This window comes from Magnolia sinica, chromosome 5 (genome assembly GCF_029962835.1).
Source record: "Magnolia sinica isolate HGM2019 chromosome 5, MsV1, whole genome shotgun sequence".
In the NCBI taxonomy this organism is placed as follows: domain Eukaryota; kingdom Viridiplantae; phylum Streptophyta; class Magnoliopsida; order Magnoliales; family Magnoliaceae; genus Magnolia; species Magnolia sinica.
Window position 1 is genome coordinate 113434036 of NC_080577.1, and position 72089 is coordinate 113506124.

Here is a 72089-nt window from a genome sequence, read left to right on the forward strand (position 1 = left end):
GGGACTTGCCAGATGCGCCCCACAAATGCCAAAATTGGAATCTGGCACGTGTAAATAAAATTGAAATGTAAGACATTTCAGCCGTCGAATTTCTTCATAATTTACGATGAGGGTCTAATGTATTTTTCTACGCCCGTCCACAAACTCTAGGACCCGATCGTGGCACGGTGACCGTTGATCGCGAATCAGACCCGTGCGACCAAACCTCATATCTGATCATCCCCAAATTTTGCATGGCCCTTCATCGGGCCATGGAGCACTTATCCTATAAGTTTCATAGTCAGAGGACCACCAGAACTGCCCCGGTTATCCAAACAAGATCTAGACCGCTCGTTGGTGGACCACTAGTTCCAAAACTATAGAATAATGTCCATCCCATTGGGCTTGACGTCCATCGCGGGAATCGGACCTGGGTATGGTCCAGAACCGTTCAACTTGAGCTGAAGGATGAGTGCATGAGAAGTGCAAATACCCTAAAGGAATGAGTTGGAACTTAAGTGAATTGAGTCGTCCATTCTTATGCAAAGTTGAGGATTTCGGACCGTCGGTTTGCGACCAAACTTTACCCATGGAGTAAGAATATTTCCCTGCTCATATCCGTATAGCCGCGGCCCTGATCGACTAACGGTGACCGTTGAATAGACTTCTTATCATATCTGTCGATCGGCGCATCCAAATGGCGGGCCGATCGTATCCATACGTAGATCATCAATAAGGCTAACTATTTTGCGGTGTATATTGACTTGTACACCCCATAGTGGGCCCTAGAGCTTAGAAAGACCCTCTCATAGGTCTAGTATAGTAAAAACCCATCCCTTAGGGCCATTTACACCAAACCTGGCACTATATAAAGACCTTATTTGGGGCATCCCCTCTCCTCATACGAATTTGCCATAAGGAACAAAGGGAGAGAGGAGAGAAAAAGGAGAAGGAAGAGAGGAAGAAGAGAGTGAAGGTGAGAATAAAGGTGGACCGTATGCAAGGTGGGATCTAAGGGAGGTCAATCTTGCACCACCCTACCTCTTCTTCAAGGAAGACCCCTCCACTACAACCACAAGAATCGTCCGTTGATCATGTAGGTACCCCTCACCCATTTTTCTTGAAATTCATGTATTGAGAAGAGATTGACATGGATTTTAACATACAAATGCTTGCTTTAGGGATTCCGGCCGTTCAACCCCAAAAATCCATCTTCCTAGGTCGTCTTTCAAGCCTCCAACGATCCATAGGTGCTGACTATTACTCCTAGGTGGTCTAGCACCAATTTCATTATGAGATTAATGATTTTGATTGCTTGGTTGAAGCGTTTAGAGAATATAGAGAAGAACCTAGGATTTTGTGCTTATTGGAGTGGTGTGGAATTATATGATTTATTTGATTTCCTCACATGATTTTTGTTCTCGTTTCTTACATGACTTGTTGTAAAATTTATTGATTACTTGTTGATGTCTTGTCGGATTGCTTTTATGATGTTGCCCTATAGCATGCATGCCTTAATTATTCCGGTGCAAATTGTTCTCCATGAGTTGTGGGAAGTGAGCAACTTCCTCACTAACACACACAACATACATGCACCATTACTCATAAATCGTGATACCTTGCTTAGTAGATAAATTTGAATTATATGTTTGTGTGTGAGAATGCTATGATGATTTTGCTAGTTGATAACCCTGTCCGTTGACATGTTGTGGACCGCCATTCGAACCCTAGGGTTGGTCAAGAAAACAAGGAAAGCTGAGGCGGTCCCGTTGGTAGGACCGCTTTGAGTCTAAACCCGCGGATTTGGGCGAGTGCGTGTGGGCGACAGTAGTTGGACTACGTGGGTCCATTGTGCCCGACGTCACTCGTCTCATGCTTGCTCGACTCATGCGGTCTAGCCTATTGTCTGACCAACTATGTTTGTTAACCCTATTTGCTCACATATGTATGGAACCTGATCCACCCTACAACCGTTGTAGCTCATCAACAACCCACTTTAAACTGGTCCACACCTCGTGAGCCGGGCATGGTGGAATGGGACACTGTGTCCGAGCTGTCGGCCTACGCTGGGGTGACGCGCCTCCCCGTAGTGACTGCAAACAACCCCACATTCAGCACCCCCATGTGCTTGAAGTCGGGGATGGGGAAAATCCGACGGGGTCAAGGATCGCGGGGTCTCGGCCTCACGCATTGGGGGGCCTTGGCCTCGCAACTAGTTCAGGGCATATGATATGTGGGGTGTGACAGATTCCCAAACCTGCTGGATGAATGGACTTAACTAATAACTCGGCTAACACGATCGCATCGCATCGCACTAGTTAGGGTAGCGACTCGGCAGTCGAGGTTGCACAGAAGGAGTATTGGCATTGGCGATCGTTAGATGTTGTCGCACGAGGGAGCGTTGTAGTGAGGGCATGCATCATGTCATGCTGCATACATGCGCATTAATAAGATTACTTAGATGTATGTGATTGTATGCTTTTCATTAAGACCATATTAAAATTGATGCATATGATAACTTGAGATTAATAGCACCCACTGAGTTGATCACTCACTCCCACTCTGGGACGGTGTTTTAAAACACCAACCAGACTCGTTCATAGATGCAGGTGATACAGATTTTGTGGAGCCTGGCGATGCAAGCCTCGAGGAGGACGGGCCCTCATCGGACCTGTGGATGGCACGTTGGATCGCTGCACAGATGGCTCAGCTCTATTCTTTTTGGTCATATTATTCTTTATGATTTTGTTGGGTGACACCATGTGCGACCCTTTATTATTTTTTTCTTAGTCATGTATATGTGTGTGTGTGTGTGTGTATATATATATATATATATGCTAGTTCTCTTTCATTTCAGTCGACAGGTGCATTTGTGCTTCATGTTCCAGGAACTCCAGGCTACGCATTTAAACCCGATTAAATGCATATTAAGGAAAATAGGTTATAAGTGACACCCGAAAAATTAGGTGTCGAGTGTATGTGCGACCCCCGATTTTCAGGGTGTTACAAGATGGTATCAGAGCAATAGTTTGGAATCGATTTTGGATTGTTGAGATTGCTTAGATGTACATTTGGAGCTAATAAGGGTTGTATGTTAAATGAGACTAATATAGACAGTTGAGATGGAGAGTCGAACTATCAGATGTAGCACTCTGGTGTCAAGGGGCTATGGGACTTGGGAGCGAGAGCATTCTCCAACTTGCCTCTCTCTCTCTCTCTCTCTTCCCAAATATCCTAGTTAATGGAGTCTTAGCCAAGTGTCTCTCGTAAGTCTTTAGTGCATGCATAGAAATGGGAAAGGTGGATCTATATTTATAAAGGCTAGCTAGCATAACATTTTGATAACTTTTAACAAATTGAAAGGAAACACATTGCCACATTGCATGATCCGGATAGTTGAAGGACACATGACACTCAGGGATCCACTTTAATAAGTGACAAAATAGGTAATTTTACCCCTTTAGAATTTAAAATGATGGTTTGGGCGATAATGCCATCCCCACCCGTCTATGATTATTGTTTTTTTTTTCCTCACGACGTGTCTTAGACCCCTTATTTATCATATGGGCTTTGTTGGAATGAGCCTGGCTGGCAGCCCTGTGGCCACCGGTGCCTGCCATGACTACATGGTAGACCACTGTCTATGGTGAATGGCTTAGGGGTGTTGGGGTCCACCCCTGCCACGGCTTGTACACCCATTTGCACCAGTTGGGCCCATTAAGCCTTATTATGGTTTAAGGGAATTCATAGGTTAGCTAAGCTGCATTGGTAGGGTCTTTTCAAGCTCACAAGATCCAGAAAAAGATGCACCGCTTGGGTGGGAGTTTCTACAGCTAAAAAGATTTTTCATGCAAAAATTCAATCCATGCTTGATATAAGAACCTTTTATCAGGTAATTGGAGCTCTTTAGATTTCATGTCTCGTAAAACTCTGGCAGATTTAATAGTCAGGTGACCCACCTCATGATCAAATTTGGACAGTTGGTTTCCATGGACTGTTGATCAATTTTCACAACCGTTCAATGTTTTTTATTTTTTACAAGAACGGCCCACCTTACGATCATTTCGTCCTGGACTGTTTTCACATTCATCTACAGAGTGTGGACCTGATGAGCGATTCAGATAACACACTCGTGTGCCTCATTTCCTTGTGTGAGGCCATGCAATTGCCATCTATCGATTTGAATATTTTGAAACTAGAAGCCTGAATAGACGCTTGAATATTTGAATTTTGGCGGGAGGGTTTATACGCGCCATGAATGGTGAGAGCCCCGTGATATGTCACGTGCGTGTGGTCTCTCACTTTAATACCAGGCTGGTCCATCTCATTAATACGGGCGCGGATTAGCTACTGCTGACAGGTTGAGTACTACTGAAGTGACGTCACAAAGTTTCGTGGGCCCCACCATGATGTATGTTTTGTATCAACGCCATTCATCCACTTGGAGACATCATTTTAGGGCAATATCCAAAGAATGAGTTAAATCCAACGCTCCTGTGGACCCAGCATTGAAACAGTGGGACGGTGACGCCCACCATAAAATCTTCTAAAAGCCACTAGAAAGTTTTAGATCAAGCTGATATTTGTGTTTTCCCTTTTATTATGTCTTTTTTAACTTTTGAACAGGTTGGATTTCAAACAAACATCACGGTAGGCCCTGGGATAGTTTAAACCGTGGGAATCAATCTCCCCGCTGTTTTCTACGGTGGGATCCACTAAAGCTTTTTGTCTTTCTAATTCTTTAGTTCATGCCATAAAATGATATCTCAAAATGGATGGACGGTGTGAATACAACACATATTATAGTAGAGCCCACAGAACTTGGTGACGTCACTTTAGTGGCAGCGACTCTAGCTACTCAACATGGTCAGTGGCTAATCCGCACCCCATTAATACAAACCGGAGGATGCGGATACTGAACTCGACACTAGAGTGACGTCACCACGTTATGTGGGCCCACCATGATGTATGTGTTGTATCCACCCCATCCATACTAAGCCCGTAAAATGATCTCTCCAAGTGGATGGATGGTGTGGATACAACACATATGGTGGGGCAAAGAAGGTTGTGACGTCACTTCAGTGGCCGGATTCGCTACTGTCCGTTTCAGTAGCTAATCCGCGTCCGCGGATCAGATGGGCCCGAGAACGTAGTTTTATTGGATACTCCGGCAGAGTGACGTCGATGATACGCATGGTACACATTAATTCAAATCCAACCAATCAAATCGCGTGACCCACTTTAGACAAGCGATCTTCCAACGTAGGAAATGGACGGTTAAATAAAGTTACGCCGACGGCCTATATTGAATGCAGTTGCGTAGTCCACCAGATGAGCGGACTCGGATTGCGTAGTGTACCACACATCACCGACGAAAAGCACTTTTGGCCAACCAAGCAACTTATTTCAGTGCAGGAGCCTAAAAATGACACGGATCCAAATCTCAGGTGGACCACGCCACAGGAAACAGTGTTTATCGAGGCCATTAAAAACTTCCTAGGGCCCACATTACACTTTTGCCAGCCCTCAGTAAATTTTTAGTGCTGGGCGTTCAGTCATCACTGTTTCGTATTGTGTGGTCCACCTGACATTTGGATTTGTCTCATTTTTGGTTTCATGCCCTAAATTTAACTGGAAAAATGGATGGACGGCGTGGATAAAACGCATACATAATGGGGAACCTATTTCATGGACAGCTTGGATCGGGAAGGATGTCACGTGCACTTGCCATGCATGCGTAAGTCGCGTGTTAATCACTGTACGACGTGTGTCAAGCTCGTGGGAGCCAAACGATGCTCGCGCCAGAATGTGGCTGGCCTTGTCCAAAATTCACGCGGGCCGTCAAACCCTAAAGGTTTTAGGAGCAATTTTACTTCTTTCCAGCTGGTGTGGCCCATCATACTTTTTTTATTGGTCTGATCTTTTCTATTACGGTTTAAATAAGGCTTCTCATCTGATGGACGGGTTGGATTTATATATACAACGTGGTGGCCGCATATATGTTAGGTGTTTTACCAGCTGCCTAAAACAAGTGTTGTGGACGATTTCAGTTGCTACATGGCAGTAGGAGTGTGAATGGGCCGGGCTCCCGCCTGCCAAAATCAATATTTTGAATAGGCCCGGCCGAAAACTGCTATATATTTATCCGGGACCAGACCAGCCCGGGCCCCGGCCCGTTTACAGTTACATTGGAGTCTTGGTCAGCACCAGCTGTAGGTTTTGTTCCCGCACCGCATGGGACAATGGTTAGGCTATCCAAACCGTTGAAATGGTGGTACCGACCGTAGATGAGGGACTACTAAAAATCCGTCCAGATTGTAATATCCCAAAATTTTGATCATTGACCTACAAATCAATGGTTGAGGAGAAAAGGCCACAGCCGTCTAAAATCTTCCAATCTGGTAGATTTTTGGGCCATCTCCAACCTCCATTTAGGCCTGAAATGCCACATTCCAAAGGCATGAGAACACCGCTTGCATACACCTCCTTACACGTTAGCATTTGAGTGCGACCCTACTGGATTTTAGTGCGACGCGTCCTCTCAACCGTCCAAATCTCGGCCCGGGGCATTCTCACAACTTCGTGTTCCCGTCCAACTTAGGGCCCACCAATGAGTTGTCATTTCGCCAGCACAGAACGAGGTTTGCTAATCTCACACGCATCTAAAGCCCAGAGTCCCAGACCTTAGTCCTTAACGCACGCCGACACACGTGAGAGTATGGCATGTGTGGTAAACCGTAGGTAAAAATGGCTCAAAGATCTGACGGTCTGTTCATGCACACGCCACACATGTGGCCGGATGGCAGAGTGGGTCCAAGATCCAATCCATTCATCAGATCAGTATCACTATATTGATTTCCTAATCAAGAAACAAGGTGACTATTTATCAGGTGGACCACGATTTGCAAAATAAATGTATGGCTCTAAAAAACTTGGTTAATGTTTTCTAATCCATCCCCTTGTTTCCACTACTGGGGCCCACATGCTTATTGGACTATGTTTTATTTTTGGAAAAACATGTAAAAGGATGGAACTCATGAATAACCAAATTCTAATTGGAATAAAATCTCTTGGAGGAATCAATGAATCACCATCAATCAAAATCCAAAATAATCAAATTGAAAGAGATAAAAACATTTTAACACTATTTCTTAGATTCATAGACCAGATTCATTGAATCTTTAACTCACATTTTATTTTTGTTTTTCCTACTAAAAACGTTTTATGAAACTCTCTTACCCTCCAATTTGCAACATTCTACTTTCACGTTAAGTCAAATGATATAGCAAGTTCAAGATTGATATCCGATAATAAATAGAATTGTACCAATATTAATGCATCTTATTTTAAGATATGGATTCAATCACTTAATCAACATTAAAGAATTATTTATATGTTTCTGAATACAAAAAAGAAATTCCAATCTTTTCTAATTTTATCATCATTTGATTGTTTTTAAATTGATCATTCAATGATTGGAAATCCAGCAGGTGACAAAAGAATCAATCAAAGAGGATCCCTTGATTCTCATTAGGATTTCGTTAGATCCCTTAGGGGTCGTATATAAAATTGTGAATTTTTGTTCATCTTATCATTTAATAACTTATAATCAAATTTTGTCAAATAAATATTTGCTACTTAACAATTTAAAATAGACTTTCTTAGCACTTTCATTTATATTTTAAATCCTTAAGGTTGTAACATTTTTACTTCTTCTTTTAAGTAGCCATTTAGAAATGTGTTTTTTTTTTACTCCACATCTAATTGTTTAAGAGGTCACTTCTTAACAAAGTAGCTATTGCAAAGATGGTTCTAATGCTGGTCATTTTGGCGAATAGCCTTAAGGCACGAGTTGACAACACTCATGCACCACTTACGTCCGTGTTTGCAAAGGCACCCATCCATTTCAAGAAGATTTACCGCATGTTTAGTCCTAGTAAGGTTCTTCACTTTACATTGAATTAAACCACATGCTTCAATGGTTGTGTGGGCTACATTACAACACCTTCTTCATTATGTCGGAGTGGCTTTAATTGAATATTTTATGTACCATGAGTGTTTAATAATTTATGATGATTCCTCCAAACAAGCACAAGCTTATCACCAAATGTCTCTTTTATCAAGAAGATCACTTAGTTGTATAAGGTTATTTTATTTCAAGAAAAGACTCACACTCAAGTTTTATAGCCTTGTGTCTGCTATCTCAATCATGATTTTTCTACTCTTACAGGTAAAAGAAAAGTCCTTACCTTTTGGGTCAGTTGTAGGTTAGGAAGGGTTCGAGCCGCTAACACCATGGTTGATAGCCACGTGTTCTAATCCTATGAGCTACATGAGTCATAACCCATTCTACTAGATTTATTCCAGGGAATACCTACAAAAGAACATTTCTTATCTTCAGCCATTTCGAATTAACAATATGTTCAAAGTATTTTTCACTCCATAACAATAGTGCATTTCAAGGCGTGCAGCGCAAATTAAAGAGAGATGCTTTTTTGCAAGTGCATGTGTGCTTTGCATAGCGGATGAAAGGGATTAAGCCCTGTATTTAGAGAAAAAACTGTGGCACTCTGACAAATGTGATGATTAATACTCGGGCGCTAATAGATTGCATAAGTGGTATAATACATAGCTCAAGTCATGGATCACAATTTAGATGGCTCTAAAATCAAAAAAAAATTACAGAATTGATTACTAAAATATCTGATTGGTGGACACTTAATGGTCAGTTAAAAGAAAAATCTCAGTGGTGCAAGTTGGACATAAAAGAACTCTCCCATATTACTCAAGGCTTCGGTGGATCTCTGACTGTGGAGCCCACTTTGATGTATTTTGCTTACATCTACACCGTCTACCCGTTTTGGAAGCTCATTTTAGGGAGTTATCTCACAGATGAAGCAAATCAAAATCTCATGTGGGCCACACTGCATGAAACAGTGGAGATTGAATACCTACAATTAAAAACTTCTTGGGGGCCACAAGGATGTTTACTTTCCATCCAACTCGTTGATGAGGTTAAAAAAAATAAATCTAGATGAAGGGACCACACAAATATCAGCTTGATCCAAAACTATTTTGGCCTAAAAGAAGTTTTTGATGATCAGTCACCGTTATTTCCTTTGGTATGGTCTGTCACACCCTGAAATTCGGTACTCGAGTTGGCTAGACCCGAACCCCAATTCCAAGACTATGAGTTATACTTAAACAATATATACATCGTAACCCACATTATTCTTATGCATTTTCAAGACAATCAGAGTAACTAAAAAGGGTCAAAATAATTATCATTAAATAACATTCACAAATCAATCATTGAATATTTAGTTACATTGATATTCAAAAATAATTAATAACAACATACATTGATCTTTAATTAACTTCTAAATAAATAAGGAAAAAAGTCTTCAATCTTGCCCAATTGATTCTTCATATATAAACCCTGCGAAATAATCTATACGGGTGTGAGCGCGACAGCTCGTAAGGTCACATCCTTCTTAAAATTGAAAATTCTATGTTAAAACAAATAAAACTCAATAATACAAATATGATTAATTACGAATATTGAATCGTCATTTTACATGATAACAATAACAATTTACTTTTTTCATAACAACAAAATAAGACAATGCAGTCATCTAAAATCCTTTTTTGTTCAATCCAGGATAGAGCACCCGTGTGTGTTGATCCTTTTCGGGAATGACCCTCGGCAGAGCACCGGTGTTGATCCTTTCAGGGAATGACCCTCGGCAGAGCACCTGATGAATAAACTTTTAGGATAAATATACAGGGCAGAGCACCCGTGTGTGTTGATCGTTTTAGAAAATTACCCAGGATAGATCACCCGTGCCGATCCTTTCGAGAATAACCCTGGGCAGAGCACCCGTATCGTGCTAATCCTTTCAGTGCTAATCCTTTCAAAAATGACCCTGGGCAGAGCACCCAATAAAAATAAAATAATCCTTTTAGGGTAGAGCACCTATAATATAATTAAAAGCATTTAACAATAATCAAATGAATTTATTCTGCATATTAGATGTAAGACCCGTGTCCTAGTCCGTACTGTTCCGTTGGCTTCCACGGTCCTTCCGGTCAAATTTCGGCAACCTTCGCACCGTATCCGGCGTTTGCGCATGATCCTAAGCCAGGTTCCGTGTACCGACGTCGGCTTGATTCGAAAGTTGTATCATAGCGATCGCGTCGTCGCCGCGGTTCCAATGCCGTGACTTGCACACCAAACTGATACCCAGGCAAGAAGATGCCGATCTGCGTTTATTCCGAAGAAACACCGCATGTTGCGGATTTCGAGGAAATCTCTACAATTAGTCCCATCAATCAACCATTAATGTAAGCTTTACCTCAAGTACAACAACTCATTCCCTCTTTTTCCAAAAGTCTACTCTCTTTCCACCTCACCACTCGTCTTTTTCCCATTTTCAACAACAACCATACCACTTTTATAAAATTTCAACCCAACCCATCACCCATTACACCTCACCCATCCTTATCACCTCTCTCTCTCTCTCTCTCATTTCTAAAATCTCCAAGCAACTCAAACCTCTCAACGTCCAACCCTTCTCTCCCTCCCAAGTGTGGTCCACCTTCCCATCTTCCATCTCAACCATCAAAAGTCCATCAACCTCCATCAAAGTTGAAGCTAAGGAGCATTGGAGTCTAAGGGACCAAGAAGAAGGAAGACAAGGTGGGTGATTTGCCACTATTTTAGATTTTAGGGCCCACTTGTTGGTGGGACCCATTTGGATGTATGTGATTTAATCAAGAGGGCCCATAGTGGCGGGGTTTCTCTATCTCACCGTATATCTCTCTCTCTATCTCTCTCTCTCTTCCTTTGTAATGGTGTGGATCCCACCAATATGTGTTATATCTACCCGTCCATCTACATCAAACGGTGTAGCCCATCCTATTGTAGGTGATGATCCACACCATCCACTGTTTAGGTGGGCCAAATGCTTTATATATATATATATATATGTTATATTTTGTATATATATATAATATAATATGTATTATATATATAATATAATATATGTATTATATGTATATATTTGGTGGGCCACGTCCATGTGGGACCCACCATAATGCATGTGTTTATCCACACCGTCCAGCGTCAGTGGATGCTGGACGGGCGTGGCCAACATGGAGTGTGTATACTGACAGTGGTGTGTACTCACAAGCTAGCAAAACGTTAAAAAGGGAGCCTTTTTGGAGTAGGCTGCCCATGCAGGCCCCACCTTGATGTATGGGACTGATCCACACCGTCTATTCCGTTACCCAGTTCATTTCAGCCGTTGAACCAAAAATATAGACTAATCTGATAATCAAGCGGGCCATACCAAAGGAAATAGTGGTATTGCCATTAAAATACATCCCTGATGCTCCTGTATATCAAAAACCACCCAATATTGGACTCGATGGGATTATATCGAGTCACAGGGACCAATGGATGGGATGGATTCGTTTGTAGTGGGCCCCATCTATCAAAAACCATCAAAACATTGGTTTTTTTTTTTAAAAATTTTTTGGAATCAGAGGCAGCAGCATCTACTGCTGCCGCTGTCAGGGGACGGGCGGACGGACCGAGCAGGCCCTCACGGCCCTACTGTGGGCCCCACCTTGATGCCTTTCGACCATCCAAACCGTGCATTTGATGGGTCCCCATGGACTGACTGTCCATCCCAAAAATCTGCCTTATACGAAACTCATGTGGGCCATACCATTTAAAATCATGTGAAGACATGCCAAAACATATAAAACTACTTGGTGGGGCCTACCTGAGTTTTGGATGTTGCTGAAACTTGATATGGACTGTCAGTCAGGTGGCACTCACACAATGAATGGGCTGGATTTGTGAACCACATTTCGGTGGGTCTCACATCCACCCCAGGTCCTGGTGACCTTATAAACAGGTTGGACGTCAACGAACATCACCGTGGGCTCCCTGCCCACGTAGGTTAGATGGCAAATAAGCATTACGGTGGGCCCCTCCCTGGCTGTATGGCCCTGTGAACTGGTTGTATGAAAAATAAACATTTCAGTGGGCCCTTGGTCCACATGGCCCCATCAACAGGTTGTATGGAAAATAAATATTACAGTGGGCCCTATCCAGGCCCACGTGACCTTATGAAGAGATTGGATGATAAATAAATATTATAGTGGGCCCTACCCTGGTCCACATGACCATATGAACAGTTGGTTGGAAAATAAACATTATGTTGGGCCCTAGGTTGCTTGGAAAATAAACACTACTGTGGGCCCCGGTCTGAATGACCTTAAAAATGGGTTGGATGGGAAATAAACATTATGGTAGGCCCCTCATGGGACCCACTTATGTATGTGTTGTAAACCATACCCTCCATTAGAGTGGGCTCCATCATGATGCATGTGTTTCATCCAAATGTCCAACCATTTTGGAGATAATTTAAGGCCCATTTTATGAGGCCCATTGTGATGTATGCAAGGCCCATGTGACTAGGCCCATGTGGATGCATTTGTGGCCCGTCATTGAGGCCTACCTTGATATATGTGAGACCCATGTATGAGGCCATTTGATGTATTAGAGGCCCATGGGTCGAGGCCCAATAAGATGTACAAAAGGCCCATTGAAATGTGTGATTTGTGGAAGGCCATCCTTTGGGAGCAATGTTGGTTTGATGTCCACATTGTGAGGATAATGTTGGTTAAATGTCCGCATTACGATTCTCCCTAAGGCCCACTAATAGGCCCACACCTGTAGTATATAGGCCGTCCAGGCCCATCTTCATTTTGATCAGAGCCCATCACCACATAACATGATTAATATAGATCCATGATTCATGATCATTCGCATCATATGTATGCCTGATGTGAGGAGTGACCGATCATAACATATGCCTTTGGGCAGACTGTTTATGGGCTCCCTAATAGGCGGAGTTGCCCCATATAAATGCATGGTACATACAGGACTGTTGCATGACTGATAATGTGATTCATGCACTTGCATTTGTGTGATTGTAGTTACTGTATGCCCTAGCGACATCAGGGCAATAGCCTCCATAAACATATCATGGATGGCTGGGTTGGATACCGGAAATGTTTGGTTCTAGCATACGGGCGCCATAGACGTCCCTGGGTGAAAATCCCTAAACCCGATGGTATCAGAGGATGACTCCAATGTCGAGACCGAGTGGATATATGAGAGCACGATGGCCGAATATCAGGAGGCCGCGTCTCCCATTGTGTCGTGGTCGGTTGGAAAGGGGTGTGGCCTTACTCGCCCGAGGGTAGGGGGCAATACTAGGCTGAGTTTGACCATCTCGCGAATGAGTCCGCTATCGACGTGCCGGATAGGTATTGGCAGACTATTGGCCAGGCGGATAGTGAGGTTTCTTACGCTCACTTGGACTGTGCGGCTAGGAGAGCGACAATGCCATTTGGAGTGTATTGAACCCCGGTGATTATCCAGAATGAGAACTGTACTGATACATGTTGAGGATTGGCATGCTTGAGTTGCATCTCGCATCGCATGGCCGTGTTATGGCCGATAACATTCATATCTTGCACCGCATAGCCTTGATACAGCTGATTGCATTCATGTGCTCATCACCATGATTCTGCATTACTCTGACCTTGCATTTTAAGCACACTTATATTGCGCACATACTTACACCACCCTCTAAGCTTTCTATAAGCTTATGCACGATTGATGCGTGCAGGTGACGCCAGGACGCAGTCGCAGCCATAGTCTCGCCGTAGTTGGACCGTGCAGACGAGCTTTGGAGTTTCTATCTTTTGCACTACTTTGTATTTTCCCTTTCTGTTGCATTGTACTAAAAAGTTTTTGATCATAGTGGATTTTGTGGTGGTGTTCTTGTGCTTATTGTTTGTGGGTTATGTTTTTGTTATGCTCATTATGAATCAGACTGATGATTTGAAACCCTCCTTGTAGTATCCCAGGATCGGAACTTGGTGAATGGGTGCCGGGATCCGAGAATGGGGTTCTACGGAGGCTGTCGGCGCCGAATTCGGCGATCGAAAATTTTGTGAGCCCGGTTCCCGAGTTCGGGATGTGACATTAGAAATCAAATAAATACATTTTATATCACGTAAAACCAAAATCAAATGACTTAAATCAGCAGTACGAAATAAATAAATAATGAAATGAAATATATAATAATATAATCTTTTCAATCGGGAAAATCACCTACCTGTGTGTGTTTAGTGGAGGTTGAATGTCATAGTTTAGATGTTGCAGATTGGAGATGGATCCAATGGACAGTCGAGATTTTTCGATTTATACGTTGACTCAAAAACGGAAAGAGAAAGGAGGAAAAATCGGAGAGGTTTCAATCTGCGTGGATTGCATTGTGGAAGCCTTCCAAATCCCTTACTGCAACAGAAGCTAGGTGGGTCCAATGAGTTGTTTGTGAGAAATTCATTCCGTCCAGCTACTTTGCGGGGTCATAATAATACATTATTCTAAAGGTAAAGCAGATTTGGAATTTAGGTGGGCCATAAGACTGGAAACAGTGAGGTTGAACGTTTGCTGTTAAAATCTTCTTGGGTTGATGGTGAACGGTCTGAATTATTTAGTGGGTTCCACCGATGAAGAATGGTGAAAGAAGAAAGAGAAGAGTTTGAATGGGAGAGGAAATTGGGGAGAGAGGTTAGGTCGTGGACATTACTGCATTTTTTTTTTTTAATCTTTATTTTTTTTAAACAATGGTGGGCTCCGCAGAGAAGGCAATATAAATCCACTCCGTCCATTATTCTTGCTCGATCATACTAGGGCATGGGCCCAAAATGAGGTCGATCCGAAGTTCCAGTAGGCCACAGCATAAGAAACAGTGGGGAGTGAGATGACCACCATTAAAAGAAATGAGTTGTTACAATGGTCCACCTAAAATTTGGATCTTCTTTGTTTATGGAATAATGCCTTAAAATAATCTTTCAAAACGGATGGACGGCACAGGTTTAAGGAACATATGTCACGGTGGGACCCACATTCAAGAATCCATGGTAGCTGCCTTCTGTTCAAGATGGCATGACTCTCTCATTGGAAAAGTTAAAGAGTCAAAGTTGCTTGAATTGATTAAAGCAATAGATGTTGACTAGAAGATTGACTCTTTTGTAATCAGGTTGCAAGTGGGGAGGAGCTGGCCACCGTTTTGGACTCGGCATGGCTCAAGACTTATGGTCCGTTGGTTATTAATGGCAGTGGGCCAGCTGAGGTTGTCCCTAGCACGGCCTTAGACCCAAAGCCCTGGCCTGAACTATAGTCCAAAAAACGGGAATCCTGATTCGATTCGATGTTTAGGATTTTGACGAGTCGATTGAATATTTAATAATTAAATTAATAATATTTATAATTTTTAAATTAAAATTGCTAACATCCAACTGGTTGAATGATATATGCTAACATACACCGAGTTAAATAACTTCCAATCCAACATAAGCATGCAACATCCATCCTGTCCATTAGGTTGGTCCCACCATTAGAGTTTCCTGGTGCAAAATCCTTCCCATCCACCTATTAGGTGGACCACACCATAAAAAAATAATATATAGCCTATAATAAATAACAAAATACAAGCAGGGTTATCTTGATGAGTGGAAGGGGTTTATTTTTATGCAAGGTAACCCTCATGGCGGGTCCAACCTATTGAACGGTTTAGATGTCTCACACACATGAGATGCTGAATTACAAAGTAAGTAGGACACAATTTATATAATAAGCTAATGGACCGAGAAAAGAGTGACCTAATTTTTGTTCGTCGTCCATTCATTTCTAGCTACAACCACTTGTGTATGAAAAAGCTTGACTTTTGGGCTGAGAACCTTCTAGAAGCACATGCCTAATTTAATGTTTGTGTACAAATTATAGTGTGGATCTTACAATTAGACTCAACATGTCGTATGACTCGGTCAAGCTAGGACATTTTTAACAGGCTTATCAAGCCAAGCACTGGCTCAACCCAATACATACACCCAGCCCCTCAAAATAATTTGAAGTGCCATGCCTTAGTTGGGGAAGATCAACACTTTGTGATGAATTTGGATCTTTTGCTTGCCATGGACATGTTATTTCTATTTTCTTATAATTGTGATTTGATGCAAGGATGAATGTGATGAGGACTTCTCGAATCCACGAGGAAAAAGCAAGGAAAAATAGAAAATAAATTTTATTGTGCAAATAAGTTCTATAGACGGTCAAAATGTCTATCGCACAGAGAGTTAAATTAAAACTTATTATAAATAGTAAAAATGAAAATAAAATAGAAATTTGTTTGTAGATCTAATGGTATTTTGCAAATTTGGCATGCGTAAGTTGATGATGTAGTGGGGTTGGTTGGCTAAAGTGGCTTGTCCTACTTCAAAATCACATATGATACGCTGAATAGCTCATTCCGGTATGCGAGATACGCTTGATTTAAGGTCCTAATGGTCCGGATCACTTTGGCTTGCAATTGGGCCTCTTCTGATCCATCTTTGCCATAAAACTATCAGCGACCCACTATACATCATGATCGGTCCATGCTATCACTGAAGTTTCCAACTACATTAAATGCAATTTATGATAATGTAGCCCAATTATATTGTAACAAACAAGTTTTTATTGTTTGTAGCAAGTAAAGGATCCAGATTACCAGGAGATAAGTTGAGAAGCCAGGCCTTAGCCTCGTTGGGTTGGGTCACACAGACCATGCTAACCAATGTGGCCACTAATTGATTGGATCTAATCTAAAGTTTTGGGGGATGGCTAACACGGAGTGTGTGTATTGACATGGGTGTGTACTAACAAGCTAACCCAACAAAAAAAAAAAAAAACCCCCTGATGGGGGCTATACTAAGGTGCGCCGGCTCGCTTGGTTTGAGTTGAGTCCCCAGGCCCAGAAAGGGCACTTGTGGTACCAATGTGACTAGTTCGAGTCAACAAACCATGGTACGGACCGAGTCTCGGCCCACCCAAGTTGAATTCCTTAATACTGAGGTTGGATTTGCTTAAAGGGTGTCAAATACATTGCACTTATTATTATTATTATTATTATTATTATTATTATTATGATTCATGAATAGGTTATTATTATTATTATTATTATTATTATTATTATGATTCATGAATAGGTCTATTGTCGAGCAACTACTTGGACTCTCAGCTAACCACCGATGTCTTAACATTGACCAACATCCAACCGTCCAAAAGGTTGGCCCTACCATAAACACCACCTGCTGAAAAATGCAGGCCAATCCAGTCGTCGCAATTAAAAGTGGCAGGGTGGGCAACTGTATATTCACATCACAATATCTCAAGAAAGATGCCCAAGTGCTGTCAGATTACTAATACTTATTACAATCCATTGATGTTTTCATGGGCTACCATGGAAACATCAAACTGATCTGAAAAATATTAGCCATTTCATCACTACCCTTTAATATGGACGGTCGAGACTGCTTGCACGAAATAGGCCCAGTTAACAATTTTATCCATCTATTTGTTAGTTCCCATCATGTATTGCATATGATTCTAAAGAATCATTTTTGTTAGGCAATCGTATCCATTCTATCCATGACTAGGAAAATCAACGGCTGTAGAAAATAAAGCCAAATGAAAAATGAATTGGATCATCTAATCAATGAGATTTTTAAGTGGTTGGCCATGAAATGTATTCTGGACTTAATTAACGGTTCAGATTGATCGATTGGACTATCCTAATGAAATGAAGCAGTAGGAGGTGAATATATTATTAGGCATTTGCTAATTCTATACGTTTGTGGGAGCTATTCACATCCACGTGGTGGTGTATGTGTCACAGTGTGATCCGTCCATGACATCGGGTGTGAGACCCTCCTTAGATCTTCGGGCATAAAAATCAGGGCCACAGAATAACAAATGAATGGCTAGCGAAGAATTTTGACCGTCAATTTACTTTGTGCATTGTGGCCCACCTGTAGATTGGAACTGTCTCGTGTTTCAGAACACCATTTAAGCATCATTTCCAACACTATGGGAGTATAAGATCTAACGCACGTGTTTCATATTTGCACGTGCAACCGCGTGTAGATGTCTACGGCGGTACACACGTGCGGAATCAGCAAACTTCATTCCATGAATCGCGTTCTTAAGCATGTGAACCAATGGCTCCGGAGTAAGAGACGCGGTCGGGAAGCTTGCAGCCGGGCACGCACAGGCGGTCATGCGCTAAAAGCAAGTACCTCACAGATGCGTGGGTATTGCACATGTAAGATATCCTGAACGTTCATCGCGTGTGTCCCTCATAGAAAATTAGATAGGCTAAAAATCGAGCAGTAAACTTATTATATTGGCAATATATTTATCAACATGTACGAATGGTTCTATGAACCCTCTAAGTTTGTGAAATGTCTGCCTAGTTAATTTGAAAATATAGATCTATTACTAATATATTTTTGAGTCCAACTGATTAATGGAACAGATATCTAATCCATATAAAATTTCTACGTTTTGCATTTGGCGCGTGCAAATGCGCATTAGCCAATTGGATGTTGAAAAGGCCAACTAGGGAACAGACGCGGATTGTGTCCTACCCCCCCCGCCCGTCTCTAGCCCCAAACGGGTAGTTCTGTGGGAGGGTCCACCGTGATGTATCTGTTTATCCATGCCGTCTATCCATGTTATCAGATCATTTTAAGTCACCAAAAAAAAATGAGGCAGATCCAACGCTCAAATGGACCACACCACAGATTACTCTTGCATTTAATGCAACCAAGCTTATTATTTGCTGTGGTCCACTTGAGCGTTGGATCAGTCTCATTTTTGTGTTTGTATCTTAAAATGATCTTAAAAATGTACGGACGGTTTGGATAAACAGATACATCACGGTGGGCCTGCCCACAGAACTGCCCGTTCAGGGCTAGAGACGGGCGGCCGGGCGGCCGGGCGGCGGTACGACGCAATCCGCGTCACGAACTAGGATAGGAAGCCGCTCTACTCCCCACAAAAATCCAAAACCCGCCTTACACAAAAGAGTTGGTCTCGCCTCTGTCGCGAAATTATAATCACAGAATGCGTCGCTCGATTGTGGCCTAAAGGATCAGATAAAAAGTGATCTGAACTGTCCATATTATTTATTTAATATTTTTTTACATAAAATTATATTTTTAGGAAATTAAAATGATAAAATGGTTCGAAAATCACTACTATTAGATTAATTTGGAACATCAAAATTAAGATTTTCAATGGCTACATTCAACTTAATAAATCGAAGGTCATAATCATTAATAAATATTAATTTTTTACATTTATATTCTCTATGATATTATTAAGAATATGGACAGTTTAAAAAATCAGTCCATCTAAGCATCTGGACCCCAATGGGGGGCGGAACATGCAGGGTCTTCGATTCGCGACAGAGGCAAGACAATCGCTACAAACGTAGCCCACCACGAAATTTCACACGTACCTAAAAAATCAAAGTGGATTTATAGGCTAGAGTTTGCAAAGTATACTCGGGCTCCTAATTCTGATAGCTTGGGCCTATGATTGGTAATCCAACCACTGGTCTGTTGTGTCCCACCGTAGATGGACCATCTCTTATAATTTTACGTATCGAACAACCTTATCCTTTGATTTTTTGTCTAAATATATATTGTTCGTTAAAGAAATAAATAGTGGTCCAAATTCAACTTAAAAAATCCTGTTACTGGGTCCTTTAGTCTGAGAGATTTTAACGTAATCTCTATCCACGATGGAGCTCAACAAATCAACTGTCCAGATTCATATTAATATGGGACCCACTTGCGGAAACGACATGCACGTCCACGTGTGAACTGTGTTGAAAAATACGGGCCACGTATATATAATTACTCGAGTAGAAGCCTCCACGTTACAAGCGTCGCAGCGAGCGTGGCGCCGTGGCCAACTCAATCACCGCAACTCAAGACGCTGATTTCCGCGTGCGTTTGACGCTTTTATTAAATTCTAGCAACTCATCATCAGATGTTGTATGCATGAGAATCATCCAAGACCTCACAGATAGTGGGGCCCATCTTTGATGACGACCACAACCGTCTTGCAATGGCCGACGGCCGCTAAGTCGACAAGCATGCAGATCCGTACACATCTAGTAGGACACACGTGCAAATAATGTTTAAATCTTTTTAATTTCATTTTTGAGGTGGGCCATGGCGTACCGACTTACTTGGAAGGTTGATTTTTTTTTTTTTTTTTCCGGCAATAGGCTTATCAATCTGACCATGTGGGGCCAGCCCCAAAATTGAGCCGAGGGTCGACCCGGGCTTTAGATCTAGGCCTTGTGCCTTGGCGGAGCAAGGGTTGGTCCTACGATGAATGGCCCACCTTATCGATTGGCCAGGTCTAATCCTCTGTGGGACACACACCATTGTATAAAAAGAAATAACGATTCAAAGACGCTTGTGAGTGGTTACCATTCACCGTTGGTTCGTAATTTAAAGGCGACCTCTTGGAATCATCCAAACCGTTTATTGGACGGGAGTCATTGTAAATGAATTCCTGGACCATTGTCACCCCTACAACTGTTCAAGAAATAAGTCCCACCCCAAATAGGATTTCGTGCTTTGCCTTAAAAGACCGTCGCCATCCGATCGTCGACAAATGAAAATATAAAATTATTAACGGTTTACATTCAAGCTCATTTTCCACATTTTCCAATGATCAAAATCATCTACACAATAAAAAGACCGTCCATTGCCAATCCCCGGTTGTCCCTTTCTTTAAAATCATGCCGTACACTGATGAACCACGTGGCCCATCTGTAGTGGACACGAATTACATACTGACCCTGTCAGTACCCACGTAGCTGCTGGTGGGTGCTCTATACGCTCCCCATGATGTAATGTATGTGTTTTATCCCGCCGTGCATCCATTTTTCCGGCTTATTTAGGGGCATGAGCCAAAAAAAAAAAATGAAACGGATTCAAATATCAGGTGGACCACACCACAAGAAAACAGTGGTGATTGAATGCCCACCGTTAAAAACTTCCCAGGCCCGCTGGAATATTTATTTGCCATCCAACCTGTTGATCAGGTCACACAGAGCTAGATGAAGGGAAAAATATCAGCTTAATCCAAAACTTTAGTGGACCCCAAGAAGTATTTAATGGTTGGCGTTCAATCACAACTGTTTCCTGTGGTGTGGTCCCATTAAGATTAGAATCTACCTCTTTTTTGTGCTTATATCCTAAATTGAGCTGAAAAAAATGGATGGACGGCGTGGATAAAACAAATACATTATGGTGGGTCCCACTGAGCACAGACCAGTATCGAAATCGGTACTGGCTGGTTCCGTACGCCAGCCGCGTCCATTTGTCGTCCAAGCACTCCTCCTGGCCTTCTATCTTTATTAATAAATGGTTCAAAACGCACATCCAACGCCAACCACAAATAATTCCCTGACAATATAAACTCCCCTAAAATATCATTCCTTGCTTCGTCCATCAGTTGCCTTCTCTCTAGAAAAGAAAGGAAGAGTCAGGTGCGCAGGATAAAGAGCGCAAGGGGTGCGTAGGATAAGGAAATCAGAACCAACAACATGGGTCCGATCGTGGTGGCGTCCCAGCTAGCGACTGGTTTGGGCGTGCTGGCCGGTGCGATGCTGGTGAAATCGGTGATGGAGCAGAAGCCCATGTCAGGTGGGTGCCCGAGTTGCAACGGGACGGGTCGAGTCAGCTGCCTCTGCACTCGTTGGTCGGATGGAGACGTTGGGTGCCGCACGTGCGCTGGGTCAGGCCGGATGGCTTGCAGCAGCTGCGGTGGGACAGGGACCGGCCGGCCGCTCCCGGTCCAGGTGTCCGTACGTGGCAATCGACCCTCTTCGTGAAACATCTTTTATTTATTTATTTTAAAATTTGATATAAGATGGGAAAAGAAATTTTGGGTTTTTATTTTGTAGACTGTAACATATTATTTCACGTGTATGATTTGTGACTGTTTTAAATGGAATTCGTACATGGAACTTATTTGGGTCTGATTGAAAATTCTTCACCTGCAACTGTTGGTATGGTACGAGCCTTTTTTTTTTTTTTTCCCCCCTTCCAATTTAGAACTGCGTAATATTTGTGGTCGATCAATTCTCTTTCTAACTAGCTTAATAGTTTTGAAGTTATATATTTTATTTATTTATTTACGAGAAATGCTCTAAGAGCTCTCGTATCATTATTAGTTGTAGTGGTCCTACTTGCATTTAGTTGTGCCTGGATACGAGAAGCGGATGTGTGGATAGAAAAGTAGATAGATTAACTAGTAACCGTTGAATTAATAAGAAAAATTTCTCAAAGAAGTGATAAAAATTAATATTATTGATGGAAAATATGTTTGATAGCTGAAAAATCTTAACATTTCTAAAATAGTAAACAATTTCTAAAACTAATTCTTATTCTTTTAAATTAGATATTTTAGACGAGACAGTAACATCCAAAAGGCCGATTAAAGCCTAAAGTTTAGAAGCCACCTGACCGACCATAAAACCGACCCAGTAAGGTCGGTTATAAGGTCGGCTATCAGAGTAAGAGAGGATGTCGATTACGTTTCAACTCCATCTCGCCCGACAGATGGCGAGCAACTTGATCTATAAAGCCGGCTCAGACTAACTCGTTATTAGAGCCGGTCAGAACTGGGCTGAGCAAGGAAAAGACGGCGTAAACAAAAACGCTATCTCGAAAATTCTGTAAAAGGATCCCCGATCCTGAAGATCTCGGGATCGGATAGAAACCAAAAATGGATGAAATCAAAAACTCCGAGATATCAGGAGAGGAATCCCTGCACGATGGGACTCTCCCATTCCTATAAATACAGGGGACCTCCAAGATGAAAGGTATGCAAAAAATCTCCTAAACCTCTTCGAATACGTCCATCATACTGACTTAAGCATCGGAGGTTCCCCGGCTCTAGCCAGGGTCTTTGCCGCTTCTCAAAGAAGTGATAAAAATTAATATTATTGATGGAAAATATGTTTGATAGCTGAAAAATCTTAACATTTCTAAAATAGTAAACAATTTCTAAAACTAATTCTTATTCTTTTAAATAGATATTTTAGGACTTTCCAGACCCCAAACTAACAAAAATCAAAATTTATTAAAAATTTAAAATTATAACTGAGAATTTAAAATGAACTCCTGAAATGATTTTATCTTTTGGAATGAGCAATATGCATGAAACATATAATAAGTGGAAGCTATAATTCATGTTTGATTGAACTAGCCCAATGGATGAAGAGTTACAATCAAACAAAAACTTATTATAAATAGTAAAAATGAAAATAAAATGAGATTTTCGACATGGAATCTCGCAAATTTGGCTTAGCGGGGTTGGGCGGCTAAAGTAGCTTCTACTACCCAAAATCATATATTCATATATGGCATGCCAGATAACTCATTCATTCCAGTTTGCGAGTTTCTGACGGTCGGGATCACTTCCACCTCCGATCGGGCCTTCTCTAGTCCATCTTGGCCATGAAATTGTCCGCGACCCGCTCTACATCAGTGACCTTGCTCAGATGTTGTTCTACATCAGTGACCTTGCTCAGATGTATGTCCAAATGAAACTGAAACGGTAATGCCTTGCAGAGTGCCTTTATCAATTTGGGCTGTCCAAATCTGATACTACAAACAATGTACAATCCACAGCGGGGTTCAACAAATACACGGACCTAATTACTGATGGGCCCTACCCTTTCATGCAAACACACCTTCACCATTCATTTTATTGGCTGTTGATTGGATGATTAGAATTGTCCTAACTAACGGTCGAGATTGATCAAAAAATTGTCTTAAATGTTCCGTAGCAACCAGGACTACACCAATATGGACTGGTCCGTATCTGTCTGGTTATTAAGCAAGATGACAAAATTCATGTGAACCTTTTGTAGCGTTTGCTTAGAAGCCAATCCATCTATCACCTTTACGTGCACGCAATGCTGTGGTTCGTGGCACGTGAGAGAATCTGGCCATTCACCAGGGGCCCACCGTTAACATAGCTTGGTTGGTGACGCAGGGAAGGACTTGTTGAGGTTGAGCACCGTCTTTTTTCTCAAGGGACTCCTCACAAAGATACCTTGAAAATAAAAAAAATAGAATAATTTTTAGAAATTCGTAATAAATTGATTGATGATTAAAACGAGCTTACAACTTTCTTAAATAATGACATGAAACCTACGAGAGAATTTTTGAAATTAAACTAAACTAAAACTACTGTAAATCGTGATTTACTATAAATAGTAAACTTACATTACTACTGCACATAATGGTTTTCTGCCAAAAATAGTGTGTGTCCTCTTTGCTATTCTCTTAATCATTCTGAGCAATTTTTTTACATGTTGGACGCAACTCCTAAAGCTCAACCGATGAGGAGTTATAATCAAATTAAAACATAATATAAATAGTAAAATTGAAAATTAAAACAGAAGTTAGACAGTCAATCTAATGGAATCTCGCAAATTTAGCGTACCCAACCCGGCATAACGGGGTTGGATGGCTAAAGTCGCTCGTCCTATCCAAAATCATATATGGTATGTTGGATAACTCATTCTGATTTGCGAGATATGCCTGTTTTAAGGTTCTAATGGTCCGGACAGTCCGGATCACTTTTGCCTCCGATCAGGCCTTCTCTGGACCGCTCTCCATCAGTTGGGGACCAAAACTAGGCCACTATGCTCATCAGGTCAGTCATGTGAATGTTGAAAATAGACCATGTTGTTAGGGATGGCAAAAGAGGTCGAGTCATCCAAGGTCTGCCTACATACAGATGGGATTCGCTGAGGAGTGGAGTGGCCTGATCTTGGGCCAGGGCACTTTGACGGTTAGTACCATCAGGTCAATGGCCTCAGTGTTTGGGAGACCTTGAACGGTTGTAGAAGTGCGTGCTTGGTGATCCGTCCGTTCATCTCTCGATTACCAAGCACCAAGTGTTGGAGATGAGGGGATAAATCAACAATCAAGACTGCCAATAGCTAGATCTACGGCTCCCATCGTCTTAGAGTTTTGAAATGTGTAGAGTCAAGTTACTTCCATGACCCGAGGATATGCATGGTATTTTTGACAAAAGATCCTGGCCATCAAAATTTTTAACTGCCTATTTTCAGGGAGACGGATTGGCTACTCCCCCTGACACCAGCCCCGTGGCTGATGTTCGGTGCTCTATGGGCCCCACCATGATGTATGAGTTTCATCCATTCTGTTCATCCATTTTTAGAGATCATTTTATGGTTTGATACAAAAATTTATAGGGATATAAATCTTAGATGGACCACACCACTGGAAAACAATAATTATAGGGATATAAATCTTGGATGAAACACATACATTATGGTGGGGTCCACAGAGCACCGACCACCAGCCATTGGCTGGTGGCAGGGGGAGTAGCCAATCCGCTTCCTATTTTCAGGCCACCAACACAAACCGAAGGACGCAGATTGCCTGGGACAGCCTGCAGGAACTTCCTGAGACAGGAAGCTATGTGGGGCCCCGTGATTTTTGTGAGATAATCCACCCCGTCCATCCATTTTGTCATATCATATTCTGGGCCGAAAAATAGACACGTACATCACAGTGGGCCTCACAGAGTTTACTCAGTAAAGCTATTAGAATGAGTGGCTGTTACACTGATATCATGGTGGGTCCCCTGTAGCCTTTTATTGTACGGGCTCCCAGCCTCCCACAACAAGTGCTGTGGGAAATTCCTTCCCTGATATACAATCTGGTTCTCAACTTGTCACCAGCTGGTTTGATCTTGGTTGTCTTACTTTTGGGTTACAATGCTTGCATCCATCAAACAAATATTAACCATTGATCAACTGTCCTTACCATGAGTGGCCCAGATTTTTTACAAGATCCATCTATTTGTTATAGCGTATCAAGAATCGCCATTGTTTGGCGATCATAGTTGTTCCATCCATAGCTTGGTGAAAGGATGGCTACACAAAATTGGGCCACATGGATCAGATCATTTGATAGTAAGTTTTTGCACGGCAGTATATGAAACGGTTCAAGTTGTGACACCTTGAAGAACATGAAAAAGTTAAGAGGAAGATCATTGTCTTCTTTAAAACCTTAAATTCATCTTCTTTAAAGCCTTAAATTCATGAGAAGAGTTCTTGAATCTACCAGACAATAAGATAAAAAATTTAAATATTTTTATTGAATAATGTCTATTAGGTATAATTTTTCAATTACACCCTTAGGGAAGAAAAATAAAATCTTAATTTGTAATTACAAAAATTAGCAAAATTCTAACCATAATAAAAGTCTTATTTCAATTAGAATAGAATTTACCCGAAATACGATAAAAATTGAAATTATTAAAAATAGTAATTTCTTTTCTAAAATTTTATTTTTAATTTGGTAGTGTACATTTAATTTAAATTTTTTTTCACAAAACGGATGGATGCAACCCACTATGTGGATTAGTTGATTCCGGGATGGCTAGTTATAGTTAAGATTGATAGGTCATGTATCCTGTGACGATATCCTGATTAAAAGTTATGTTTGAAATTTATAATTCACACTTCAACAAAAATTTATCTCTATCCAGATTGAATTTCTTTGAACTTAATGCGCCTAAGGCGTAATTACGTCGTACCCTATGTAATACTGGGCCTGGATCTAATAGATTACTTCTATTTCCGTTTTGTCTTTAAAATAAAATTAAAAAAAAAGTTCAGACATGTTTTGAGTGTATCTGTGCCATGTCCTACATTAAGTTAGTAGATTAATTTTTCCAAATGGACATATCTTACTAAGAGCTCTGAAATATTACTCTAACTTGTACTAGCAGGTTTCATATGGGCTTGTCTGGCCCTGCTGTTGATTGGCGACAGCCCAAAAATGTCATTCATGTGACAGTCCTAACCTTTCAATTTTGATGCCCCCAAATGGAGGGTTCAGAAGAGAAAATCAGCTCCAAGGTCCTCATTCAACTGATTTTGGAGCATTGCCCTTCTTGGTGGGACCCAATAGACCAAGGCTCTTGATCACAAGAGCATAAGCCCCATTTATATTAACTGAAATCCCAAGTATCCCGTGGATATATTTGGGTTGTGGATAGTGATATTCTTCCTATGGAAAAAATATTATCTAGATATATTCAACAAAATCTCATATCTAATTTATTATTATTATTTTAATTTTAAAATCTAGTATTTCTTGTTGGATTTAACATTTTAGGATTTAATTACGGCAGTTTGGATGGTAAGTTGCTTAAGATAAGTTACTTATGCCACAAGTAACTTATGTTAGTTTCTACTTATTAAGAAGAGTATATTTGGTAAACAACCTACTTATTAGCTTCTTCTCCCTTTCGTCTTTCCTATGCCTCTTTTCAGCAACTTGTGAAGATTAGAAAAGCTAAAAACAATTAACTGAAGTGATTAAGTACTTTTAAGTAAAAAAGTTACTTATAACTAATCTTAAACCAAACTTGCTTATAAGTTACTTATCCACCGCTGTAAGTAAAAAAAGTAACTTGTTTGGTGGTATCCAAATGGGCCCTTAGGAATTGTTTGATTGGCATCTAAAATGATTTCATCTCATCTAGATAACAGTAATTATGAATTACAGATCATAGCTTTAATAAATTATGGTCATCAAGAATTTTTAAGGGCACGTTTGTTTGCACCAAATACCATGAAATTTCCATGACTAAGCAGTTGGTTTCAAGATATTTTATGAAATTTGTTGCAGAACCAAACACAACCCTAATCATGACCAAAATTTCTAATATAAAATTATTTTAACTAAAATGAAAGATGAACTAGTTTTTAAGTGTTAAACAAACAAGACCTTAGCTTTTTTTTTTTTCCTATAATTTTTTATTTGGGGTATTTTAGGATTTACATACTTGGGAGAGAAAGGGCTTGAAATATCTTAAACATAAGAATGGGTCAGTGGTTACTAAAAGACAGAATTACAACTAGGAGTCAGTGGAGATTGCTTTTAGCATCTTTATTTGAGAATTAATGTGAGTAGCTTTTAGATGTTTTTATCCTCACAACTAGTCTTAGAAACTTTGATTATTAGATGATAAAATTATTATAAAATGTAATTGCTTGGCAAGGATGGTTAAGATTTTACTTTATAAAGTGCCATGAATTAATATCAAACCCACTTTCTTTCATTTCTTTTATATATATATATATATATATATATATATATAGATATATATATATCCACCCAGCTATCTATAGTATGTACAGTTGTACATATACTACACATACATATCCTATACTCAAACAAATTGAAAATAGTGTGTTCGTGACTCGGGTGCTAATTGACGGTCGAGGGAGCAGGGAAGATGACGGTTATTCGCTATTGGCTGACCCCTATATAGGCTATCGATATGGCCTATACAAGATTGGGCCATGACGGTTTTGGCGACCGTTAAGAAAGAACGGTACATATAACCAGACCCAACCATTGCAGTACTTGAGAAGAAAGAGAAAGTGATTCTATTTTGATCTCGACACGAGGAAGAAGGAAGTCGCGTGGCTTAGGTTTCACCAACTTCACCTCGGGTTAACTTTAGTAAAATCTTGTTAAAGCAAACTAAAGGTTGGTTGAACCTTAGGACGGTAGCGAAATGAACATTCTAGTTATGAGAACTGGGTCAATTCAAACTCACTGCATACCCCATTCCATGAAGAAGCCAACCTAATTGGTTTTCTCCAGCAGCTGTTTTTCCAATTTTCTTTCAGATGGCCTTACTACGGCTCTTCAAGTTTTGTGCTTTTAGAAAATCAGAGTTGTCTCTTGCTGTGGATAGAGCAGGCCTTCCTCCAGATTGGTCATTTCATTACTGCATTGAGTCATTGCAATTCATTTCATCTGATTTGGTTACTTCTTATAGTCTCTTATTGTCTAGTAGAAGCTCATACCTTGCCTCTTGTTGTTAACTTGTGTTTAATGTACTTGCAACAACTCAGTGAAGCTTTTTAACAATTGGTGATTTTTACTTTTTGCGATGATTGTGACAGAAAGCAAACTGTTTTTGTACACATTATCTAATTGAATTGTGATAATTACTTTATGAAAGTGGAAATAATCAAATTGCAATTACTTACCTTGGTATTCGTATTTCTGAAATAAGCTTTTAATTGCAATTACAGTACTTCTAAGTTCGACTCAAAAGGAATGCAACTCCAGTTTGAGGTTGCCTCCTTGTCATGAATGCTAAGTCTGCATTTGGATGCGCAATTGAATTGATTGGCAAAAACTGGTGATCTCCAAATTAGCACTCATATTGTAGTTACATTCCTTCCAAGTTCAAACTGAAAGTTCCCCAATTCCAATTTGGAGCTTAGACCCACAATACAAATGGCAACTGCTACTTTAGTCAACTATTAATGCAATTTGATTTGATATCGCATCCAAACTCACCCTCCATCCCCTCTCAATCGAGCTGAATATTTACAATTCAATTCAGCTATACACCACGCAAACCAAGCCTAAATAATTTAGAACTATGAGCAATACAAAAAAGAAAGAGTTCGTCGACTCTTACCGTTATTGACTGCTTGAATTATAACTTTCTTCAACAAAATCCAAAGCAAGAAAAATCAGAATCATTAAGAAAGAGCTATCTAACTACATAAAATGAAAATAGAGCTAAACACTTTTTTTTTTTGGTTTATGTTACAACTCTTACCTAGTTAAGAACTCAACACTTCTACTTTAAGAAGGAAACATGCAAGTGTTCATTTGTACACTGCTTTGGGCATCACCATTTAGACTACATAATACATGAACAAAGAGAAATACTAAGTTCAATTGATACAAACATCTCATGCAACCACAGCCCTCTTTCTAACTCTCTAATCCCCACAAAAGATTTTACATCATGATACCCCAACAACGTCTTGCACTCGATTTCCTCTTATGCTTTCTTCACTTCGGTGTGAAGGCCTGGCATACACCACAAACACAATGTATGTGAATTAAGCATGAAAAGCATGGGTCTTAAAAGTCATGCATGTGATGTAGGGCAATTCAAGATCAATATCATGGATGGTTAGGATCGAAGAAAAATCAGGCTATAAAGTTCAATCCAAGGGTCTAGCACATTATAGCTTCTAGCGACCATAACTTTGTGCCTGTTATCAATTGTGCACATAAAATGTCTTTTGAAAGCTATTGACAAGCTCTACGTCCTGGCCAATGTTAAAGGCCATTAGTCCCTCAACGGTTTTCCCAATAAATTTGTTTTAACGGTTAAATATGAGTTTTTAGTAAAAATCTATTTTTTTTAGTAAGTTGCAAATTTTATTATTTTTAAGGGTGTTTTGGGGTTTCAAGAGTCCTATAATAACTTAAAGTACTTATTTGAATCATGTTAAAGAGCTTGGGTTTCAAGAAGTCATGTACTATTTTTACTATTTTAGAAAAGTTTATTATTTTGGAGAAGTTATAAATTTAGAATTTAAGGCTTATAAAAGTAATTTCAATTGATTTGTAAATTAACTTTATTTAGACTTTATTCATATTTCCCAATAATAATTTTTCTTTTAGATTTTTTTACCTTGTGAATTCAAGATTCTTGTGGATTCGAGAATTATCTTAGAGGAAGGAGACGGTGATCCCTTCCTCCCTTTCCACTATGCATCTATTATGCTAGTTGGTATTAGAATGAGATTTTGCCTTAGGCCGATGGCTTCTAGTAATGGGTTGGGTGATAGCAATCCTAAGAACAATATTCCGGTGAATCAAGTATTGATGAGTGTAATGTTTATGTCCTATCATTAAGAATTCCTATCTTGAATTTGACAGAGATGCAAGTGGCAACTAATTGGGTGATCGAGGCCATGGATCACGTGTATTTGTGGCAGCAAACAACCTATGACTGTTGAAGGAGCTCATGGTCAGCTAGTTCGGGTCCAACAGGTACAACACCTATGCCAAATTGTAAGCCACAATCCTACGAAAGTGAAGCTAACTTAGAGAGCCATATTCTTTTCGACCAATAAGAAGAAGAACAAAAAGAGTGGAAAGATGAAGGAATGTCTCTTTAGGACGAATAAGAAGAGTGAGCCTATGTAGATAGAGTGCATCTTGAGAAATTCACCCTGGATTGCTTGATGGATCCATGGATGGATCATCTGCTTCAAACTTACAACAACAGGTGCTATTACACCAAGAAGAATCCACCATTCGTCACTTGATGGATTCACAAAAGGATTGATGACTGGTCTAGAAAAAGTTTCAATTGAGTCAAAACTTCAGGTGATAAATGGCTGGAAAGAAGATATGGATGGATTGATGAAAGACAACTTGATGGCCAAGAAGATGGAAACTTTCATGAGCATCATGATGAAGATCAACACCCATTTACCTTTCCAACAACCAAATTATAAAGAGATGCAGATAATTGCAAAGAAACGTAAGGTGAGAATTCATTTTATAAAGTTTTACTTTGTTAATAAAATTTTGATCCAACGTATAGGGCTTCATCGTCGATAAGAAGACATGCTACAAAAGTGGGTCATTGCAATGAGTTATTGTCATTCTTAACTCGAGGATTTTTCAAGTAAAGGAGTTTGATGTGGCACAAAGTCAAGGCCAATCTAATGAATGGTCAGGATTGAAAAAAAATTGGGATAGAAAGTTCGATCCAAAGGTCTAGGCGCTATGTCTGAATAGATTGTTTCGGAATGGCCTGACTCTTGGATGCCCATTCATATGTTGCAACACATGTTCTGAATGGATTGGAAAGCATATAAAAAACACATTGGCCCTTACGCATTCTGGAAAGTTTTTAATTGTGGATGTTCCCATCTCAATTGTTTCATGTGGTGTGGCCCACCTGAGTTTTGGATTAGCCTTATTTTTTGGGTGCCAAGGCATGTAGGCCCCACACATCGCCTTGTATGTTAAGCTTAATCTACAAAACTTTGTAGGGGAACCGGCCTCTATGAATTGATGTATCTATGCATGTACATGCATGAATTCAAGTGTTAGAAACGGTCCCATTACCGTTTTTGGCTGAATTCAACCTCTATGCATGTATTTATTTTTGTACATTGTTTGTAAATGTATGTGTGCATGTATGTATGTATGATCATCCATTGACATGTATGCATGTATTCAAGGGGAATGGACACTTACAGCGAAAATGGTGGCATGGCCGGGGTCGGCGAGGTGGGCAAAGAGGTTGTCAATGGGGCCCGTGCCGGTGTATATGGCTTGGAACCATGCACCCATCACAGCCAACATGGCCAATCTTCCATTCTTGATCTCCTTTGTCCTCAGCTCCTTGAGCTTCTCAGGAGAACCGGTTCCCCATCCAAGTGGGTCAAACCATAGCCCACCTGGGTAGCCCACGTCAGTTCCAGTGAGCTTGTTGTTAGGGAAGATGGGGTCTGTGTTCACACACCCAGGCTTGATGATGTCAGCCCACCTTCTCCCCTCGGCCCACCCGATGAAGATGAGCTCAACAATGAATAGGGTGGTCTTGTCAGTGAAGTACTCGAGCTCTCCGGCGGTGTACCATGAAGGGGTGTTTAGGATGCCGATCTTCGTTAAGAATTCAGGGATGAAAATGCCAGCAGCACCGAGCATGGCCCACCTGCAATGCACAATCTCAGCTTGTTGGTTCCATCTCAGGCTCTCTGGATCAGATCCTGTTAAGACACATCACAGCCATTGATTTGGAGTGGATCAGATGGAAATCATGACATAAAATTTGAATGATTGGTTTTTAAATTATAACCACTTTGATCATGAAATTCACATAAAAATTGGGAGATGAATCATCATAAATTACAATCACTTTTGAATTTTGAAAATGGAATTAAGGGTGTGTTTGGTTGCACCAAATATCATGAAATTTCATGATTAATCTGTCTAATTTGGTGCAACCAAACACCCCCTAAGAGTCAATTTCAGGCCTCCTGCATTCTGAGGAAATATTCAAATGCTTGGCCCGGATAGTCAGTGTTTTCTTTTGAGTCATTATTCTACAAGGGTGGGTTCCAGCTTCCTATGATCTGGACTGTTCATCTAGTGGACCACACAGCCAGTGGATGTGCTCTAAAAGTCCCTCACAGGACAATCCCAGCAATCACAATCACTGGCGTGCAAATGGATGGTCAGAAACAGTATAACAGCCAGACACTCCACACACGATAACGGAGATCGTCTACTAAACAGATGGCTGGAATTTTCAAGTGTGTGTGATTTTTAATCCATCACTCGTCCATGTGGGGCCAACCAGTCGAACAATCAGGACCATTGAAACTATGGTACCGCCTGTATAGAAAGCTGGCCTGGATGAAAAACAATCAATCTGGACCAAATCATACCAATGTATGTTGATTTGATTACTCAAATAAGCTTCAGAAATCAGTTAAAGCTTACCAAGGCCGAGAGGATCAAAACCAAAATCTCCAGGAAGGCTGCAATCAAGAAATTCAATACAAAACTCTCAGAAATCTGTCTGTAACAGAACAAAACAGAACAATGGAAGAAACTACTACTACTCAACCTTCCATCAAGCCATGGTGGAGGGGTGCTGCCGGGGAACCACAGTGGTCTATCTGGTGCCGGTGCTGCTGCTGCCGAAACGGTGAAGGATCGCCGCCCCATCGGCGCCATCAACTTCCCTTGTCTCAGTTTCCTCCCTCCTAGGAAAGAGGCCTTTGTTGCTCCCAAACCATTTCCACTCTTCTGAGAACTGAATCACATCCATTGAAATACATGTTCCAGTCATTGATCAGAAATGATCATAGCTCAAAAACCCAAAAACCCAATCGAGTCATGTCCAGCTGGGTCGGGTCGACTCAATGACTCATTTGAGTTGACTCGCAGACGACTATGAATTTAAATAAGATGTTAAAAACGGAATGTGTCACCTACAATAGTGTTAACCGAAAAAAAAAAAAAGAAGACCACTCCATCTTATTTTCCCTTAAAAATTTAAAAACTGCAAAGTGAGTTCACTCGAAATGGTGAGTTGACTCAGAATCAACCAAGTCCAAGCAAAATTTTAAAACTGTGGCTAAGAGCCTTAGGATAAAAACTCATTATTTGATTATTTTCATTATATATAAGATAGTTCATATGATAGGTGTGGCCCAAATCTTTGGACAACATTAGCATATATCTGGTTCTGACAAGTAAGGGCCATGGTTCTGTGATGGGGTTTGAATTTAATTATTAAATCAACTTTAATATATTAAGGCCCGTGGTTCTGTGATGGGGTTTGAATTTAATTACTAAATCAACTTTAATATATCTAATTAGTATACGCATGTAATGTTGGACAAATGTTTGTAATAAGCCCATTGAAATATAAGCTTTGCCTGAAAATGATGAAATTCTAAGTCTTGAATGGGCCACAAGCACAATATCACATCCGATTGACTAACCAATGGCTTTTTAACTGTTGATTTTCATGGACAATGTTTGGACAGCACAAATTATCCTATGAAAGTAATTGTAGTGATGCAGTTGATAATATGATTGTTTTGGGAAATCATCAATGGGCCATGTGCCCAATAAATTAGTAGCCTAGTGACACACATGTTATACATGCAATTCTTGGAAAGATTTTAGATGTAACCTAAGCTTTTACTTTCGATTTCAAATCCCCTCTTCTAGGGGATTTGAAACCCCATTTAGTGAAATTGAAATCCCTTCAGATCCCCCCAAATTCATGGTGCCAAACGAGCCCTAAGAGTATCCTATTGAGGAGACTCCGAGGCGCAGTCCATCAGTGCTGGGACACAACATACCAATGGTCTCGATTAGCTAATTAACTATTGGCTCCACTCCTCATATGTGGAGCCAAAACCCATTTTAGTACTCATTCGGATCAACGGATAGGAATCAATGCAGCACAAATACAAGATTATTTGAGATTTCTTACCATTCCATCAGGAATTATCCTATTAAACTCATATGCACCAGATTACACCACACATCGCAGCTACTAGATGCATGTGGGTGATTCCCATTTATCAATCTGATCCATCCACCTGGTGCAGCTCCCTATTTTCAGACCATCATGGATTGGATGATCCCAACCATCCGATGGCTACGGTAGAGAATCTCAAGAGACAATGTTATATTTTTGGGCCCATAAGATATGTAGGCAAGACCTGTGATTTCACCATCCCTTTATACAAAAGATCTTGACTGTCCATTTCTTCAGTCCATTGATCGGATGGATGAAATCATCTGAGTGTTTTAATTTTGTTATGGTGGCTAGAGAAAAATGTGCTGGAGATGATGAATAATTCAGATGGATGTTGCATGGATCCAACGCATGCAATTTGCTTCATCATCTGGTGCACTCGATGTGACTCGTTGGGCCCGGAGTCGAGTCGACTCGGCTGAGTCAGGATTGAATAGGTCTGACACGTCTAAGTCGGGGAGCGAACAGGATCGATCCATCCGAGTCCATATCAGTTCCGATCAATCGCATCAGACTCGCCCGAGTCTTAAGACCATGCTCGGCCGTGTCACACAACCAGCACATACACGTCCATGCATTAACATCCAACCCATCTAACGTATTGGGCCTATCACCAAGATCATCTACCGAAAAACCCAGGCCGATTTACTCATCCGTGGGCCACATCTGTTCTTTGGACCAGATGGGCGGTCGTACATTAGATATTTACAGTGTGGCCCACTTGAGGAGTGGATTGGGTTGATTTTTCGGCTAGGTGTTCTTCACGGTGGGGGAAACCTTCTAGACGGGTTGGATGCTGTACAAGATTGACTTTACAGAATCAGCAGCAAGTTTCCTCACAGTGACTTGGCTCGAAAACTCACCGAGTTAACTCGGGCGAGTTTCGAGTTGACTCACCGAGTTTTAGAACTGTGATTTTTTTGGGTGTGTTTGGAGTAGAGAAATCTTGCCTGGAAGAAGAAATTGCAACAGCTGCAACAGCAGAAGAAGAAGCACAGACAGATGCCATCCTTTCTCTCCCTCTCTCCCTCTCTCTATCTCCTCTGTCAGTGGTGTTGTGGAATGTGAGAGGGAAAGATGGCAGGGCTGTTAATGTACGCCGGGGGCTTATCTTGAGAGGATAGGGGGCGGTCTCTAATTCGCTCTCGTGATGCCACGTGGCATGCAGAATCTAGCATGTCCTCCCTCTACCTCTACATTTTGGCTGACGTCTGATAAATTGAAATCTGGTGGCTGATATTTTCCCAATATGTGATGGTGCGCCTGTAATTTTGTAAAATACCTAAACTGGTCTTGTACTTCATGAAAATAGTCTTCTTTTTCCTTTTTGTAAATTAGTACCTCATTTATTATGTTTTTGCATTTAGGTACTTTTCATGTCAATTGATCTTGCAACAAGCTATATTGATGATCTTTTATTATTATTATTATTTTTTTCTTTTTTTGCGTCTCAATACCTTCTTTTTTTCTGGTAATTTAAATAGTTATTTTTTAGTAAATAATCAAAATATCCTTTGATATTAAATAACAACAAGCATGATCACCTATTAAATATCAATTAATAAGCTATTTATAATATCATTCCACAAAGAGACACTGTTTTCATAAACCATCTAAAGTGGGTCCCACTACCTAAATGGTAGAACTCGAGCCATAGACTGCAACTTGTACAGTTTTTGAGTGCATGCATGCATACACTTCGCTACAGTAACAGCCCTCCGATGGAAGTGTTAGGATCTTTTAATCGGTGCATGTCCCATCCACCATAGGCCCTATAAGATCAACGGTTTGGATGATCAAATCGTGTGCGACCCATCTGTAAAATGTTACTCTGCACCTTAACAAACCATGCACCTCTTTAGAAGTTAACAAGTTCTAAGTACTCTCTTCAACCCTGTCATGAGGGTATTTTTGTCATTTGCTAAAAAATAACCCTCTGAATTCACGAGAGTGATAGAAATTCCATGGACGGTCGAGATTGCAAAAAACCTGAATTATCCAGGTACCCTGTTGCAAAGTCAATAAAGAAAGGTATTAGAATACAAAATCCTATTTAGTGAGGTAGTGATTTATAAAAACTGAAATACTCTTTGTCACCGGGACCTCGCACGTGCAAGATGATGACGCATGTGTGCACAGGTGATAGGGTAGAGCCGGGAGCACCGGATTGTGGTAGAGCCATCTGTCCATAGAACGAGTGGCCATGTGATGTATGGATCCTATTCGTCCATTTGGTGGGTCTTACAATGAATGGCTGATATTTCCAAAATTAAAAACACTTATTATACAATCGCAGCCATCACTTTGTTCAATTTCTCCTGCTGAATTTTTAACCATCGAACAGTTTTGTTTTCTGGCATCCATTTGTGGACCACTAATCACGCGGCTAGGATCATCTGATCCATTGGATATTTTAAGAACTTAACATGCAAAGTAGGGTTAACCAGATGGATGGTCCCAAATGATAGATCGATCTCGCACGTACTGTGGATAGATGGGGCGCATGTTTTTCATCTCAACCGCACACGATATGATGAACCTGCCTTCCTCCGCGCACGATTGAAGCTTAGATGGTCGATCAGGACCGTCCAGATAATGATATCTACCTTAGATGGAACATGGTTCAGAAATCGCAGTAATAGGACAAACCTGTCCGTCCTTTTCTCTCACCTTCCTTCCTTGAATTGAAGCCGTTAACTAGTTTTTATTTCTTGGGGGAATATTCAGCAATGGAGCATCGACGGTGGGGTCCACATCCTGGAAAGACATGGGCCATCGGGCTGTGACCATCGTTTTCACTTGTCCCAGAGAGAAATCTGAGATGGCACATCATGACGTGGCACATGTGTTCGAGATCTGGCCTGCTCATTAAGGGAATCTTCACGGTGCAACCCACCGGATCAATGGTTCAGATCTCATGACACGCGCCATGGAATATGTAAGTCATACTCGGCTCTGAACTGGTACAAATGGGGGTCACCGTTGGACGATCCAGATCAATGACAAGAAGGTCCATACTAGATGGACGATGGTCCAAGCATCTCCCAGATTGAAGATCCTAGACGTTGATCATTGGCCTCTTTCTGTTAAATGTGGACCATTTCTGTATTCAAATTGATAAATGGGTCATGTATTCCAAATAACCAATTAAAATGCAGTACATGGTAATTGTGGCCTTTCCTCCAACCACGTATTTTCATTAGAAACCACACACGTAGTCACAGAGATGTAAATGTAGATGTAGATGCAGTAGTGATTGATATTTTGGTGTGATGATGATACGAAGCTCCAACAAAGGTCTAGGAAAAAGAAAGACAAGTATGTGATGTTTGAATCTTCCAATCATAAAGAATGTCCTGTCATCCAACATTTGCGGTGGTTATCAAAATCAATGGTTTAGATCCACAAACCATGCACATTTAGTTGCATACCCCCACAAAGAAGATATGCTTATGTGAAATTATATTATTTGAATGTCTTAAATATTTGCATTAAATTGACCAAATTAGCTTTTTATTTATCACCATTTTTTCCAAAAAAGACTTAACAAGTCGAATAATGGATAGATCACTCGTGTTTGTACCTAATTGGATCAAACTGTAACTCCACTTGTCATGTACTTCTTTGGGTCAACAACTCCCACAGAAGATACAACTCATAAGTAGCATGACATAATAACTTTTACGGAGTAGATCCATCATTATCTACTTCACAAAAATGACTTATACATACATTAGATAATTCTGTATGGATCAATACTTGAAGTCATATTGCCTCATACATAGGTTTAAGAGAAGCCACATATTTTGCTTTTATCGTAGATAAAGTTATATTATGTTACATATTTTCAAAATATAATTTCATTATGAAATGTAGCTTAAGGTTGACTTCTTTATGAAGATAGCCAACAAAATTTGCATTTGTATATCAAACCAATTCTAAATACTTATATCTTCTATATGTGAGTGTGATGTCCTTTGTCCTTTACATATAGCACAATACTTTCTTAATATTTATCTAGTACTTCATTTCTGAATTGCTAAGATACATACCCAACATTTCAACCACAAAAGTAATATCCGAATGTATACAAACTTAGCATATATAATGCTCTCTACTATTGACGCATAAAGAATATTTTTTTTCTTATCCTTTTTAAAGTCAATCTTAGGATAATAAAGTTGCCCAAACTTAGCATAATTTTACAATATGTGCTTAGTCAGGTATACAACCTTATATGTCATATATTTCGAGAACCCTATCAATATATGCCCTCTATGATAGGCCAAGCAATTCATATAATCTGTCGCGACGAATTTGAATTTCGATGACAAATGAAGCATCACCAAGATTTTTCATATCAAAATTTAGAGATAAAAATTTCTTAATCTCGCGTAACAATCAAATATCAGTATTGGCCAATAAGATGTCATCAACATACAAGACTAATATGATAAACTTAATCCCACGATTTTTTTCACACAATCATACTAATCCATAGTCTTTTCAATGAAATCATATGAGGAAATGACTTCATGAAACTTAGGTACCACTGTTGTGATACATATTTCAACTTATAGATGAACTTCTTAAGCTTGCAGATTAAATATTTTGATATATTAGCTTTAAAAACTTATGGTGTGTGTGTGTGTGTGTGTGTGTGTGTGTGTGTGTGTGTGTGTGTGTGTAGGAAAAGGTACTATACGCTCGACCGTATATTACCTTTCATACGGTCGAGAGCTGGCACTATGCTAGCAATCGGATGACGAAAGTTTCAAAGGAACGGTGAGATTTTATAGGGAGAAAGGTGAGATTTTATAGGTGAGTGGAGAAACAAAACCGGTGAAACCGGCTCTCCCTCTCACATATATTTCCTACGAAAAGCCTCCGCATGAAGGTCTTGCCCTAGAAACCTAGATAGGGCTTACCGTGGAGTTTTTTGAGAAATCCACCCTGTCCATCCGTTTTTCTCATATCATTTTAAGTTATGATCCAAAAAATGAGTCAGGTCCAGGGATCAAGTGGACCACAAGTTGGGGATTGAACATCCACCATTAAAAACTTCTTAGGAGAAGAAGAATTTTCAGATCAATCTGATATTTGTGTTTTCACTTCATCTACGTCTGCATGACCTTTTGAATAGGTTGGATGGTAAAAAAAGCATCATGGTGGCCCTTAAAAAGGTTTCAACGGTGGGTGTCATTATCACTGCAGCTTCATTTGGTGTGGTCCATTGGAGCTGTGGACCTGCTTCATTTTTAGGATCATAACTTAAAATAATATGAGAAAAGCATTGAACGACATGGATAAAACAATTACATCACGTTGGGCCCTACAGAGACCTGTCGAACAGATTATTGGGTAGGACGCAATCCCTATCCTCTTTCTTTTGCATCGGTGCGGAACGGGCGGAAACGAATTGGCTATTCCCCTGCCGCTAGTCGGGTGGTGATGGTGGGTACTCTATGGGCCCCACCATGATGTATGTGTTTCATCCATGACGTTTATTTATTTTTACATATCATGTTATATATCATGTTATGGCTTTATCCCAAAAATGAAAGGGATATAAATCTCAGGTGGACCACACCATAGGAAAACAATAGTGATTGTATGTCCACCATTAAAATCCTCCTAAGGCCCACTGTACTGTTTATTTGACATCCAATTTGTTGATTAGGTCATACAGACATAGATGAAGTGAAAAAATAAATATCATCTTGATCCAAAACTATTTTGGATCCCAAAAAGTTTATAATGGTCGACGTTCAATCAACACTGTTTCCTGTAACATGGTCCACTTGAGATTAGGATATACCTTATTTTTGCTCTCATACCCAAAAATGATCTAGAAAAATAGATAGACGGCATGAATGAAACGCATACATCATTGTGGGGCCCATAGGACTGACCACCCTCTATTAGCGGGTGACAGGGAAATCGGATTGCATACTGAGTTACTTTGGCCCACCTTGAATGTATGTGATCTATCCACACCGTCCATTCGTTTTTCCATCTAATTTAAGGGGTTGAGACCAAAATTAAAGCATATCTAAAGATTAAGTGGACAATATCACAGGAAGTAGCGGAGATAATGATTTCCACCATTGAAACCTTGTTAGGCCCCATAGTGATGTTTAATTTTCATTCAACCTGTTCATAAGATTATGCAGACATAGATGAATGGGAAAAACAAATATAAGCTTGATCTAAAACTTTTGTGGCCCCCAAGAAATTTCAACTGTAGACGTTCAATTCAACTATTTCTTGTTGTGTGGTCCATTTAAACATTTTATATATTTCATTTTTAGGCTATACCCCTAAAATTATTTGGTAAAATGAATGTACAGAGTGGATATGATAAATAAATCACAGTGGACCCCACAGAGTTTACTCAGTACACTAAGCACACAATCCGCACTCACTACGCAATCCGCTTCCGGTGGCAGGGAGTAGCCAATCTATTTCCGGAACGGGCCTGTTTGACGGACGTGGGTTAGATACTGAAAGGTTGAGCAGCGATTCCTCTACTAAAGTGACGTCACTAAGTTTTGTAGGCCCCACTATGATGTATGTGTTGTATCCACACCGTCCATCCATTTTGAGATATCATCTTAGGGCATGAGCCAAAGAATGAGGTAGATAAAAATCTGTAGTGGACCCCACCACAGAAAATAGTGGGAAGAGTGATTCCCACAATTGAAACTATCCTAAGGCCCACCATAATGTTTATTTGAAATCCAACCTGTTCAAAAGTAAAGGAAAGACATGAAAGAAGGGAAAACACAAATATCAGCTTGATTTAAAACTTTTGTGGCATTTAGGAGTTTTTAATGGTGGGCGTCACTGTCCCACTGTTTTCTGTGCTGGGGTCCACTAGAACTTTGGATTTAACTCGTTCATTGGATATTGCCCTAAAACGATCTCTCCAAGTGGATGGAAGGAGTGGATACAAAACACACATTATAACGGGGCCCACGGAACTTGGTGACGTAACTTCAGTAGTGAGTCTCGCTACTCAGTGTGTCATTATCTAATCTGCGCCCCTGTTTGATGGAAGCAGATTGCAGAGTAACTCATTACCCATAGCGTACTAAGTAGACACTGTGAGGTCCACCATGATTTATATATCTGATCCACTCCGTCCATCCATTTTACCATATGATTTTAGGGCTTGAGCCCAAAAATTAATCATATAAAATGTTCAAATGGACCGCACTACATGAAACAGTAGAATTGAACATCTACTGTTAAAAAAATTCTTGGGGCCCACAAAAGTTTTGGATCAAGCTTATATTTGTTTTTTCTCTGCATCCATGTCTGTATGATCTTATGAATAGATTGGATGACAAATAAACATCAATGTGGGGCTTAACATGATTTCAATGGTTGAAATCATTATTCCCACTGTTTCCTGTGATACGATGAACTTGAGACTTGGATTTGGTTCAATTTTAGGCTCAACCCCTTAAATGATATGGAAAAACGGATGACCGGGGTGGATTTCTCAAAAAATCCTACGATATTCCCCACCCAGGATTCTAGTGCACTACTTCATGCTAAAGGCTTTTACAAGAAATACTCCAAATCGTATTTTAATAACCGGTTTCATCGGTTTTGTTTCTCCACTTATCCTCTAAAATCTTACCGTTGGGTTAGAATTTTCAACATCCGACCGCTTGTGTGTTGTCAATCATAGTTTTTACGTTCATTTGATGTAGCCCCAAATCCATATGAGCTACAAGAGGTATAATGATCGTAAAAAAATCTTTCTTAAACACAGGTAGTAAAGTCTGTTTAAAGTTAATCCCTTCACTATAACTGAAACCCTTTGTAACTAGTCTAACTTTATACCTTTCGATACTATTTTTAGAGTCTCGCTTGGCTTTAAATACCCACTTACAATCAATCGGCCTAATTTCTTCATGAAATTCAATAAGGTTCTAGACTATGTTATCCTTAATGTATTTTAATTCATTCTTTGTGGCTTCGAACCAATGAGAATAATTCGCATTTAATTCGACTTATGAAAATGACATATGATCATTTCCATCCTTATGTCAAACTCTTGCTTTTGTAGATAAACAATGTAATCGTTTAGAATAACAGACATTCTCTCTCTATGCGATCGTCTTAGGCGCTTATTATTCTGAATTGGGTTTTAACTTACTGATTAGTGAGTTGTATTTGAGGCTCTCTATGGCCATCCATAGGGATCTTAGGCTCCACTGCTAGATGGACGGCTACGCTAGTTGGAATGATCACAATATTTTCTTTTTCAAATACAATATTTTTGAAGTTTGTGCTCCCACCATCTTCAATATTTTCAATAAACCTAGCATTAACAATATCAATGACTCTTATGAACATGATGGTCAATAAAATCTGAATCATTTAGATTTTTCTATGTACCCTTTAAAGAAGCAACTAATAGTTCTAAACTAAAGCTTTCTTTCACGTAAGTTAAATATAGGATTTTTGATAAAACCTTATTTAGGACTATATCAAGGATATGCACAACCGTACATGTGCCCATAACAAGAGTACCCATATGTTAAAAGTGATAAAATAGTTATGCTCATTCCAAGATATTGTACGGAATGATTCACAGATGTCTGTATATATCACTTATAAGAGTCATACATTCCCAGTACCATCCATTTTCCTTATTTTAGTCTGTTTATCTTTAATGTAATCTATACAGACCCATCTTTAATGTAATCTATAAAGACCCCAAGGTCTGAGAAGTCTAAATTGTGAAGAATTTCTTTACGCACAAGCCTTTCCAATATCTCACAAGAGATGTGGCCTTATCACCTGTGCCACAGTATGGATGAATTTTCAGTATAAACTAATTTATTTAATGCCTTTAGTATTTCCATGCAATGAGTTAGTGCAATAGACATGTGAAAAATTTTAATTTAGCTAACAAATGTTATTAATTAGAGTGTCAGAACCAATCATGACCAAATTATAACAAATATTTCGTTTTCGATTTCCAAATTTAAATACAGACATATTTGTTTAAATGGGAAACAAAAATCAAATTGTGCCTTGCAGAAGACACATAAATAATATTTGTTAGATATAGAAAGGTTCTGATAATAACCTTATAAGCTCATAAATTCTAATGGCTTTCATGATTACGCTTATATTGTTCCCACATATACCTATCTTTTAACATCAATTAGTGACTAACTCTGTAACCTATACCGTTTGGATTTGCATATGCGAATAGTTACACTAGAATCTATCTGTCAAGAGTCAGTGGACATATCGGCAAGATTAAAATAGTATTTTTTTTCCCCAAATTTTATCATTGACTAGATGTCACAAGCTACTCACTTTTTGTCTTGCCCAATCTTTTAAGTCTCTATTCCTCCTAAATGCACTGAGATGTCAATTCGTTCAATGTCTACTTTTTCTTTTTAGGTTATAATTGAATTGGAATTGACTGAACTGTAAAGAGAAGAGAGAGTTCAGAACCAAGAAAATCAGGAGTTTATCATAAATTTTAAAGTCCAATATGTAATTTTTAATAACCACATTGGACAATTTACTAATGTTAATACTACCCTGACCATTATAAGTGGCTCGAGTCAACTTATGTAAAAGTGAAGTTTTATCCGACTTCTATAATTGACTTCCTATTTTAGTCAAGATCTCTTTGGCTTTTTTCGATGTTGGGCATGATACCATGGATAGTCTTAGAGATCAAGTTCTTTATGATCTTGAGACAAATCTTATCTGACTTGGTCCAAGCCTCACTTAAATATGCTTTATTTGACTCCAGGATGGAGTCTGTGGGTTTTGGAGGCTCTACTTCTTCCAAGGCAAGATCCAAGTCCACACAACCTAGGACTATTTCAACAGACAACATTCATTAAGGGTATATAACTAAACCCAATAGCCAAAGGTATACTTTCGCATTAGGTTGGAACATTAGAAAGGTTTATAGATGGACATACCAACCATAACACTCACATGAAGGAATAAACAGGTCCCATTTAACATTACATGAACGTAAACCTCAAACATCATATATGTACACATTCGATTGATTTGGGGCCTTCAATCAAATGACCCATAATGATGATGGGCCATAATCATCTAATTATAGCAAGAGCCCAGCGTATCATCGCGGTTCCTCCTTTGGACGAAATTGTGATATACAAGAGGTCTTACTAAACAAGAAGCTGATCAATGTTGATGAAATAAATCTATAACGCTCATCAACTTTGGGTAAAATGAATATCTCAAACTTATATCATTATCACCAATTACTTCACCCCACCTGCATCTTGCCAAATGATCATACTTTATTCTAACCACTGCTCGCAATGGATACGAATGCAACATAATGTAATCCCATAATGAGGAGTTACTAAGCTTTGGATCTACCTTATTTTTAGGCTTGTATCTTATAATATATGGAAAAATGGAGGATAAGTGTGGATCTAAGAAAGACATCAGGGTGGCGCCCACATAAATTTCACAAGTTATGATTGCTTGTCATGTGGTACAAAATATTTTAGAGAGAAGAAAATCAAAAGTGTTGATATTTAGAACTTCTGTGGGCCCCATATGATGTATGTGTAAGATCCACATTGTCCATCAATTATTTCATTGCATTTTAGGGCATGTGACAAAAAATGAGGCAGTTTTAAGGGTCAAGTGGGTCGCACTATATATAGGAAATAGTGCTCGGGACCACAAAAGGCTCCGATCAAGTTATGATTTCCCTTCATCCAGGTCTATGTGAGCTTATAAAGAGGTTAGATGGCAAATAAACTCACGGTGGACCCTAGGAAGGTTTCAATGGTAGTCATTCAATCCCCCACTACTTTCTATAGTGCTGTCCACTTGAGCTTTGGATGTGCCTCATTTTTGAACTCATGCTCTAGAATGATCTAGAAAATTTTATGGATTGGGTGGATTTAACACATAAATCATGGTGTGTCATCGAGAAGTTTCAAGTATTAAAAGGTATCTCGTCTAGGACGTAATCTATTCACGAGAGAAAATCAATGTGTTTTGTGAGTCAGTGTCATCAGTGATGACATGGACCAAAGAGAAGTGACGACACATTGCATGTGCCTTCAACATAGACGATCCGCACTCATGGGCTCAAATACCTGATGGGAATTTTCTCCTCATTGTTGGGTTCGATGAAATCGAACAAGTGTCGATATCATCGATAATTGCAGGATTTTTCAGTGCTGGTCACTGGACAGTTTTTTATCCTGTTCTGATATCATTGAGAGACCTTCAGATGATATCGAGGCTGTCATCGAGAGTGGCTCGATGACATCAATAATTATTAGAATTTTCACCCGCGGCTGCTGGACAGTTTTTGGTCCTGTTTCGATATCATCGAGATACTTTCAGATGATATCAAGGCTGTTATGGAGAGACCTTCGATATCATCGAAGAGTTCCGCAGATGCGATTGCGGAAACGCAGATTTTGCGAATTTTGTTTCCTAATTTGATTACACTTCCTTTTATTCTTATATAAAGGGGTGTATGCGGGATTGAGGTGTATTCCAGGATTTTCTAAGGTTTCCTAAAGGTACTCTAAGAGGGCTTAGGGCTATCAAAGGGGAGAGAGAGAGAGAAAGAGAGAGAGGAAGCTTGTAGAAGGGAGATTCTGCTCATAGAGGTGATCTACTTTGTAGTCCACGTATCAGCGCTTCTACGTCCTCATGATCGGTGAGATCCCTCAATTTTTCATTATTCTCTTATTGTTTATCCACTCCTGCGTGAGTGAAGAAGGTTTGATTCAAGCGGTGTGTGCTTGTGATCAGTTGTAATGTTCTGCTTTATAGTGGATTGTTGATCTGGACGAGGTCCCGTGGTTTTTACGTCTTTAAGGATTTTTCACGTAAAAATCCTTAGTGTGGTGTGGTTTATGCTTTGATTTAGCTCATTGCATTATTATTCCATAATTCTGGTTTGTTTCGGGAGGCTAGATTCTAAGGTTTTGTGCAAGGCCCCCAACAATACCGACACCCGGTGAAATCGTATGGTAATTGGGAATTCACTTGTCTGATCTTCACTAATAGTCCTTACATTTGTTGTCACTCTCTCATATATGTTCCCTTAATCATGTCAATATATCTTCTTAAACTCTTCTCTTAAAACCTACCAAATTAATTGTCTACTGACCTTATCATATGATTTTATCTACATTAAAAATCCTCTTTTCTTATATTTATCCATCAATTGTGTAAGTAAGAAAATGGTTTTAGTGGTAGATTTATCAGTCATAAAATAATTGATTATAATAGCTTGAAAGACACGTACCAATGGCTTCCATTTAATATAAATATATGTATAATTTAAAGATAATCATTGAATTTAGAATGTGATATTTCGATTATCCAAATGGTTCAAAGTAGGGCTAACCTTGCCCAGCTCTTCCCACCCCAGCCATGTGGGTGTTCACACCCCAAGTGCAGGGTTGTGATGTAGTAATAAACTCGGTAAGACCGAGGTCGAATCCACAGGGACTGATACCTGTACGTTATCTGAAACCAAGTAGAACTAGAACTAGACTAAGATGTGATCTAAACCAAATAGAATTTAAGAAATAATTGTGGAAGAATTATCTAAAACTTTAAGGAATTCAGAGGAAGAAACTAGAGATTCAGAGGATCCACTTGTAGAGATCAGGGAGATCTTATGCCTGCATCAATGTTTATGGAATTTAAACTGAACTTACTTGATCTGGTTTTCAAGAGATGAAAGGTATATGAATTAGAATGGATTCCATCATCTAACCATGCCCAGGAGACAAAGCAAACAACAGGATTAAACTAATTACCAACCGATCAATAGTGCACGAAAGATCAGAAAGGGTACTGTCATCCTACCATGCCCATGGGACAATGATGAACAACAGGAGTTCCTGACATAAAAAAAAAAGAAAAGGAATACTCAAAACCATTGCAAACCCATTGTAATTTCAGTCACAACAGACCATAAAAGACTAAAGAAATATTCCTTTAATAATCAAACCAAAATCAAAGTTAGTTTAGAAATTTAAATTACCAGCATACAATGGAGTCTCCCATCTCGCTACAGGCTTCACCTCTTAGCCCTAGCTAAGAGGTTTAGCCACACATGATATGGGCTAAATAATAGAAATATAAAGGAAAGAGAAAGAAAAAAACCAGAACAGAGGCTTGTCCAGTTTCTGCTCACGTTCCAGCCCAAACCCAAGCCACCAAACTCCGTGTCTCTTTCTTTTTCTCTGACGTGCAGCAACCAAACCGAGCACAGACTTCTGCTCCTCTTTCTCTCTCTCTCTCTCTCTCTCTTGCTGCCAGTCCCACGGTCCAGCAACCCTTCGTTTTTTTCTTCCCTCACGTGCAGCAGCAACTCCTTTCCTAAATCGAGCTCCTCTCTCTCGTTCACAACCAAAACCGACTCCTCTTTTTCCTCTCCCTAGCTCCCTCCAAAAGGAACAGCAGCAGAAACAATACCGTTTCCCTGACAAGCGACCCCAAAACGAAGCTGATTCTCGCTCCTTTCTTCCTTCGTTGATGCCCCCCTACTCTTTCTCCTTTTCTTTTTTATAGTACTCTCGTCGGAGCCCACTTTCCGTCCTCCATGCGGAAGCCTTACGCACCAGAGGCTGTGTTGGAGTCGGAATAAAACAGGTTTCGCAGCGACAGGCGGAGGACCCACGATCAACTCGCGTTTGGCTTGAGATTTTGGACGACTGATTGTCCAAAATCAAAATCGACCTTCTTGGTGGTGGTCACGGCTTCCTGTTGATGAGAATGAACGGTTTGGATTGCTGATCCGATCACTGTCTTGATCAGGGAACGGCCCGGAAGTCCCGGCTGCGCACAACAGGGCTCGCGCTGGGATGTTGGTGGAGGCCATGAATGATGCTGGAGAGGAAATCCACTCCGTCAGTTGGATTCGTCTCGGAATTCTGGTTGAAGATGGACGGTTTTGGTTGTCCGTTGATGCGGTCCACTGAATTTTTGAATTTCACCGCCCGTTCTGCGTTAAACGGCTAGGAACGTGCGATAGGTTGCATGGTGGAGAAGAAACACCTAGGCGAGGGTCTTGGCCATCCTACGGATCCAATGGACGGTTTGGATCATCAAACTGGGGGTTGAGTGGGGCCCACAACGATCCGCAAAACGGACATCGTCCGTTCGTTACGCGGCGCGAAACGGCTGCTGCCGTGTTTGGGAAGGAGACGCGGGTCAGCGCTGCTAACGTGCGTCTGTTGGCTCGGTGCGGCTCGGGTCTACATGTTCTGTGCACACACACATCACATACGGGCCCCACTGTGATGTGTTTTAACAATCTGATCCATCCATTCACTTTCCCATCTTATTTAAACCGTCAAGACCAAATTTGGATAGTTTCAGATATCAGGTGGGCCCAGAATCAACGGTTTTATGGGCTGATCTGTCAGTTGGGGCACTTTCATAGTGATCCGAGGGCTGAAATTTGACGTGTACGGTTACTTTATAGTCCTCAGGCCACATATGGAGTTTCGAACTGATCGGATGATGAGAACCCTATGATCTTGCATTCTAGACACTTTTTAGGCCACTTGAGCTTCAATTCCTCGATTTTCTTGGATCCCTGGCGTGCAAATCTATCGATCTTGGTCTCCTAAGGTCCGTCCCATGCTTTGGTGTCATCAGATCGGTAAATCCATGCTTTTTAGTATCCTTTCCCAGTCCAAGCTCATGAAGACGCCCTGCATCACAAATACAATTAAATTAGGCTATTAAACGGTGTCATGCTTGTAAATCCATGCAATAAATGGGTCTGATATGCAATATTTGACCCTCAACAGTGGGACTAGGTATTAAGATATTAGGGTAGATCAGCTAGGTTTTAAATGTGATGGAGTTTCTTAAATTGGACACATTAAAAAAACTTCAATCACTTTAACTCTACAATTTTCTCACAGGGTCAACCTTACCCAACTCTTCCCACCCTAGCCATGTAGGGCTAGGTATTAAGGTATTAGGGCAGTGCTAGGGTTTTAAATGTGATGGAGTTTCTTAAATTGGACACATTTAAAATCTTCAATCACGTTAACTCTTTAATTTTCTCATAGGGTCAACCTTACCCAGCTCTCCGCACCTCAGCCATGTAGGGCTAGGTGTTAAGGGCCTGTTTGGACAAATAGCTTTCGGGGTATTAAAGGGGATTAGGTGGGATAGGATTGCCAAATCCCTCCTACCCTACCTGTAACGCCCTGAAAATCGGGGGTCGTGCATATACTCGACTCCCGAGTTCCCGGGGTCACTTATAGCTAATTTTCATTAATATGCGATCCAGTCTAAATACGCAACCTGGAATCTCCTGGAACATGAAGAACATCCACACAAGTCCACTGAAATGAAATAAATCGAATACAAATATATATATATATATATATATATATATATATATATATATATACATGTCCAAAAGAATATATGGGTTGCATAAGATGCTACCCAACAAAATCACAAAAGAATAGCAAGACCAAAAGAATAGGATTGAGCCCCCTGCTCAGCGATCCAATCCCGCCTCTCAAGCTGGCGGAGAACCGCCCATCAACTGGAAGTAGGACAGCTCGTCCTCCTCGTCGAAGCTAGCCTCACCTGGCTCCTCTGCCCCTGAACCACCTGCATCTATAAACGGGTCTGGTTGGTGTTTTAAAATACCATCCCAGAGTGGGAGTGAGTGATCAACTCAGTGGGTGCTATTAACCTCAAGTTATCACAGGCATCAATTATAATATGATCTTAATGAAAAGCAGACAATCACATACGTCTAAGTAATCTTATTAATGCGCATGTATGCAGCATGATATGATACATGCCCTCACCACAACGCTCCCTCGTGCGACACCATCTAACGATCGCCAATGCCAACACTCCCTCAGTGCGATTTCGACTGCCGAGTCGCCACCCTAACTAGTGCGATGCAATGATCGTGTTAGCCGTGTGATTAGTTAGGTCCATTCATCCAGCAGATTTGGAAATCTGGTACACCCCACGTATCAATGCCCTAAATGGGTTGCGAGGCCAAGACTCCCCAATGCGTGAAGCCGAGACCCCGCGGTCCGTGATCCCGTCGGGTTCCTCATCCCCGGCTTCAAGCACACGAGGAGTGCCATAAGAAAGGGATCGCTCGCGGTCACTACGGGGAGGCGCGGTACCCATGCATAGGCCGATAGCTCGAACATAGTGTCTTATTCCACCATGCCCGGCTCACGAGGCTGTGGACCAAATTTCAAGTGGGTTATTGATGGGCTACAACGGTTGTAGGGTGTTTCAGGTTCCATATAAGTGTGAACAAGCAGGGTTAACAATCAGGGTTGGTCAGACAGTAGGCTAGACCACTTGAGTCGGGCGAGCATAAGGCGAGTGACATCGGGCACAAAGGACCCATGTAGTCGAACTACAGCCACCCGCACACACCCGCCCAAACGCATGGGTCTAGCCATAATATAGTCCAACCGATGGGACTACCGTCACTTCTCAAATTCCTGACCAACCCAAGGATAGGGATAGGGACTCATAGCATGCCAACTACCAAAGTAACATCAAGCATATTCAACACCATGTTCTCATGTTGCTCAACATACAATTCAAATTTCTCTAACAAGCAAACTATTAACATTATGAATAAAGTGTATGTGTGTGGTGTGGTTTGGTGAGGAAGCTAACACTTCCTTCAACTTAAGAAATCACATGCACAAGGGTAATGAATCATACATCCTATGAAGCAACAACACATAGAAAAATCAAACATGGCATGAACATATAATAATCCATATATAAAATCATGTGAGAGATAAGAACAATCGTCATAAGAGTCAAACCTACAATTCTATACTATTGCAACAAACATACAATTTCTAGGGTTCCTCTAGTTCTCCTAATATGGCATCCAAGCAATCAAAATCATTAATCTCATACTAGAATTGGTGCTAGGCCACCTAAGATCAATAGTCCGCACCTTCGAATTCGTTGGAGGCTTGAAAGACGACCTAGGAAGATGGATTTTTTTTGGGTTGAACGGCCGGAATCCCTAAAGAAAGCATTTGTATGTTAGAATCCATGTCAATCTCTTCTTAATACATGGATTTCAAGAAAAAGGGGTGAGGGGTTTTATCTAGATGACCAACGGACGATTCTTGTGGTTGTAGTGTAGGGATTTCCTTGGAGAAGTGGTGGAGAGTTGCAAGGTTGAGCTCCCTTGGGCCCCACCATCAACAACACCCTTCTTCACTCTCTTCTTCCTCTCTCTTTCTCCTCCTTTCTCCTCTTTCTCTTCTCCTTTTTCTCTCTTCTCTCTTTCCTTCTCTAGGGTAAAATCGTATGGGGAGAGAGAGAGCCCAAATGAGGCCCTTTTATAATGCCAGATTTGGTGGAAATGGCCCCAGGTGTTGGGTTTTTACTATACTAGACCTATGGGAGGGTCTTTCTAAGCTCTAGGGCCCACTATGAGGTGTACACATTGATTTACACCGTAGGATAGTTATCCCTAATGATGATCTACGTATGGACATGATCGGCCCCCCATTTGGATGCACCGATTGATGTATATAATTAGAAGTCTGTTCAACGGTCATCGATAGTTGATCGGGGCCACGGCTATACGGATATGAGCAGGGAAATATCCTTACTCCACGTGTGAAGTTTGGTTGCAAACCGACAGTCCGAAATCTTCAACTTTGTGTAAGAGTGGACGACTCAATTCACTTAAGTTTCAACTCCTTTCTTTAGGGTATTTGCACATCTCATGCACTCGTCCTTCTGCTCAAGTTGACCGGTTCTGGACAGTACCCAGGTTCGGTTCCCGCGATGGACGTATGGACATTATTCTATAGTTTTGAAACTAGTGGTCCACCAACGAGCGGTCTAGAGCTTGTTTGGAGAATCGGGGCAGTTCTGGTGGCCCTCTGGCCATAAAACTTATAGGATAGGTGCTCCAGTCCCGATGAAGGGCCATGCAAAATTTGGGAATGATCGAATATGGGGTTTAGTCGCACGGGTCTGATTTGCGATCAACGGTCACCGTTTCACGATTGGGTCCTAGAGTTTGTGGACGGGTGTAGGAAAATTCATTAGACCTCCTCTGAAAATGTAGAAGAGATCCGACGGGTGGATAGCCTTGTATCTCAGTTTCATTTGCGAGCACCAGATTTCGGTCCTGGCATAAGTGGGGTGCATTTAGTCAGTGCCAGATCCAATTTTTGGGTGTCCACTGGGTCCATGGTCCACGATGGTCCACAAGCCCAATGAGCTCTATGGTTCCTTAAATTTTTAGATTTTTCTGACCTTCCCGCGTCGCAGTACAGCCCGCACGGGCTGTCGCTAGGTGTAAACGGCCATCTGGCTTGGGGCTCGCACCAGGTCCTATCAGGACCCATCTGGCCTAATTAATTGGGCAAATCTTGGTCTAATTTATTTGTGATACCTCACTACGAGTAGCTTAAACAAACGGTCTTGTGGTAAATCCTACGTGGACGCCCCAAGGCACTGTTCTGGTTGGGCGGGACGTTACACTACACCTGATGTTCAAGTGATTGGCTTCCTACGGCTGATTAATCGGACTGGTGCGGTTCTTTACTGGTACCACCCCTGTATACACTAACATTAAGTGTTAATGGTTAATAAGTAATATTATAAGTTAATTAAATTAAAAAAAATTAAAGGAATTTTGAAAATCCAAAATAGTGAAAATTCAGGATGTTACAATCTACCCCCCTTAAAAATAATTTCGTCCCCGAAATTGCCTAAGGGTAATAAATAAAGATATTATCAGTTCGTTTGCTTAAGTTTTGTTAGTTTCGTGTTTATATATGTTTTAGGGTATATAATAAGTACACTACCCTAGCTCATTGTGACCTACCCCTCTTAAAACTTTTTCACCCTGATGGTTTACTAAAATTTATTTATATACCTATTTATTTTTTAAAAAATTTAGATTCATGGCGATGGCTTCCCTCTATCTAGAGTGAAATTTTTATTTTCAATGTTAGACCAACACGGAGAAACGGTTGTAGTGGGCTTTAACCCGATACGTCGATCACTTACCTGACCAGGGTAAAAGACTCATCGTATCCCTTCTTCATCCTGGTGGATCCTGGTCTTCTTCTCGGTCAAAGCAGTGAGTCCATTGGTAGTCGCCCAGGATTGAGAATTGAGTCAAGTCGCGAATGCTTCGCAGGTGTATACTTCCGTAATTCTGTAGTCTGATTAATATAAATGTTTAAGGAACGATCATTATTGAAAAGTTTAAATCTCCTATTTATAAGGTTGTCCTTTGGGTCTTGGTCCGAGAGAATTCTCATTTTAATTTATGTCTAAATTGGGGGTTAATAAACCTCTCAATATGCTTATGGTTAAAGATCACCCTAAAAAGTTTCTATAGGCATAAAATTTTATATGAATTACCATTGTATGCAACAACATTTTCTCTAGCCTACCTACTCCGTCTAGATATTTCTCTATAGTTTCCATCCTTCCATTTCCTGTAGATCATACAGTGAGTTACTCACGCAATTTGCTCACTAAATCATTGATGATTGAAAACTAAAGAGGAAGGGAATTTGGGATCATAATTGGAAGGAAAGGATTTTGGCACTTCTAAGCAAATGGTGGCATAGGTTCAACGAAGAGAAGCAAACTCCCAATTTGTAGATAGGGATTGGTTTTTATAGGTGACTTCTCAAGGCAGAGGGTTTATCATTTGGATATAAGCAAGTTAGGTTCCTCATTATGGGATTTTGAAAGGGTGGAAGTACTAATGAGTGGGGGTATCCATATCTTGGTCACAAATTTAAAATGATATTTGGGCTGAGGACGATCTCATTTCATGAGAGGAGGCGCCCACATCATGTACTCATCATGGGAGTTGTGATTTGGAAACACTGCCGGTTGTTGAAACCAAAGGCACCACAAGATAAGTAGCCTTGGGAATCTAATGAGCATCCTGAATGGGGTTGATGGGGATGTCTTTGAGCTTCATTGGAAGCTATGGATGTAGTTCACAATTTCATCAAAAGTATTCTTTCCTCCTTAAATTCAAGGGAAAAATTCTTAAATATGACGGGCTTCTTGAATGGCATTAGGTGGACATTCCTTCTCAACTATTTCATGAGATGGCCCATTTGAGTTTCAGATGATCATATTCTAGTTCAATGGTTGCCTTTGGAGGAATGAAAAGAAGAAGAAAGGATTGAAGTAATGGGTTTTTGATGATGGGTTTGGAGAAGAAGAAAAGAAGAAGAAGGAGGAGATGGGTTTGAGGATGGGAGAGTGAGTGTGATGGAGTGGAAGTAAAGGGAAATGGGTTTAGAAGATAGGTTTGGGAAAGGACTTAAGAATGGGATTGAGAAATGTGGGTTGGATATGAATTTGAAATGGGGTTTGAAGTTTGGGTTTTAAGATGGGTGTTGGGAATGTATTTTGAATTGAGTTTGACAATGGGTTTGGAGAAGATGAAGAGGAATGGGTAGAGGCTGGATGCTCTTGGATGGGTCTCTTGAAAATGGGTTTGAAGTCGGTTTTCATGAATGAGTTTAGAAAAGAAAGTTGAGAATGTGATGGAAATAAATGTTGAGAGTGGGTTTTGGGAGAGGAAAGATGAAGAGAATGAAGGAGTGTTGAAAGTGAGGAGGTTTGGAGAGAGGGTGTAGAAAATGAGAGTGGTTTGGAGAGAGCTAATGGAGTCAAACAAGACTCAACTTCTGTTATAGTTCCAACAGGACAACAAATGCAACTTATCGGATGGATTACCTAGCCCAAGCTGTTGAAGGGTGAGATCACACCCTCCACGTCGATGTGTTGGATCCTAGAGGCAACTTAAATCTCATTGATTAGGTGGACTACATAGCATCCTCAACAGCTTTCTTTATCTGGAAAGTTTTGGAGAATGGAAAGAAATTAAGGTCTGTGGCTACAAACCTCAAAGGGTGTGCTCGAGTGGTGGCAACAACACCAATTGGCCTATGAAAGGAAATGGAATGGAAAATATTAATAATTGGGCTAAAATGAAGTTAAAAATGGACAGTAAATTTTTGCCTCTTGATTATTACCACCTCATATAAAAATTTCCAATTGCGACAATCTAATGATCAATCTGTGCCAAAGTATATAAAATCAATTTTTTTTATTTTACAAATCATTGGGTTTTATGAATGAGCTTAGGGGAGTAAATAATGAATGGTTTTGAATAGGTTTTGTTGAAGGGGCATGTGATGAGAATGGGTACAAAAAAATGGGGGTGTTGAAAGAGATGTGTTGAGAATGGATTTGGTGAATGGGTTTGAGATGGTGTTGAGAATGGATTCGGTGATGGCTTTGTGAAGGAGGAGAAGATATGTTTGGAGATGTTGAGTGAGATGAATTTAGAGATGAGTTTAAGGAAATGAATTTGAGGGATGGAAGTTGAGGAGTGATTAAGAATGAGTTAAAGAAATGAGATTGAGATAAGTTTGGAAAAGGTTTGAGAGAATGAGGATTGAGATGGGTTAGAGTGAAGAAGAAGATTATGGGTTTGGGGATTGGGTTTTTTTTTTTTGAGATTGGAAGAGGGATAGTTTTCTCTAGGGTTTAGAAGGGATGATGGAGGGTAATGGGAGTAGTAGAGATAAGTTTTATGGACTCTATATAGTATTAAATAACAAGGGAAATGGGCCCCACTCGTGTGTATGATGAAAATGAGGAGAGGACCTATCTTGTAACGTTTCTTATACTTTTAGTAACCTAATTATTTTTAAAATTTTTATAAGGATTTACCATCAAGTTTTAAATCATCTCACCAAATTTTATACCATTTGGAGTTGTAAATAAATTTTAAAAATTTTAGAAGTAACCGCCGTCTAAAACTAATAATTTTTGGATAGTTGTCAATTCACTCCAAATTTAATTATATTATAATTTTTATTTCATTTTTATATAAAACTAAACTTGTTAAGCTTCAATCTGGCTTTTGAATCACCTAAATCGGAGTTGTAACGAATGAGATATGAATTTTTAAAGTCAGACAGAATTTGCAGAAAAACGGGCCGCCCGACCCGCTGCGGCCCGCCCGGCCCGCTCGATCGGGCGCTGGCTGCGCCGGCCCGGGCGCTGTGGCGCCGGCCCGCTGGACGGTCGGGCGCTGTGGCGCCGAGGTGCTGGAGGGTCGCATCTTGCGACGACCATATCTTTCAAGCCAGGAGGAGTTATTCGATGTGCCATATATGAATTTGGGGTAGGAGAAGATGATCTACGTAATGGGCCTAGTTATATTGTGGGATTCCTCTTAGTTAGGGGCTAAAATCTAATTTTTCTATAATTTTACTATTTCTGGTGAAATTTCATTCACCCTCAAGTCTTTATCTTAGAATGGGTTAGAACTATTAATTTTACCTTAAGACGATGGTTTTAAACATTTAATCCCTCAGTTTTGGTTCCATATTTCTCTTATTTCTAGTAAAATTTCATTCACCCTTACCTAATTATCCCAAAATGGGTTGGAACTATCATGTTTGGCCCGGTATTAGCTCATTTGAACTTGGACGATGATTTCAACCGTCAAACCTTTCGATTTCCGGCTCGTTCCTAACAATGTAATGGGGAAGTTCAAGAATAGAGTGATGACAGGGGAATATCTTAGGGAGATATGTTAGAAAGAGGAATTTATGACTTAGGCCGGTTTGGCTAGTGGCATTTAGTTGTACTAAATGGGATTACAATGCTAATCCCAACTCAAGATTTGGGAATGACATGTCGAAAATGAGTGTGGGACAGAATTTAAAATTAATTTCATAGGCTTTGTAAAATAAGTCTTGTGGTGGAAGGTGTAATATGAGATTTCTAAACCCCATGATGATGAATTTTCAAGTGTAATTTGAAAGAAAATTCTAGGATTTACCTTTAATTGCATGCATTCCAAATATGGTATTGGAAAACAAGGGATACACCCAATCCAGGGACAATACCTTACTCATGCATTTATTGATACTTTTACAATTCCATCCACCTTAATCCCACCTAATGCAGTTGACCAAATGGGCCCTTAGGGATTGGTGGACTAGACTACCTAAATTTCCTAGTTAGTCGTATCGGGTCTTGCCGTTAAGTTCCCGAATTCTTACCTAGAAATGAGCTGAAACATGTCATAAGGCTCCCAGGTCGAATTCTAATATTGTTATGCTCGCTCACCTCAGTCTAAGCCCTTCTTAAGTTAGATTCTTCATCTAAGACTTGTCAATTCGATACTTGAGGCGAGTCCTATTGTTCAGTTTCAGGCTCGTTTGTCTCAATGGGTTGAGGTACCGTAAGACTCTCGAACCTATTTCCTAGTGTCACTACTTACTCTCGCTACCCAACCCTAACACTCTGGAAGTCTTGCCTTCCGTCTAAGAGCATCAGCTCAGGGATTGGGGTGGTTCCTAGCATTTCCGTGTTTTCTATTACGTTTCCTCTCAACTCAGCGGACGCGTTAGTGAGTTCATGACCCATGGCCCAATTGATTCTAAACCATGCTCTGATACCATCTTGTAACGCCCTGAAAATTGGGGGTCGTGCATATACTCGACTCCCGAGTTCCCGGGGTCACTTATAGCTAATTTTCATTAATATGCGATCCAGTCTAAATACGCAGCCTGGAATCTCCTGGAACATGAAGAACATCCACACAAGTCCACTGAAATGAAATAGATCGAATACAAATATATATATATATATATATATACATGTCCAAAAGAATACATGGGTTGCATAAGATGCTACCCAACAAAATCACAAAAGAATAGCAAGACCAAAAGAATAGGATTGAGCCCCCTGCTCAGTGATCCAATCCCGCCTCTCAAGCTGGCGGAGAACCGCCCATCAACTGGAAGTAGGACAGCTCGTCCTCCTCGTCGAAGCTCGCCTCACCTGGCTCCTCTGCCCCTGAACCACCTGCATCTATAAACGGGTCTGGTTGGTGTTTTAAAACACCGTCCCAGAGTGGGAGTGAGTGATCAACTCAGTGGGTGCTATTAACCTCAAGTTATCACAGGCATTAATTATAATATAATCTTAATGAAAAGCAGACAATCACATACGTCTAAGTAATCTTATTAATGCGCATGTATGCAGCATGATATGATGCATGCCCTCACCACAACGCTCCCTCGTGCGACACCATCTAACGATCGCCAATGCCAACACTCCCTCAGTGCGACCTCGACTGCCGAGTCGCCACCCTAACTAGTGCGATGCAATGATCTTGTTAGCCGTGTGATTAGTTAGGTCCATTCATCCAGCAGATTTGGGAATCTGGTATACCCCACGTATCAATGCCCTAAACGGGTTGCGAGGCCAAGACCCCCCAATGCGTGAGGCCGAGACCCTGCGGTCCGTGATCCCGTCGGGTTCCTCATCCCCGACTTCAAGCACATGAGGAGTGCCATAAGAAAGGGATAGCTCGCGGTCACTACGGGGAGGCGCGGTACCCAAGCATAGGCTGACAGCTCGAACATAGTGTCTCATTCCACCATGCCCGGCTCACGAGGCTGTGGACCAAATTTCAAGTGGGTTATTGATGGGCTACAACGGTTGTAGGGTGTTTCAGGTTCCATACAAGTGTGAACAAGCAGGGTTAACAATCAGGGTTGGTCAGACAGTAGGCTAGACCACTTGAGTCGGGCGAGCATGAGGCGAGTGACATCGGGCACAAAGGACCCATGTAGTCGAACTACAGCCACCCACACACACCCGCCCAAATGCATGGGTCTAGCCATAATATAGTCCAACCGATGGGACTACCGTCACTTCTCAAATTTCTGACCAACCCAAGGATAGGAATAGGGACTCATAGCATGCCAACTACCAAAGTAACATCAAGCATATTCAACACCATGTTCTCATGTTGCTCAACATACAATTCAAATTTCTCTAACAAGCAAACTATTAACATTATGAATAAAGTGTATGTGTGTGGTGTGGTTTGGTGAGGAAGCTAACACTTCCTTCAACTTAAGAAATCACATGCACAAGGGTAATGAATCATACATCCTATGAAGCAACAACACATAGAAAAATCAAACATGGCATGAACATATAATAATCCATATATAAAATCATGTGAGAGATAAGAACAATCGTCATAAGAGTCAAACCTACAATTCTATACTATTGCAACAAACATACAATTTCTAGGGTTCCTCTAGTTCTCCTAATATGGCATCCAAGCAATCAAAATCATTAATCTCATACTAGAATTGGTGCTAGGCCACCTAAGATCAATAGTCCGCACCTTCGAATTCGTTGGAGGCTTGAAAGACGACTTAGGAAGAGGGATTTTTAGGGTTGAATGGCCGGAATCCCTAAAGAAAGCATTTGTATGTTAGAATCCATGCCAATCTCTTCTTAATACATGGATTTCAAGGAAAAGGGGTAAGGGGTTTTATCTAGATGACCAACGAACGATTCTTGTGGTTGTAATGTAGGGATTTCCTTAGAGAAGTGGTGGAGAGTTGCAAGGTTGAGCTCCCTTGGGCCCCACCATCAACAACACCCTTCTTCACTCTCTTCTTCCTCTCTCTTTCTCCTCCTTTCTCCTCTTTCTCTTCTCCTTTTTCTCTCTTCTCTCTTTCCTTCTCTAGGGTAAAATCGTATGGGGAGAGAGAGAGCCCAAATGAGGCCCTTTTATAATGCCAGATTTGGTGGAAATGGCCCCAGGTGTTGGGTTTTTACTATACTAGACCTATGGGAGGGTCTTTCTAAGCTCTAGGGCCCACTATGAGGTGTACACATTGATTTACACCGTAGGATAGTTAGCCCTAATGATGATCTACGTATGGACATGATCGGCCCGCCATTTAGATGCGCCGATCAACAGATATGATTAGAAGTCTGTTCAACGGTCACCGATAGTCGATCGGGGCCGCGGCTATACGGATATGAGCAGAGAAATATCCTTACTCCACGTGTGAAGTTCGGTCGCAAACCGACGGTCCGAAATCCTCAACTTTGCATAAGAGTGGACGACTCAATTCACTTAAGTTTCAACTCCTTCCTTTAGGGTATTTGCACTTCTCATGCACTCGTCCTTCAGCTCAAGTTAACTGGTTCTGGACCGTACCCAGGTTCGATTCCCGCGATGGACGTCAAGCCCAATGAGACGGACATTATTCTATAGTTTTGGAACTAGTGGTCCACCAACGAGCGGTCTAGAGCTTGTTTGGATAACCGGGGCAGTTCTTGTGGCCCTCCGACCATGAAACTTACAGGATAAGTGCTTCATGGCCCGATGAAGGGCCATGCAAAATTTGGGAATGATCAGATATGGGGTTTAGTCGCACGGGCTCGATTTGCGATCAACGGTCACCGTTTCACGATTGGGTCCTAGAGTTTGTGGACGGGTGTAGGAAAATTCATTAGACCTCCTCTGAAAATGTAGAAGAGATCCGACGGGTGGATAGCCTTGTATCTCAGCTTCATTTGCGAGCGTCAGATTTCGATCTTGGCATAAGTGGGGTGCATTTAGTCAGTGCTAGATCCCATTTTTGGGTGTCCACTGGGTCCGTGGTCCACGATGGTCCACAAGCCCAGTGAGCTCTATGGTTCCTTAAATTTTTAGATTTTTCTGACCTTCCCGCGTCGCAGTACAGCCCGCACGGGCTGTCGCTAGGTGTAAACGGCCATCTGGCTTGGAGGCTCGCACCAGGTCTTATCAAGACCCGTCTGGCCTAATCAATTGGGCAAATCTTGGTCTAATTTATTTGTGATACCTCACTACGAGTAGCTTAAACAAACGGTCTTGTGGTAAATCCTACGTGGACGCCCCAAGGCACTGTTCTGGTTGGGCGGGACGTTACACTACACCTGATGTTCAAGTGATCGGGCGGATTCATTGGCTTCCTACAGTTGATTAATCGGACTGGTGCGGTTCTTTACTGGTACCACCCCTGTATACACTAACATTGAGTGTTAATGGTTAATAAGTAATATTATAAGTTAATTAAATTTAAAAAAATTAAAGGAATTTTGAAAATCCAAAATAGTGAAAATTCAGGATGTTACACTACCCCTTTGGCTATTTGGGCGGCGGCGTCTGCAGGAGTTCGACTGTCCTTCGAATTCGCCCCAGATGCTATAAGACTAGGACTGGTTCATTGGCTGCCGATCGCATCCACGATCAATCCACATGGATGAATGGGTTGATGATCAGAGCCCTTCAACCGTGTGGACCAACTGTAGATGGACAGTTGTACCATTTTCTCAGCTATGGAATAATCTTATCCGTTGGTTGTCGAACTTCAACCGGACGGTCTAAAACAAAAACCTTCAGCAGTCCATGTTTGAAACCTAGCTGGCTAGGACTGTCCTAACAGTGTGATATGTGCACAATCATCCATCAACAGGAGGGCCCCGTCAGATGAGGGCCATGATCATCTGATTAAGCAAGCCAGAGGGCCCACTGTGGATGGATTGAAGCGACGAATCTCAATCGCAACGGAGAGAAGAGAGAAGACCTAGAAGCAAGATGTGGCCTTGGTGGTGAACGATTTCATTAGCGGAAGCAGAGAAATCACGAAGAATTTGAGGAGATTGGCCGATGGCTGTGATCTTATCTCCATCGACAACGAGGCCGCCGTTTCGGAAGACTCTGTTTTGAGAATCGACGATCACGATCATCGCGCGGTGGAGTAGAATGATGGATTGACGGCATGTCTTCTTGGCGTCCATGTTTCTCGCTCGTTGCAGAAGAAGAAGAAGCGAAGGAGAGAGGTGGGAGAAGAGGGTCAAGATTAACTCTACCTTATCGCGATGAATGAACCAGGAGAGTACAACGCCTCTTGGGCCCACCGAAAATGAACGATCTGTAGCTTACACCCATCACGAGACATGTGTACTTCAATCTAAACCGTCCAAGTAGTTCAGTCCATTCTAGATCGGTTTTGAAAAAGACTCGCATAAAATAAATGGACCAGAATCCTCCACAACAACGGCTACAAGATGCGGCCTTGGGCAAACGACCTGAAAGCAATACCACGACACCCAAATAGAACCGATGCCAGGTATGGGATCGACGTCTACATCCAAACCACTCGTCCATCTACTGACAACATTAAATGCACCTGATATGGTAATTCTATACACATCATTACACCCTACCCAGTTTGCCCAAACAGGCCCTAAAGCATTAGGGTAGGGTTAGGGAAAACCATGGGCCATCCCTACCTCGACCCATTACCACCCCTAGTAAGGTCCATATTAAATCTTTAAGATGTGAGCTAGGTCAACATGTGAAAACAACCGAGAGTGCTTCCACATGCGTCACACGTAAAATTTACTAGTTTATAATAATAAGGAATGAAAAAGACCTTTGGAAAGCAACCCATTTAATTGGAATTTACAAGCCTAATCACAATATATATATAAAACATTTCAATAGATTTCAAACTGGAAACTGTTTCCAAGCTTTTCCAAGTAATTTACTGTCGTTGGATTGCATTTAGAGATCAGTCAACCAAATCAAAGTTTAAGTGTGTGTTTGGTTGCAACAAAAATCATTAAATTTCATCAATATCATGATATTTCAACCAAACACTCCAATAACAAAAAATAATAATCTCAAAACGACTATTCAACTGACCAATGTATGAAAGAAAAAGAAAACACAACCATCTCAAACACAAATATCGGATTAGATCAGATACCCATCTCAGTCCAAACAAGATGATATCTATCAACAGTCCAAATCCGACAATCTCCAAAATCAGAAACTAAAAATCCACCCATCAAACACTGCATATAAAAATCACAAACAAAACCAAGCCCATCATAAACGACGGCCGATAAATAGCACGTCGAGGCGAGAAAGAAGGAGTCGGCGATGAAGACGGCGACGAAGGCGACGGAGCCGATGCTGGCGCTTTCCCTATTACGCTCACCGTTCCATTCTGCTGCCCGCCGGTCCCGGTCCCACTAGTCGCCCCCTTCAGAAAATCCAACGTCTGTTTCGCATTCAAATTATCCGTGGCGAACGCATGCTTATCAGGTAGACCGTTGGTTACAGTGGACCCCACCTGCCATACCTGGTTCCACGTCGTCTTGTTCTGAGGCAACGTCACCGTGGCGAAGATCATCATTAGCCCTTTGTCGAACACGGCTGAAAGATCAGAGACGTTGATTGAGATGGGGGAGGGCTGGACGGGGCCGTAACCGGTGATGTTGAAGGTCTGGACCTTCATCAACCCGTTGGATTGGAAAGCGATGAGGGCCTGGGACCCGATCATGCCTGTGGCCGTTGGGTTGATAGCCCATGCAATCCAGCCTGTTGGTTGTGCGGGAGGAGCGACGAAGGCGATGGATGCAGTGGAGTTGGACGGATAGTAGGTCCAGAAGAGGGAGGAACTGAGGTGGGGGAGATTGCTGCAGAGGGAGAAGCTTCTGTTGTTTGAGAAGGATTGAGAAGTGCAGCTGGTTGTAGGTGTAGCTGAGTGGCATGGGGTTGTAAATATCGCAAGGAGAGATATAGCAGCTACAGCTGCAGTAAGAGAAAGAGAATCCATGGATTTTAGATCTTGAGACGTTAAAACAAGGAGGGGTTCGAGTAGAGGAGAGAAGGGTGCCGGAGCCCTTTTTGTAGGAGATTCGAGTAGGAATTCGTTTTGCATCCGTCGCGATTTACTTTGTATTGTTTGTATCCGTTCATTGGGGACCGCGTTCGAAGTAATGGAAAGATCAGAATCGTCCATGTTGTGGATACTATGATATGAGGTGGATATTAATAAAATTAGGCTGGATGAGTTATTTGGACATCAGGACAATGGATGGATGATTTTCAGCGGTTTTAATTCAAATCTTATGTATCAAAGCATAAGATCGTTAATCAAGTGTTTTTATTGAGAATTACACATTATTATTATTATTATTATTATTATGTTATAGAGAAAATGAACGGTTCAAATCTTCGGCCCCAATGTGCGGCGATGTACGCTAAAATTTAAGTCGCGAGAGAGGAAAAAGGAAACCGAATGAAAAACGGGAGAAAGGAAAGTCGGGGACGCGGATTGCGTGGTGAAACCGCGCAGGTACGTGCTGTAAGAACTCTGTGGGACCCACCTTGATGTATATGTTTTATCCAAGCCGTCCATACATTTTGAAAGAGAATTTTATAGTATTATATAAAAAATTAATGATATAAAATTCTTAAATGGACCACACTAGAAGAAACATTGGGGATTCAATGGGTACAATTGAAAGCTCCTTGTAGGCCACAGAAGTTTTGGATCAAACTTATATTTGTTTTTTTGGCCTACATGCAGGTCTGTGTGTACTTATGAACAGTCTGGATGAAAAATAAAAATTACCGTGGGCCCTAAGAAGGTTTCAACGGTGAACATCACTATCCCCACTTCGTATGGTTCACTTGAGATTTGGATATGCTTAAATTTTGGTATTAACCCATAAATTGATCAGGAAAATATAGATGGACGGCGTGGATGAAGCATAAACATCATGATGGGCCCCACCGAGTCCTTACACCACGTAGCTACGTGGTGTTGGGTTCACCACGAAATCCATGCCTGAAAGTCAGATCCCTTGTCATGTGGAATTTTATTTTTCCGTTTTTAATGTCTTGGGATTCGGTTTTAGAAGTGCAAGTGGTGCGAGTTGGAAAGAACGACTACGTATCTGACTCGCGAGTCGCGGCTAAGTTCGACCCGAATCGTCCAGGACACTTGGTATACAATAACCGAGCTCTATGGGGCCCACCGTGTTTTGTATGAAAAATCTTCTCCGTCTATCATCTGAACCTTTAGATGGTAGTGTACTTGAAAAAACATCAGCCCGATCGAATACTCAAATGGGACACACAACAGGGAATAATGGTATAGGAACGAAGACCATGGGTTTGTTCACAGGATCTATCATTGTGTTTAAATTAAATCCAAACCGTTAAACGGGCGTTTATCCCCAGGATGAAGGAATAATACAAAAATCATCTTGACCCAAAACTCATTCAGTCTACACTGCATGAGCGTAGAGGTTTTAGACCTGATTTTTCATCTTTCTGCTTGTTGTACTCCACCGGAATAATGATCAGGATTAGATTAATGATCTACGGCAAAAATGATGGGGCTCGCCTGATGTACGGAGTAGATGTTACAAAAAGAAAAAGAAATATGCACTCCATAGAAATTGAGTGTTATACATTTTCGGACAACAGATGTTGTAGTCGTGTGCAGGATTCCCGTCCGCTTAAGATTACGATTTATAACCGGCGTGCGTTGCGCCATTGGATTCCTATATAAAGGGATGGTCCCAAAATCGGAATCGTATCCGTCCATGATTTGGTCACTACCATACGGGCCATACTAACAAAATTACGACCAAGGGATGATAATGTCCATCCATATGTATAGCTTCGTGTTCAACATCATAGAGAAAACTTCCAAATAGATTACATATAAATCCATCTTAATCATTATATTATAGGATATCTGAAAATATTTCCATATGATGAACGGTTCAGATCATTCTGATATCTCTTCATATGCGTCTCATAAGGCGATACATGCCAGGGTTCTTGAGTCGCGACACAGGGAATTTGAACTCTCGAAGCCGTACAATAATATACGTGAATCGAAACACTCCTCCCAAATGCACAAGTTTCGTTGCAATGTACAGATCGGTACCGTTCATATTGTGGGACCTATCTTAGAGGGACCATGGTTCAAAATTGACACAGATCCGATTTTATTTTTTTCACTTATTTTCACTTCCATATATTGAATGCCCACCGTTAATTCCTTGGTTTTTGTAGAGGCGACCGATAGGATGTCAAGGATCATCACGTTGGCATGATTTTCTGACAACAGGACGTCCATTGTAAGTGCACTTGATGGACGGTCCTGATTCACACATATCTCTACCACATCTGCGGTGGAAGGGTGCCCAAGTACGGTAGCCGATTCTACCGCACCACGTGAGTATCGGGACCATTCATCCAGAAGGTACCACATGGTATGTGCGCAACACGGCTAAACCCAAGTCAACCGGTGAAACATTTGCCACGTGAAACAGTACTCGATGAACGGCCTGGATCATCCCGTAGCAGGGGAGATAGAGGGAGCCTCGAACGTCGAGCCTATCTGGCATTTCTGCGGAGAGTACGGCGAGAAGACCTTTTACTTTATGTCCGAAGGACGTTATAGAAATAGAAAATAGAAAACTTTGAATATTTGATACGCGGGCAGAATTAGGTAGATATGCAGGCTAAAGTATTACTTAGAAATTAAATACTTGACTTTTAAATAATTAAACTTAGACTGTCCAACTTACGGGTCTCATTTTAAATGTATCTTACTATGGGATTAGTGAACATTTATTGAAGGTTACAAATGAAAATTTTCCAGTGGACCTATTTCAACAAATAAGTGTCCACGAATCAGAGATTAGGATTTCTCAACAAATTTTATTTTGGAACTGCAACGTAGTGACAGTACAATTTAGACGGTTTTGATTTTAGGTAATATGTGTCTAGTGGACATGTTTTGAGTGCCAGCATATCAAGTGCCATACTCTGCCAGTGTATAAAAAGGGTGGAGAGTAATACACATACGTGCATCCAACTCTACTTAGATGGACTTACACGTGGCACACTGGGCGAGATCATCGCTCCACCTTGCTTTTTTTTTAAAAAATAAAAAATAAATTTTTGCTTTCGTTCATCAAGTGGGCCCCACACAGATGGCGAATTGGCTTGGTATGATTAGATCATCAGTCGGATGCCACAAGTAGGAATGGCCAGATCAATCATGCAATTCAAAAAGCTTCGTGGAACGCTGAAAATCTAGCAAGTGGATGGCTAGGATCGCTCAGTGGTCCACTTTCGGCTACCTGTTGAACTAAAGGAGACAGTTGACGTGTTTACCAACCAATCTACCCAGGTTTGCCCGAATACATCCCCATGCATTGTAACATGATATGTGGGGACTTTAACGGTTGAATCTGATTTATCTTTTAATGATCCAAACCGTTCATTTGTTGGGTCTTGCGCTACATGTGGATACCAATAAATAAAAGTTCCTCAGTTGGATCATTTCAACCCTTTGATAATTTGGTTCCTTACATTTGAATATGGACCGCCACAATATGCTTTGTATAATCAAAGAATTAAAATATTCAATCTGAGAGGTTTTTTTTTTGTTTTTTTTTTTTTTGAGAGCGTCTCACATCCAAGGGGACCCTTTTACATCAACGGTTCAGATGAATGAAAAAAAAAAAATCCAGATCGGCCAATGGATAAAATTCCAACTTACAATGTGTTAGGATGTAAAAGAGCAAACCTCTTGTGATGAGAAATCACATGGACCTAGTTACTTTCGACAAAGGCTTCACGGTACAGTTATTTATTTAATGGTCACCATTCAATGAGACTGAGGGAGCAGACAGGAACACGTGTTAGAGATCCAGACCGTTGATCAAGTAGGAAACCCGTGAATATGGTATGGATAAATAATAATGTTGCTTTATTAATAGAGCAATTCAAGCTCATACGAAAAAGAGAGAGAGAGAAAAAAAGGACAGTTAAGCCAAACAATCCAAATTCAATGTATACTAATACGTGTGTCTAACTTATGAGTGTACTATTTTATTTTTGGTACATGGCATGATCATGGGGCGCATTACTTGATGAATGCATGAATCTGGGACACCTGTTCTATCGGTCCTGATCTCTAACAGGTGTTCCACTCCTGCAAATGAAGGTCACTCATTGAATCACGACAGTATGTATGAAAAATCGGGCGGTGAAATCCAAACCATTGATCTGATGTGCTACAACAGCTTAAAAATCTCCTTAATGGGACACCGATCCAGGAAATAATTACCCATTGCAACATATTAGATTGAATATTATGATCATCCAATCAGCCCAAAATATGGGATATGTCTACGGGTGTACATCGAGTCGAACAAGGTGAGTTGGTCTCAGCTTGACTTGGCTAGCCACTAGCTGACCTCAGCTTGAACTTGGCTTGGTTTGGTTTGGTCAGCAGCTTGGGCCAGTTCAAGCCAAGATTGAGCCGAGTTCGCCGTTGCAGCATTTTCACAAACACCTTGACTACAACTTCAAAATCTCTCTGTATTCGAGACAACAGCAATGGTTTTATAGGTATTTCATCAAAGACCTTGTAAGCAACTTAATTTTTTTTATTTTTTTACTTCTTTGAGTCATTTCATCAAACACTTAGTGAGCAACATCAATATCAAAGTAACCGAGTCACCAAACTGGCTCGATCCGAGTTCAATTTGAGCTGGGTTCGATCCGAGTCGAGTTGAGCTCAAAAAATCAGCTCGATTCGGCTCGAACTCAGCTTCGAACTAAGTCGAATCGAGCTTTTTCAAGTCGAGTCGAGCAAGCTAACTGAGCTAGCTCGGTTCGTGTACACCTCTAGATATGTCCAACTAGTTGGACCGCTAATCTATCAATCAAGCAGTAAATCATTTTCATCCTATCATATATGCGGGACATCCAACCATTTAAAATATTGGCTATCTCATAAGGATCACCTTGTGCAAAAATCAAATCGATCCACCCAGTAGAGAGGGGCCGCCTATCCGACGTTTGGATGCTTTGACCACACATACTTACAACTTACCAGCTGATTGGACAGCTATCTATTGTTGACCCAATTGGACTTGAGCATTTTTTAGGTCTCTGTATAAGTTTTAAATCTTGTAATGTGGGGCATGGTGTTGATATGACAAATGAAAGCTAAAACCATCAGTGGTTGAAACTGTAACTCCATCCCACCACTAAAACCTACCAAAAGAAGAAAGTAAACAGGTTAGTGGTGGAGCTACTGATATATTACTGTCCTTCCTCTGCATTCACCAAAGAGAAAAAAGTTAGACCGTATTCAATGGGTCAACTCACTGACTTGACACAACCTACCATGACTTAGGTTAAGTCACTTGATGGTTGTGATTATTTAAATAAATTTATAAATTAAAGTCTAGTCACATTTGTAGAGTGGAATGTAAGGACATGATTTATTTAGGGCCTGTTTTGATACCACTACTTTTTCTACTTCTAGCGGTAGATAAGTAACTTATTTGAGATAAGTAAATTTGGTTTATCTTTTATTATAAGTAATTTTTTAATTTAAAATTACATAATCACTTCATATTTCATTTTAAAAAAAATAAATTATATGGACACTCACACCTCACACACACCTAGAGCTGGGCATCGAGTCGAGTCAGAACGAGTTAGGGCTGACTCAACTCGATCTGGTTTTGAAATAGGCTTGACCCAAACTCGATATGAATCGATACTGAGTTCAGCATGCCTGACTCAATTTGAGTCCGGTACGACCTAAACTGATCTGAACTAAGTTCGATCTAATCAGAAGTACCGAGTCGGGTTGAGTTGGCACCGAGTCGGATTGAGAGATGAGGGAAGGAGAGACCGAGAGAGCGGAGAGGAGAGAGAGGAGGAGGGTGATGGTGGTGGGTGATCATTGCTGGGCTTGAAAGATGAAGAGGATGAGGGAGGGAGAGAGAGAGAGAGGCCAAGCTTGTAAGATGAGGAGAATGAGGGAGGGATTTTAGAATTGGGTCAGGATAGAGTGCGGTGGGTAGGGTCAGAGAGTCGGGTTTCGGATCGAGTCGGTCTAACCGGATCGAGTTTCGGGTTGAGTCGAGTTGAGTTACTAGGTAACTCGAAATCGACTCAGTTTGAGTTTGGATTGGGTGAAGTCTACTCGGTTCGGACCGACTCACCCATACGGCTCGGGTCGAGTTGGATCCAAATGACTTGGATGAGTCGAGTTAGTTTGATCGAATTGTCTGGTGCCCACCTCTACACACACCCATACCACACGGTGGGATTTCACCACAATGCAATGGGTACTCGAAACCCATAATCTTTGGTTCCTAATATGTATGTGGGACCCATAATTTATTTATCCAAGCCACTGGTACGATGTTCTATCGTGAATGAACCGTGCCCAAAAACTCTACGCGACTAGAGGTTTATAAATATCAAACATTTTAATCTTTTCACTGTTAAAATGGATGGTTGGTATTTCTCTTCTTAACTGTTCATTTACATGCAAACAATAAAAGATGCCATAGCTAACCAAATAAAGAGATTTTTTTAGCATGGTACATCCATGATGGGGCCCATCAGATCAGCAAATTTGATGAATGAATCATAGCCCTACATCTACAGAGTAGGTACCAAAGATTGAAGTAATTATTAGCGAACTCAATTTTGAGCCGAGTCTTTCCCTGAGTCCTCGACTCACCTGACTCAGCTAGATGAGTCGAGTGGAGTCAGAGGTTTTAAGATATGATCCAAACCGTTCAAAATCCTGTGCCCACCTCACCATACATGAGACATAACCTAAGTGAGGACACGTGTGGGCACAGGATTTTGGACCGTTTGGATCATAGATTCCAACCGCGCTCCCTACAACAATGTATTGTATCATATTTGCATCCGCGGCATGACATGAATATCCCAACGTCCGTTATTCAGTGATCATGTCCTCTAATCAGAGTACAAAAACGTTTTAACTGATAAGATTTTAGATATCATAACGTTCAAAGTGGGTCCTGCAATTTGGACGGTTCAGGTTGAGTAAATTTCTGCCACCGAGTACAACTTCTTAGCGCCAGTGCATCAAGCATCACGCTCTACCAGAGTATCAAATAACTCCACGGTTTACTTCTTACCTAACCATCCATCCGTGCGTGTTATTTTTACACCGTCGACTATTTTTGGTTGGCCCTGCCACGTGTAGCGGTGACGATGGTATGCCACCATGCTTGCGTAGTATGGACGGATCGCTGGGGATGCGGTCATGGTGGCCCCATGGTCAAAGCGTAGAGATTGGAACGGCATGGGATTCGAGGTCAAAGCCCTCAACGCAAGGCATATGTATACTATCGATGTCAATACATTAAAGAAATAAAAAAGAAATAAAAACTTTTATACTCTGCTGGATTGTGATGGATGATACACAGACACTTCGAAATTACTATACATTGCACACGCGGCATTCAAGCACTCAAATTAGACCGTCCAAATAATGGAACCCATTTCAGATGAATCATAAACCAAAAAATATTATGTGATTATCCGGCTACTGAGTTTCTGAACATTTATTGGACGGACAAAATGAAACAAATCCAACGGTCTTATTTCTATAAACAAGTGTGTATA

At 40.8% G+C, this 72089-nt stretch overlaps 3 protein-coding genes across 3 annotated transcripts; 1 reads left to right on the plus strand and 2 right to left on the minus strand.

The window, feature by feature from the left end:
• The first annotated feature begins 21411 nt into the window (after positions 1 to 21411).
• Positions 21412 to 21959, plus strand: LOC131246787 (uncharacterized). The gene has a single exon (XM_058247197.1). It carries the CDS (start codon positions 21522 to 21524, stop codon positions 21807 to 21809), a length of 288 nt encoding a protein of 95 aa, XP_058103180.1. The 5' UTR covers positions 21412 to 21521; the 3' UTR covers positions 21810 to 21959.
• Positions 21960 to 29451: 7492 nt separating this feature from the next.
• On the minus strand, positions 29452 to 35996 carry LOC131246788 (chlorophyll a-b binding protein, chloroplastic). The gene is made up of 5 exons (XM_058247198.1): positions 35836 to 35996; positions 33455 to 33643; positions 33328 to 33365; positions 32077 to 32591; positions 29452 to 29880 (listed from the first exon to the last, which is right to left on the minus strand). The coding sequence occupies exons 1-5, from the start codon at positions 35892 to 35894 to the stop codon at positions 29863 to 29865; spliced, it is 819 nt and encodes a 272-aa protein (XP_058103181.1). The 5' UTR covers positions 35895 to 35996; the 3' UTR covers positions 29452 to 29862.
• Positions 35997 to 63462: 27466 nt separating this feature from the next.
• Positions 63463 to 64620, minus strand: LOC131246789 (auxin-induced in root cultures protein 12-like). Its single transcript, XM_058247199.1, has one exon. It carries the CDS (start codon positions 64603 to 64605, stop codon positions 63646 to 63648), a length of 960 nt encoding a protein of 319 aa, XP_058103182.1. The 5' UTR covers positions 64606 to 64620; the 3' UTR covers positions 63463 to 63645.
• Between the last annotated feature and the right edge of the window lie 7469 nt (positions 64621 to 72089).

Coding starts and splice junctions, on each gene's coding strand:
- LOC131246787 (XM_058247197.1), top strand. CDS start 21,522: ATGGGTCCGATCGTGGTGGCGTCCCAGCTAGCGACTGGTTTGGGCGTG.
- LOC131246788 (XM_058247198.1), bottom strand. CDS start 35,894: ATGGCATCTGTCTGTGCTTCTTCTTCTGCTGTTGCAGCTGTTGCAATT. Junction 33,644..35,835: donor GTTGCAATTTCTTCTTCCAG/GCAAGATTTCTC, acceptor GATGTGATTCAG/TTCTCAGAAGAGTGGAAATG. Junction 33,366..33,454: donor CCACCATGGCTTGATGGAAG/GTTGAGTAGTAG, acceptor TCTTGATTGCAG/CCTTCCTGGAGATTTTGGTT.
- LOC131246789 (XM_058247199.1), bottom strand. CDS start 64,605: ATGGACGATTCTGATCTTTCCATTACTTCGAACGCGGTCCCCAATGAA.